At 40.0% G+C, this 72,089-nt stretch overlaps 1 protein-coding gene across 1 annotated transcript; it reads left to right on the plus strand.

The window, feature by feature from the left end:
• The first annotated feature begins 16,837 nt into the window (after window positions 1–16,837).
• On the plus strand, window positions 16,838–43,242 carry OPN5 (opsin 5). Its single transcript, XM_068559102.1, has 6 exons — window positions 16,838–16,967; window positions 20,778–20,897; window positions 24,232–24,402; window positions 27,713–28,047; window positions 39,227–39,468; window positions 43,179–43,242. Exons 1-6 carry the CDS (start codon window positions 16,838–16,840, stop codon window positions 43,240–43,242), a joined length of 1,062 nt encoding a protein of 353 aa, XP_068415203.1.
• Window positions 43,243–72,089: the final 28,847 nt, after the last annotated feature.

Consider the following 72,089-nt stretch of genomic DNA (forward strand, 5'->3'; position numbering starts at 1 on the left):
TTACAAGTCTATGAAGACTTGAAAGCAGATAAATGTAGTTCAAAAGTCATTTTAATAAAGTGGTTGCAATCAAAGAAGTTTTCTTCCTTTAGTTAGCCAGAAAATTCTTAATAATTTTGTCAAGCAGTGTGTGTTACAGGCCATATCTCATTTATTTTTCACAACAATTCTTTAACATAGGCATTATATTTGTATCTCCATTTTGCTTCTGGAAAAATGAGATTTAGAGAGTTTCAGTGTCTTAAGATGGCTTGGCCACACCTGGTGTTTGAACCCATGTGTTTGTCTGTAAGAACATTCTCTCAACTGCTATTTGGTTTCTAACCATTCAGTTTGTGAGCTTTCCCCTGTACTGTTAGACTTATTTTTAGCCTACTGACATGGGTGAGTGGATGTACATATATACTGCAGTTGTTTATTATTGCCTGACCACGTGGATCACATTGCTCATTTTGTGCACATCTTTTGGACTCATTACTCCTCATTCCTCTCCTATTTAAGTTCTGACAGCAAACCTTTCTTGCACTGTTCTCAACACTTTGCCTGTTTTCACTCATTTAATCTTTAATAACTTGCCCAAAGGCATACAGCTAGTAAGTAGTGGAGCTGGGATTTGAACCCAGGAAGTAGAACTCCAGAGGCTATGCTCATAATTACTATAGTACACTTAATTTCAATCTTAATTACCCTTCAACTTCCCACACTTGAGACAGACTGTCTCTGTCTCAGGCTGAGCTCCCAAGCTCCATATACACCTAACTTATGGCACTGGAATTTTCTACCTTTTTGTGCATGACTTCACTGCACATCTTAATTTTTCTACTCCTACCAGAAGAAAAGCCCAGAGTTACGTAAGCATCTATGACCAACATCATCATAAACCACGTCTCCTCTCCCTTCAATATTTGTCACCTGGAAAAAGCTTAATAAATATTTGTGTATTGACTAAGATCATAATTATGAATATTGACTATTCATTATTACATTGTGATAGAAAACATTGATGCCCCCCAGTGCTGTCACCATATGCAGAGCTGGTTACCTTGACCCTCTAGATTTTAATTTTTTAATGAATTCTTTATTTTCATATATATATTTATATTTACATATATATATATTTGACTTTCCCTTGCTGGCTAGTGGCCTGCAATCACCTCTTTTTTTAATTCATAAACTTTATTTTTTAGAGAAGTTTTAGGTTCACAGCAAAATTGAGCAGAAATCACTGAGTTAGTTCTTATATACCTTCTGTCCCCACATGTGCCCAACCTCCAGCACTATTCACATCCCTCACCAGAGAGGTCCATTTGTTAAAATCGATGAACCTACCTTAACACATCAGTATCAGCTAAAGCCCATAGTTTACATTAGGGTTCACTCTTGCTGTTGTACATTCTATGGGTTTTGACAAATGTATAATGACACCTATCCACCATTTTAGTATTGTACAGAATAGTTTTAATCCTCTGTGTTCTGCCTACTCACCCCTCCTTCCACTCTAGCCCCTGACCACCGCTAATCTTTTTCCTGTCTCCATAGCTTTGCCTTTTTCAGAATGCCCTATAGATGGAATCATTCAGTATGTATTTTTCTTTAAGAAGGGCTTATTTCACTCTGTAATATGCATTTAAATGTCCTCCATGTCTTTTCATGGCTCGATAGCTCATTTCTTTTTAGCGCTGAGTAATATTCCATTATCTGGATTTATCCATTCACCTACTGAGGAATATCTTGGCTGCTTCTAAGTTTCAGCATTTGTGAATAAAGCTGCTATAAACATCCGTGTGCAGGCTTTTGTGTGGACATAAGTTTTAACTCATTTGGGTAAATACCAAAAAGCGTGAATGTTGGATCATATGGTAAGACTATCTTTAGTTTTGTAAGAAACTGCCAAGCTGTCTTCCCAAGTGGCTCTTGCAATCACTTCTTGCTTTTATCCCTGGCATCTCTAGTTTTCCTCCGTACTTTTTTTATTGTGGTAAAAAACACATAACATGAGATTACCCTCTTAATAATATTTTAAGTGTACAGCGCAGTATTGTTAACTATGTGCATTGTTGTACAGAAAATCTCTAGAGCTTTTCACCGCGCATGATTGACAGTCTATATCCATTGAACAGCACTCACTTTCCCCTCCTCCAGCCCCTGGCAACCACCATTGTACTTTCTGCTTTTTTGAGTTTGACTACTTTAGATCCTCATATGAGTGATCATGCCGTATTTGTTCTTAAAACTATATTATCCAGCAATCCCACTTTTGAGTATTTATCCAAAAGAGTTTACAGTAGGATCTCAAAGAGGTATTTGCACTCCCATGTTTATTGCAGCATTATTCACAACAAGCAAGAGGTGGAAACAACCTAAATGCCCATTAGTGGATGAATGAATAAAGAGAATGTGGTATATACCTACAGGGGGATATTATTCAACCTTAAAAAAGAAGGAAATTCTGTCTTACGTTACAACATGGATGAACTTTGAGGAAATTATGCTACCTCTGTATTTTTTTTTTTTTTAACTATGTACACAGGAAACCTGCTGTGGTTGATATCTGTTTTGGGGTTTTTTTGGGGGTTTTTTTGGCCACGCCATGTGGCTTGCAGAGATCTTAGTTCCCCAACCTGGGCCACGGCAGTGAAAGTGCCAAGTCCTAACCACTGGACTGCCAGGAAACTCCCACTACCTCTGTACTTTTAATCTCTTCTTTTCAACACCCTGTAGTCAGGGAAGCCAAGTCACTAGGCTTGTTAGAATTGTGTCTAAAGTAAGAGTAAATAGATATGTGAATCTGATCAAATAAATTCTGTGATGTACACACCCACATCTATATGTATGTGCTTAGAGACTTTTCTTGATTATTCCTGTTTTCTATTTTTATTATTCATGATATACATTATTACATGATTGCAGTCAATATAAAGGATATAACTAGGAAACAGGAATAAGCAAAAAATGTTTGCATAAACTGCATGGGATTGAAAATGTGTAATGAACAGCAATAACAGTTTATATAAAATTTGTAAATGAAATCTATTGTTCAGATATCATTATGTAGAGGTTCTTGACACCCACCGCTACTAGCTGACAAGCTGTCCTATTTATGCCTCTGATTGACATGAGAGAGATTGGGAGAATTTTGTTTGCTGTTAAAATAAACTTTGAGGGTTAATAAATTTTAAAAATTCTATCATAGTATTTTTTCATTGCATGAAAGTGTCACCTGAGGGGTTCTTAAATTATGTCTACATGGAAATTTCAGTTGGTGCTAAAATAACTATGTCTTAAAAGATCATTTCCTCTGTCTCTTATACTTTTTTTCTTCTTTGAAACTCTGTGAAGGAAATAAAGTATTTGTCCACTTTGCTCCCTGTAAATCTTCAGAGAGCCAATTTGATGAGAACTTTTATAAATTCCCTTCCAAACATATGCCCACACAGCTCCTTTTCAACATGCCTCATGCTTCATTTAATCACAACATTCAGCATTTACTCACTTACCAGGGACTTGCATTAGCACTTAGGAGTGTGCCCAGGAAAACGTCAGCTGGTTTGGCTCTCTGTCTTCCTCACTGCCTCATCTGGGCAAGAAGATTTGCAGAATGAAGACCGGCAGCTTACTTATGTGCCAGCAACTTTAACGTCACTTTCTTTGAGTGCTTTTGGAAGCTCCTCTTTGGGATTGCTGGACAGAAGATGTAAACACCACTCCCCACATTTGGGTCTTCAACTGACAAGCCAGGATAGTTCACGAAATTTTAAGGGGTTCAAACAGGGGATAATAACTTTTAATAACCTAAAATATTGTTGTGATTGGCATGATTGATTTGTTGGTCTAGGATCAAAAATTCTTGTAAACTTAGCTTTTGGGACTGTTTACTTACACAGACTTACAAGGTAATCACCACTGTTAGGCAAATTCAGTCTTTCCCTCCTTCTACACACACACACATACACACACACTCACACACACAAATAAGTATAGGTTGGCATATAGAAGCCACTCAATAAATGGTAGGAATTATTATTATTACCGTCATCACCATTATTTTTTAACTATCATCTTAGTCATCAGGTGAACAAAATTTCCTTTAGGTAGAAATAAATTTCCCCATGGAGTACTGTTTAATCTTTCTCTTGATGATAATCTTTCTCTTGATGACAAATTTGTCCTTTTCTCATTATTTTAGAACCTATAGACCCTTGCTGATGTTTTATAATGCAGGTAGCTGCTTTCATGTTTAGTTGTGTTTTATATTCGATCTTGTTTGGAGCAATTACCTGGAGGACATCAGGCTGCCATGTTGAGCTGTCATGGATGGCATCTTGCACTATGGTTGGGGGTATGTTGTGATGTGGAAGGGAATGATCTAGGGCTTTTCCCATTTCCCATTCTCCTGACGTTTTGTCACCACACACACACATTCACTTCTGAGGAATGCTTTACTTTAGGAGAACTCTGTGTCATCACCTCTTCATATCAATATGAAAATAAATCAAGGACAAACAGAGTCTCATATCATATGTCATAAGTCAAGAGCTCTTAAGCGTGGAGGTGTGTCCAGCAGAGTCACCAGCGGGGTTTTAAATATGCATAACAAGACCTGAACCAGAATCTCCAGTGAGACCCAGACACGTGCATTTTAACAAGCTCGATAAGTAATCCTAATGTCCAGTTAAAATTTCAAATCATTGATCTAAACCCACAGAATTATAAATATACTCCCATTGCTCAATCATTCACTGAGGCAAAAACATGGACTGTTCTTTCAGGAAATATTTTAATGGCCATCAACTGTTCTATTAAGTCATTCTCTATTGTTTTTCTGTTTTCGATTTCATTGGTTCTCATTTTTATCTTTATTATTTCCTTTCTTCTGTTTACATTTGCTCTCTTTTCATTCTTGGTTTTTAAGATGGAATCTTAGGTCATTGATTTGAGACTGGCCTTCTCCTGCCTTTGGGCTTGGACTGGAACTTACATCAATAGAGTTCCCAGCTCTTAGGCATTCAGACTCACACTGGAACTATACCATCTAATCCTCTGGGTTTCTAGCTTGTCTACTGCGGATCTTAGAACTTCTTTTCTTCTTCCAGTTTTATTGAGTTATAATTGGCATACATCACTGTATAAGTGTAAGGTGTACAGCGTAATGATCTGACTTACATACATCATGAAATTATGACCACACTAAGTTTAGTGAACATCCATCATCATATAGATACAAAATAAAAGGAAAAAAATTTTTTTCTTTGTGATGAGAACTCTTAGGATTTACTTTCTTAACAACTTTTATGTTTAACATACAGCAGTATTAATTATATTAATCATGTTGTATGTTGCATCCCTAGTTCTTATTTACCTTATAACTGGATGTTTGTACCTGTTAACTACCTTCATCCAATTCCCTCTTCCCCTACCCCCTGCCTCTGGTAACTTCAAATCTGATCTCTTTTTCTATAAGTTTGTTTGTTTGCTTGTTTTTGAAGTGTAATTGACCTACAATGTGAATTCCTGTTACACACATAGTGATTTGATATTTCTATATATTGATATTTCTAGCATAGTGATTTGATATTTCTATATATTTCATAGTGATTGGATATTTCTATATATTTCTATATATTTATCACCATAAGTCTGGCTGTCATCTATCACCATACTAAGATGTTACATAGTTATTGACTATGTTCCCCACACTGTACCTTTCATCCCATGACTCATTTATTTTGTAACTGGAAGTTTGTACCTCTTATTCTCCTTCATCTGTTTCATTCATCTCCCACTCCCTCCCCTCTGACAACTACCCGTTTGTTCTCCGTATCTGTGACTCTGGTTACATTTTGTTAGTTTGTTGCATTTTTAGATTCCACATATAAGTGAAATCATACAGTATTTGTCTTTCTCTGTCTGACTTATTTCACTTAGCATAATATCCTCTAGGTTCATCCACATTGTTTCAAGTGGCAAGATTTCATTCTTTTTTTATGGCTGAATAACATTTTATAACTATCTATCTATCTATCTATCTATATCACATCTTCTTGACCCATTCATCTATCGATGGACACTGAGGTTACTTCCATATCTTGCCTATTGTAAATAATGCTGCAATGAACATAGGGGTGCATATATCTTTTCAAATTAGTGTTTTTGTTTTCTTTGGAAAAATACCCAGAAGTGAAATTGCTGGACTTATTAACCTCCATAGTCATATGAGTCAGTTTCTTCTAATAAATCTCTCTCTCTCTCCACACACACACACACACACACACACACACCCTATTGGTTCTGTTTCTCTGGAGAACTCTGACGAAGACACCATCTAGTCTTTGCTCCTCCTTCCCATTTTACTATTATGATACCATCTTATTTCCTTTGTTGGCTTATTAGCTACAACTCTTTGTTTTGTTATTTTAGTGGTTGCCTTAGGAATTATTATACACATCTTTAACTGATCACAATCTACCTTCAAGTGATAGATATGCTGCATATAGCATAAGAACCACATAATATTATACTTTTTTTGTTCACTCATGATCTTTGTGATGTTTTCATTTGCTTTACTTTTGCATATACTATACATCCCATACTACATTTAAATAATAAGATTTAAATAATAAGAAAAAACTTATATCTATAAAATTCTGTTTTTTTCTGTATGTTTCATTTTTGAGTTTCTATTGCTTTTTCTTCAAATTCACCAGTCTTTTCTGATCTAATACTACCATCCAGAGTATTTTTTTTTTATCTCAGACGTTGTAGTTTTCATCTTTAGGGACATTTTTATATTTTATATTTTCCATTTCTCTAGTTAACTTTTGAACATACATATAGAAGACAATTAAAATAATAACTGTTTTCATGTCCTAGTTTGTTAATTCTAACATCTGTGTCAGGTCTGGGTCAGTTTCAACTGGTTGATTTATCGCTTCATTAGAGATGATATTTTCCTTCTTTTTTTCCTCCCCATTCCATCTCTTTAACTCAGAGAGTCTGGATTCTTCCTCCCTGAGTTACAGCTTGCAACTCTCTCAAGGCAGAAAGCTGGACAATTTTATATTGGGTGGCTAGGGAAGGACACACTGTAAAGATGTCATTGGGGTAGTGTATGAAGGAAGTGAGAGGGAAATCCTTGAAGATACGCATAATATGAACCTTCTAGCCAAAGAAAGGAGAAAGTCCCTGAGGAGGGAATAAGAAAAAAAAAAAAAAAAAGTAGTTAACTGTAATAGAGCTTAAATGTTACACTAGTTGATTTGTTATGGGGCAGGGATATTCAAATAATAATTGTACCTCCCTTAAGATGACTTAAATTAGAGTTTGTTCTCAGCTAAGATGGAAGCAGTTCTTCAAAAGCATGGACCCAGGGAGCTGGATAGAGGCTAATACTCTGGGGAAAAGGCTGCTAGATACATTATTCATTATAGCTCAACTGACAAGTTGGATTATTTCAGTTAAGTTGATGCATAGGTTTTTTGCTTCCTGTGTGGAAAAAACATTCACTGAGATGAGTTTTTACAGTGCTTGCTTGCTTCCCTTATATAAAATGAGGAATAAGCCTGCATCTTTCCTAATGCCCAAGTTTATATGTTAAATCCTAGGGAAGCAGCATTAACTTATAACCATCTGCTTGAGTATTATTGGTGTTAAGTCAAAATGACAAACAAAGAAGATTAAGGACAAATAAATGGATGAGAAAATCTTCCTTTGTCAAAATGTGGAGCCCAAGAGCTTTTAACTAAAAAGTTGTATTGAAGAATCAGAAAAATAGCACCATGATTAATAATCAGAAGAATTTAGAAGGAAGAAAGAAGGGACAAAATTCAAATTCCTACTCTCTTTTTTTCACAAGGAAACAGTCAACACCATCCAAGCTTGCTGTGTAGGACCTCCGCTGTGTCATCCCAACTCCTTGCCTCTTGGCTTCAGTTCTAACACGGAACACCCCCCTCTTCACTGATTGATTCATTCAACAAATATTTACTGAGTGCCTACTGAGTGAGCTTCTGATGCTGTGCTTGGCCCTGGGGACACCGTTGGTGACCAAGAGACGTAGTTCCTGTTGTCATGAATTTTTCTGTCAGGCAGAAGATACACACGTTAGAAAAGGAGCTTTATGAAGGAGAAGTTCAAGATTATTTGGGAATATGTAACAGGGAACACAGTTCAGTGGACCAGATTCTGGGAACTACTATTTTCCTGGTGGTGGTATTGAGATCCTTTTTGCTGAGACCCTGAGATGTGCGTGATGTACACTTCACAGGTTCTTGTCATGGGTTGGATACCAGGGGCCTCAGCAGAGGTTAGGTCCTGGATCTGATAAAAGACAGCTTGCCTTGGGTTTGATGCTTTTACCTTCCCTTGGCCCACCTCTAAAACAGGGATTTCCCACTGCACAAGTTTGAAGACATATGTAATTCCTATTCATGCTTATTGGTTAAGCACTTATCTCAATAGTAACCAAATAAATTTTGTGTCGTGACCTTGCACCTCCATTAAAATGGAAACTCTATGAAGGAAGGAACAAACTTTGTCGTTTTACTGTTATTCCCAGAACCCAGTAGATTTGCTGGCTCATGGTGGAAAAACTGATATTCTTTATTTTAAGAAATAAATAATATTACCCATATAGTCCTATGGACACTATTATATTGCATAGATGATGTTGTCCTCTTCCAAACCATTGGTCTTCCTTCTTGGAATTCCAGCATTTGAGCCTCTCTTTGGACACTTAACTCTGAATTTCTGTGGCCATTAGTTATCTTTTCGTATCCTGGAACTTGGGTCTATGAATCTGCACTCAGAGATTTCATTTTGTGGCAAGCATGAATCTGTGCGCAAGGCATGGTCTGGCATTAGTAGAGAATCCACATGCAAATTTAAAAAGTCAATGTTCTTTGTACTCTTTCTCCCCTCCCTCCATTTAAGCATCTTTTCATTACTTTTCTCATTTCAACATCTTTCTTTGGAAAGACATAATGATTTTTAAGTTTTAAAAAATAAATCACACACCTCCAGGAAAGACAAATTTGTGCTCCAAATCCAGGCTTTGAAAAACAAGGTATCTGATCTCCAGAGGGAGGGTAAGTGGGTGATGGGAGAGGAATTGGGGCATGATTTATGGTGAGAAGATTTTCAAAAATGAGATCATATCAGTAGCCAAGAGACGGAAACAACCTAAGTATCCATCAAAAGATGAATGGATATAAAAGATGTGTATATGTGTACAATAAACTGTTATTTAGCCATGAGAAAGAAGGAGGTCCTTTTGTGACAACATGGATGGACCTTGAGGGCATTCTGCTAAGTGAAATAAGCCAGACAAAGACAAATACTGCATGGTATCACTTATATGTGGACTATTAAAGAAAAAAAAAAGTCAAACTCATAGAAGCAGAGAGTAGAGAACAGTTTGCCAGGGCTGGAAGTTGGGGGAAATAGGGAGAGGTTGGTAAAAGGGTACAAACTTTCAGCTATAAGATGAATAAGGTCTGAGGATCTAATTTATAACATGGTGACTGTAATTGAAACTTAACACTGTATTGTATAATTGAAATTTGCTAAGAGAGTAGAACTTAAATGTTCTCACCAAAAAAAAAAAAAAAAATGATAACTATGGGAGGTGATGAATGAGTTAATTAACTCAGTGGAGGGGAATACTTTAACAATGTATATGTTTATCAAATAACCATGATGTACACTTTAAATATCTTAAAATTTTGTACATCAATTATACCTCAATAAATCTGAAATTTACAAAATGGGATTATTTGATTGGAAAAGCACAGTTACAGTGTTGATAGGATAGAATATTTAAAATCGAGATTATATTGGAAAATCTGGGAATATTTCTTTTTGGGGCTGATCTGAAATAATCTTATCTTTTAGGAGGCTTGTCTGAAATGACCGTGTTTATTGACACATACCTTTTTTTCTTCTCTAAAATAAATGCAATTTCCCCCTTTTGTCCATGAAAACACATTTGAAATAGTGTTATGTGTGGGTTAAGGGCTTGTTCATTGATTTAGTCCACAAGCTTTTAATGACATTCTACTAGGAGCTAAGTAGTGTAACATCATGTGAGCTGCTGAATTTCTCTAAATCTCAGTATTCTTATTGACAAAATGGTGATAATAACAACAACCTATTTTGTAGCATTATTGTCATGGGGTTTTAATGTGAAATGTTAAACATAGTGCCAGTTATGGGAAGAGTATCTGACCAATGCTAGATGTTAGATCCTGTGGATGCTTAATGCCAAAGAGCAAGAAGCTCACTTTCAATTCTGATAAATCTTTAGAGCTGTAAACCAGGTCAGGACAAAATGTTAACGTTTATGCTTTAAAAATTACGTGTGAGCTTCTCTTTTTCTATTTTTGTGCTCTTTCTCAGGCAGTTATGTTAGGTAACTGAAGAGAGTATATTTCGATTTTAAAAAAAGCCTAAGAAGACAAACAATTAATAAAAAGCTTTAGGATTTAATTCTCGATCATAAAAAGTAATCTGAGACGTAAAAATCTGGGAAAAAAAAAAACCAAGCATATGGTATCTTAAAGTACCGTATTCTAGTTTCTGATCAATATCAGGGCCCAGTAGGTGCTGCTGGGTTTTTAATCAGCAATAAGTTAAGCTTCCAAAAATTGCATCTCTTCTCAATAATTCAATAGGATGAGGTTATTTTTTCCAAGGATATGATTGGTCCTTTCAGCAGAGGGGTGGAGAGAGCAGGAAAGTCTAGAAAAGGAACACCTTTCACTTGGTACTGTTTAAAATCAGCTGAAGTACAGAGTAACTAGTGTTGCTTTGGGAAGAGCCAATAAGAAGGCATCGAAAGATCTGAGCAAACCCAGCCTGCGAAGCCCAGGGAAAGACATTTCTTTCTGGCAGGTCTTTAAATTGGTGAGTTTTAATAAGGGGACGAAATAACAAAGAAACAACAAATTCTAAGATGATTGTCGGGAAAATAGAACTTTGAGTTGAATGGTCACTTAAAGGGTATGACGACGATTGCCAAGGCATGATTCATGGGGCACAGAGACAGCAGTTCTTAATTCACGTTTAGAGGATTTCTCCCTCTCCTGTGTGATTGTAAGAACTAGGACCAAGTTAGAGCTGAATTTTTCTGAAGATTCTGTCTGAATCTTTATTCTGAATACCACTGTGTAATTGATGAAGCAAATTGGATTTTTTTCCTCCTGTTGAGTTTAGGGTGAAATCTATCAACTAATGCTTATCAACTTATGCTTAAAAGGCATGGCAGAAACAGAATTTCAGATCAGGAATAAAACAAGAAGGCACCCAGCAGTAGAACAATGAGAGACTGTAAAATTGCAGTTTCGGATCTGTCTGAAGTACTCTGAGTTTCCTGCCAAAGTAACTGTGTGTCTAGCCGGTTTGTTCCTCCCAGTTTTTTTTAAAACCTCATGTGGTATGGTTTATTCCTTCTCAAAGGAATGAATAGACTCAGTTGTTGAAGATTCTGCACGTGCTTCATGTTGGCCATTATTATTACTGAGGGCGACCTCATAACTAGGAATCACAGCTAACACGATCTGATCTGAAGAGATGCAGGAGCTCAGACCCCGCAGGAAGTGAATTGGGGAAGGAAGTAGGGCATTTCGTACCCTTTTTTCAAAGTTATTTTATTTTGCCCAAGTTTCTTTTTACACTAGAATTTGAGGGCAGGGGGAGACAATGAAATATCGACCGTGAGGTTGCAGACAAAAATATTTCCAACTTGAGTATTGGACACCAACGGGGGAAAACCGCGGTGGGGTGGGGATGGTGGTGTGCTGAATTGGGCGATTGGGATTGACATGTATACACTGATGTGTATAAAATTGATGACTAATAAGAACCTGCAGTATAAAAAAACAAACAAACAAACAAACAAAACAACTAATACTAAACTTTCTTTGGGTTATTTGTATGGAAATATGTTAATATAAATGTTTCAGACTTTCTGTTTGAATAAAAAAATATATATAGTTCCAACTTGAGAAGGGTTTGCAGGTCTGGTGTTCTGTCATGATGCTGGTAGGGATCCTGAGGTTCCAGCATCATCTCTGGGGTTTGCATTTTCCCATATGTTCTTGAGGCAATCTCTAGGCTAGGTGCTACCTTGATGATCTGCAGAGGTTTGGGCTATTTGATCGCTTCCTTAGGAAAGGATCCTAAGCTATATGGTACAGGAAGACCCCCGGGAGAGAAAGAGGAAAAGGTGCCCCATGCCAGAGGTGGGCAGTATTGTCTGGTAGGTGAATTGGGGTGGGTGCTCGGGCCCTTGTTCTAGGAGTGAAAAGTACTGAGGGCTGGGAATTAAAATAGTAATTATTATATGAAATTTGTACCGCATCTTTTTTGCCTAGGAAAAGTGGTTTGGAGAGAATGTGGGGAAAATTAATTTGAAACTCATTACTCAGAAGTTCAGAAAAGGAGAGCTGGTTGAAATAGGAGTTACGTGACAGTTGACACTTAAAAAAATTATCATGAACGATTTAAGACAACATTAAAGCAGACCTCTCTTGCTTACAATCCTCCCAACGCCTTAGACTTGTCAATTTGCTTCAAGCAGAATTGCTTAGGAATAAATTGACTCGAAGGTTATTATTCTCAACAGACAGTTCAGCCCCTTTTTACATGGCTTAGAAGCTACTGAGTTGAATTGATTGCTCTCTTGCTGGCTTGGTTCTGCAGCAGAAAATATTCTTTCCTTCCTTTTTCCCTCCTTCACTTCCTCTCTCTTTTCTTCCAGCCCTCTCTTCCTCCCCATGTTTCCTGTCTTGTTAAGTGGGTAAAAAAAAAATGACTTTTATTTTCTTCTCTAGCATCATATTGAACCACAGCGGAAAAACCTGAAGGGTGTTAATGCGCATTTCTGTTTGACAGCCAACCTCAGCTGAGCACTGGTTTTCTTTGTGGCTGTGAACATTTCCCCTGTAGAGAAGGCAAGGATCTCATTAGCACTAACTAACAGATAAAGGTTACCTCTCTGGAGACCTGGATTGCGGGTATTTGGGCTCCCAAATTATTTTTTTTTCTTGATTGCCACTTTGTTGAAAGTCTTGCAGGTTCCATTTTTATGTATAAAAGAAAAATACTCTATCCTTATATATGCCAAAATCATCCAAATCGCTTCACTAGGATACAGATCTCTTTTACAACATATTAGTATGAGTATGATTACTGCTTGATGCACGTTAAGCCCCGGCAGCTGCTGACACAGTAAAACACTGTCATGAAGAGCACGGTTTATGCTTATTGAATTTACACAACACTCAGTGAGCAAGAAGAGACTCAGGAATGGGGGAGAAAATTCCCAAGGTGTCACCTGGGTCCCCGACCTGTGTCTGACACACATCCAAGGCAGTGCTTGGTGCACGATCTGGGGCACAGGTGTGACCTGCTCCATGTGTGGTGAGATTTCAGGGCCATGAGGAGAGTCTTTTGCAGAAAAATCTCCTAACTCAGCTCCTGTGAGGCACCCCATTAGTGGCAAAGCCCCAAGGGAAGGAACTCAGGAACTCAGCAGAGGTCTGCCACATAACTTGTAGTCTGTAAATACTTATACGAATGAATGAATGGATGGGTGTAAAATTTTCACGAATGTTATGAATAATCGGTAACAACTCCTTTATTAAAATACAGATGATAAATATTATAAAAGTAATATACCCTTGCTACATAATTAGAAAATGGATATATCACCAAGTGCCCCCAAATAAAAAGTAAAGAAAAAAATAACTCTTAACATCACTATACATAATAACTAGACGATCACGATTTATAATGAAAAATTTTAACCCCTTGACATAAATCTTTCTATATATTTCTCTACAATTTTTTTTTCTCTTAAAAAATGTTTCCTAACTCTTTGATAGTTTTTTTCCCACCAAATATATTGTAAGCATCCTCCTATGTCAACAAAATGTATCAAGTCCATTTTTTAGAGAAGAATTTAACAGGAAAGGATGGGGTGGGGGTGATGGCGTGAGGCACCATGGTTCTCCAATGGGAAAGGCAGACTCTGAGGTTGAAGAGGACAGGAGAGAGACTAGAGCAAAGAAGACAAAGAAAACTCCACCCCCTGGGTCTTTAGTAATGGTCTTCCTGCTCACGATCATGGGCCCCAGCTGGCTGGTCTTCGGAGTTGAGGTGCAAGGAAGTTTGGTCCTGAGTTGTTGGCCTCTCCCCATAAAACTCCAGCTTAGCGAGGGGCACAAATTTATGGAGTTGACATCAAAGTGAATCTAACCACAGACCTTTTCTCTTCTAGGCTTATTGTGGGTAACCTTGAAGACAGTAGTAAAAATGGGCCAACTTGACAAAGTTGTCAACCCACGTGACAAAGACCTAGATAAGACATGCATCAGACTTGTGAAATTTTAAAAATTTCCTTGCTTACCTTGTATCAGGCTTATTGCTGAGAAATTTTACTTCTAGAGGTTGAATGTTTTCAATTCTTGCTGTTCTCCTTTCTTTTGACCACCTTTCCCTAGCTCTTGGGTGCTTCTTTGTTAACTTTCTGGATATTTCATGGCCTTCCAGTTTCTTTCAAGGATCCCCATGGGTTACAATGTTTCCACCCTCCTCCTCTGTGTCCTAATTGATGTTACTTGTATCCCATTATTTTCAGCTCCACTGGCTGCTGCAGAGTACCAAGTAATTCATTTCATAAACTCCTCAATGCTAAAGTTTTCATGGGTGCTGACAGATTCACATCTTATGTTCTCAGATAATATATACCTAGAAATAAATTTGGGGGCGATAAAGCCTTCAGCCAAAAAATGGTACAAGTTTCAGAGGCCAGAGAAGCCCAGTGGGGAAGCTCATTTTGGGCAGAACACTTTCAGACCCTTTGTATAAGAAATTATCTATTTACAATGCCCATGCTTTTTGCTAACTCCTGCCCTAAACCAGTGACAATTTAGCAGGTCAGAGGGAAAATTTGTTGCCTACCATTTTTTGAAGATACTTCTGAGACTGGATAAAGTTGAACAGAATTAGACTGTCATCCTTGATACTAACTGACGGTGTTTATTTCATCTTAGGAGGTGATGCTTTACCATTCTCTTTGCCATATCTGCTAAATAGCCATTTGAAAGTCCATTCAATTTAGACAGGAGGCCTTGGGTCTGGCTATACCTCAAGTTACCTCTTAATTTTTATGGTGAAATCATAGAAAAATTTTTTTCGGGTGAATCCTCGTAACTCAAAACATACTTAAAACTTTTATGGGTGATGAGGAGTGGGGATGTTTGTATATTTTTCTATGATAAGCTGTTACGAGAACAGTTTTAAGAAGCATTATTCATGGTCAAAAAGATCATTAACTAGCAAATGTGAGGGCACTAGAGTACATTTTATTGCTTGAGGGATTATGCTAACATGAATAACGTGACTAATCACATATAATTTCCTCCAAAAGGTTTATTCTATATGTTTGTGTAGAATCATAGATGCAGGGGGGATCTGGAGCAGTCATTTATTTTATGCTCCACTTTTAGATGGGATGCTTCTCTTGCAACCCTCTGGCACCTTCCCTGAAATATTAGACTCTTCAAAGAAGCATTTGTACTGTTACGCAGTATTTCTACAGCAAACAATAGATTTAGAGAATGGATTTGAAGGGGGGTGGTGGGAAATAATGGAGTTGCTTTCTGCTTTAAGAAACTTGAAACCCAAATCGGCCCGTGGATGAGCCTTGTGAGTTACATCCAAGATGGAGCTCATTTCTTTTTTGTTTGTTTGTTTTTAAATTTATTTATTTATTTATTTTTGGCTGTGTTGGGTCTTCGTTTCTGTGCGAGGGCGTTCTCTAGTTGCGGCGAGCTGGGGGCCACTCTTCATCGCGGTGCGCGGGCCTCTCACTATCGCGGCCTCTCTTGTTGCGGGGCACAGGCTCCAGACGGGCAGGCTCAGTAGTTGTGGCTCACGGGCCCAGCTGCTCCGCGGCATGTGGGATCTTCCCGGACCGGGGCACGAAACCGTGTCCCCTGCATTCGCAGGCGGATTCGTAACCACTGCGCCACCAGGGAAGCCCGGAGCTCATTTCCAAATGGCCCAACATTTCAAGATATTCTTAACAATCTCCTAGTTCTTAACTTCATTTAGTGAAGATTATATGTTCCTTTGTACTCAATGCTCTAATAACTAATGACTATTTTTTCTTTTAGAAAAACTCTGACGCTCACTGGACATATAGCTGACAGAGATGCTCTTCTGGGCAATTTGGATAATTGAAAAAAACACCATATTCTGGCAAATTAAAAATATTTTATACATTTGTAATATTTTAAAATATTGATGAAATCTCTCATCAATGTATTTATCTCCATACATCTTCTCTTAGCTCAGACCTTTACAAAAATTGCGAGGAGCAGGAAAATGGGTGGGGTTTGGCTTTCAACTTGTTATTCACCCAAGGGAGGTGTGAGGTGGCACGAAGGGGGTGCCATGATAAAAAAAAATGAGATAAAGGACATCCTTGACTGTCCAGTGGTTAAGACTAGATGCTTCCGCTGCAGGGGGCACAGGTTCGATCGGTCGGGGAGCTAAGATCCAGCGTGGCCAAAAAAAAAAAAAAAGAAAAAGAAATGAGATATCATAGGCTTGGCTAATCTACACACTGAAGAATTGAATATTGACATATTTGGATCATGGAAGAAAAACGTTCAAGTGTTCACCAGTTATTAATTAGAGACTCAAGCATGACTCCGGGAACGTGCTTTTCATTTTAAAGCAGGGGGCGTGGTTATGAGATGGGTCAGGCTGGCTTCTTCAGTTCTGCTGTGACCTCCACGTATCTGCCTTTCAGACCCTGGCGCTGGAGGAGGGCATGGCTTTGAACCACACGGCTCCGGCCCTGGATGAGCGCCTGCCGTACTACCTTCGGGAGGGGGATCCCTTTGCTTCCAAACTTTCCTGGGAAGCGGATTTAGTGGCTGGCTTTTACTTAACAATCATTGGTAAGTTTCCTTGCCTTTTCAGTGCAAAGGCTGCATCTAGAAAATTCATGGGCTGCTACGTTAATTTTGCACAAAGATTCCAACACTTAAGTGGATGTTTTGAGACGGAGAGCGGGAGGAAGCAGGAAGAAGGGGTGGCATCACAGAGTTCATACATGTTTCATAGAAACGACTCTATTATCTTTATTGTTAGGGATAAATATTCCCTCGATAATCCAAAGAAGTTTTACAGCAAAATAATTTATCTTGAGACTATATTTCATTTTGGTTGCTTTGATAGTAGGCTTGTCTACCGAATGACAAAATTAATGATAATGAGCTCTTATTTAAATAGAATGCTTTTACTTTTTGAAACATACTTTTGATATAAGGATAAGAGTATAGTCTCAGAATGGACCTTAGAACTCATCTAGTTTAGCCTCTGCTTTTCACAATGGAGAGAACTCTGTCCCAATGCTGTAGTCAGGATGGATACACTGTGTTTACTTCACCTAAAGTCAAGTCCCACTGTGATAGCATCACTAAGTGATTTTGATGAGAGTTGGAAAAAATGTATGAATAATAAATGGAAGTCAGTTCAGGGTCAAAAGTTTTCACAACATGGTACATCTGCTTCCAGACTCTGGTATCCAATGTGGTGGCCACGTGTGGCTCCTGAGTCCTTGAACTGTGACTTTTCCAAATTGAGATGTGCTGTAGTATAAATAGACACCAGATACTGAAAACATAGGACCAGAAAAAATAATGTAAAATAGCTCATTAATAATTTTAAACTATCAACTGCATGTCTAACCTATAACATTTTGGGCCTATTAGGTTAAATAAATATATTCTCAAAATTAACTTAGTAATATTTTTACTTTGTTTAATATGACGACCAGAAAAAATTTAAATACATATGTGGCTCACATTTCTGGTTTCCATTACATTTCTATTGGACAGCACTACTCTAGGTAATTGGATTCAACCACAATACTTTTCTTACATTTAAAATCGTTGTTTTAAATTTGGGTAACCAGTGTGCAGGTGGGTTATGTCTTTAGGTGTGTCTGCCTTTAATCTTTTCAGTTGTTGGGTCAAGCTTTCTCTCTCTCCTTCTCTCTTTCTCTCCCCCTCCTTCTCTCTCTCTCTTTCTCATTTACTTATTACTGGCTAAGACTTTCATTTAACCTCCTGAAATTAGCCAAACTCATTAGAAAAGTCTGGAGACCCCTCTATGGTCAGTGCTTGAGGCAAAAGGAATTGATGAAATTGAATCAGAAATTCCACTGCAAAGGGATTCCCTGGGTCCTTGGCTTTGTTATTAGTTATTATGGTACTGATTTAAATTCTGTTTCTTATCAATGGGCCACCCTGTCCTTTCAAACACAAATATATATTGAGTGCCTATTTGCCACTGTTTAAGTTGCTGGGAATACAGAAGTGAACAAAACGGGCAAACTACTCTCTCCCCGCACAGGGACTACCTGGTAGTAAAATCCACATTGCATTTTTATTAAACATAAGTACTTTCAATGATCAGAAAAGACAGAAAAATAGACATCTTATAAATTGAATTTGTCACAATCAATTGCAAGGAATGAATTACAAAGTAGCATCTGTAACCTGACAGATTTCTCCAGATGACACAAAATAGGGAGGACGATTAAGGGGTGGAAGGAAAATCTACAATCATATTCAAATGGGAGTGCTGAAGAGGCACCAGATAAAGGGGTCCGAAAAGAGTCCCGGAACAAAGGGAGCCTCAGATCACTCAGGGAGTCGGGGGTGGAGCCAAACGTATGTTCCAGAGCAGTCGTTCGTTCAGGAGGAGGCCAGGGTCAGCTGGTGGGGGCTGGACTCATCCTCGACCCAGTCTTGGGCTTGGTGCTGTGTCTGGTTCCCTCCCTCCTGGGGATGTGCCCAGATTCCTTTTAAGGAACCAGAGTGGAATGACATTCTTGGTGAGCTTTGTTAAATACTAGAAGTCTTAGGGAAAACTGGAAGATGAAAAGATAATGTGAGTTTGAAATAGAGGAGAAATAAACTAGAGACCCATTTCCATCCTCTACTCTTTTACTAGAAATACGTAGTCCATTAACGGTCTATATACGAGATTTAAATTTTTTGTATTCATAGAAACAGTCAGGATTTTGGTCATCAAAAAATGTCCCCCTCACTTTAGGTTTTACCTTCTTAATCTTCTTTTCCTTTAACTCTCATTAAAAATAAGTTTGCATTCTCCTGATACTCCCCTACGGGAGATTGCCTGTGGGAATAATCAACATGCAGCTCACAGAGAGTTGACTATTTTTTGATAAGCTTTGGGCACTGGGTGAAGCCTTATGAATCATTAGTAAAGATAATTTGAGAAAGGAAAAATAAGAAAATCAATATTCTCAAAAGAGAAGTAAAAAGACAAAGGATGTTTAAATGAGATTTGTGTATCAAATGCATATGCATAATTACTGTTTTTTTCATCTTTTTGGATACAAAGTAGAAGGCATGTGTTTATAATTTTTCTAGCCATGTTTTCACATTTTAGTTTCCCAGTGTGCCTTGTTAGCTGGTTTCCTTTAATGCGACATGGGTTTCATTTTAGTTGCTTTAGAATCTCCACCACCTCTTCTATTTTTTTCCTCCTCTGTCTTAAGAAAGCTAAAGCGGTTTTAATAGACCACGAGGCAGCACTGACTCCTGGGATTCAGAATTTCCTAAGAGCACAATGCAGTTAGTGCCTGGTGGTTTCATACCATCAGCTGAAACACACATTTTTTCCCCCTTGCCCCCCCAAATGAATTGTGGTGGAGAAGTAGAAGTTAAGATAGAAAAATCTGGGTTTCTCCTGTTAATACTCTCCTTATTCCTTACTACTAAAGGCAGCTGTACCAGATTCTCATTTATACACAGCTACACTATGAAGCAAGAATTCCTGAAGAAATCTACTCTACATGTTAAGCTATGGAAGTAGGTGTATTCTTTTCTTAACTAAAGTCAGTAGGGATTGGGTCTTTTTGGATTTAAACTGGGTTTGTAAGAACTTTTGAACAGTATCATTGTAATGGCAAAGCCAGTCATTAATAAAAGGATATAAAAAAGTGGGAACACATTTATATCATTGTTGGTAGGTTGGTGGGTTGACGGCCACTTTCTCTCCCTTTGGTGGGAGTGGGAGAGTCCATGTTATCAATTGTCACCCACTTCCCCTTCATACCGAGTCCAGTAGCAGTGGCAGATATCCAGCGTCCATGTCCTCAGGATGCAAAAAAGTCCTGGATGTGTCTCCAGGAGATGACCTTGTCCTTGCAGGGGGTCACGCCAGCCTAATCTGGCCTCTGCTTCTCCTGAATGCTGGTCCCCCCTCAGGAGTCCACAAGAAGAGTGAAAGCGCCTCATTTGGTTTGGGTCACTTCGTCTTCAGAATTTAGCGATAGCCAAGGGGTTAACCCTTATCATCAGAGGGGAGGAGTTCTATAAAGCCAATACTCTAAAAATGGCTGAGGAGATGCTCTATCCTGGGGATTAGTCCAAGAACTGACCATGGGGATTCCCACACCCTACTGAGCTTCACTGGGAAATTAGTGGTTCTTTATCTGGGTAAGTGCCGTTTGACAATCCCTGACTCCTATCCCTTTGGAGGTAAACCATCCCTCGCCTGTCACTCACAACTCATGCTTTTTATTTCATCTTCTTAACTTAGATTTTTATTTAGAATCCTGTCGCTACCCTCTAAATCTATGGTGTCCATTTTTTGAAATTGAGAAGTGTTTCATATCTGAGTGAACTCTAAATCCTAGTTTTAACGATGGAAATTTATATTTTTCCTTGTAGGGATTCTGTCCACATTTGGAAATGGGTATGTCCTTTATATGTCTTCTAGACGAAAAAAGAAGCTGAAACCTGCGGAAATAATGACTATCAATTTAGCAATCTGTGATCTGGGGATTTCAGGTAACGCAGCCATGCCATTTCTTCTTTGGGCGTTTGAATGCCCCGTTACAAAGTCCTCACTGGCTCACAGATCACCCTACCCCCAGCTTCTTTTGCTCCTCCTTTCACAAATCATCTTTACAGTGTTTTGTGGTAAGTCAGCAGAGTGTTGTTTGGCTAAAGAGATCATCCATTTAACATAGATGGAGTCCATTCCACGTGCCGGGCATGTTAGATGCTGAGGATACAATTTGAAATGATACATGAGACTTTGGATACCTCACAGTATAGTGGGCTAAATGATTCAGAAAACAGAAACTTACAGACAGGATTTAGATCACTGTTTTGAGCTCTGTTAAATCCCTCACTCCCTTAGGGAAATCTGTTAAACATCAAGGGGGTAAGGTCTTAAGGGTAAATGATGGGTCAGAAAGGTGAGCCAAGGAAGGGGGAAGGGTTGCCCTTGTAATGACATATTTAAGTGTGGCTTAGGGACTGACTGCAAGTATAGGAAGCTTCTAGTTCAGTGGTTCTTGACCTTGGCTGCACAAAAAAGTCACTTGGGGAACTTAAAAACAAAAACAAAACAAAAACAAAAACAACTCAAGGCTGGGTTTCATAGCCAGAAATTTTGCTTTTAATTAGTTGAGAATGTTACCTGGGCATCAGGTTATTTACAATTAGAATTTCCAGGTAAATTTATTGTGCAGCCAAAATTTTGAACCACTGGTTTATTTCTTGCTTCTTTGGCCCCTCTGGTAACCCAGCAAGGAGGAATTGGAATAAAATTTCTCTTTAACTGTAATTCATTTTTACAAATATGAACAATTTTGGGTCAGTCACTTCCCTTTACATTCATCTATAAAATTCCAGGGTTGCCTAGATACACTCAAATATGCCTCTGGATCCCCACTTTCTGCTACATAGCGTATGATTTTAAGTTACTAGAATTAGGGAAATTGAGTTTGAATAGCACACATCAACTCGTCTTTCCACTGGAAATCTTTTAGCAGGGTCTCATCCAAAGCATCCCTTCTAAAATGTTTCCCGGTATTTGTTTCTCTCTTCATAAGTGGATTTTTCTGCCACTGCCAATCTCTAAAAACAAGGCTTGGTGATGTGTCTACTTACTGAGTCACTGTTTATTACACAGCAATGGATGTGCTGCCCTCTCACTGAGTTTGGATGATCTTGGTTATTTGGGAAGACTTTACTCAGTATGGACAGACTGAAATATCATGACCTCTTTTGGGAACTACACATGCACATTAAGAGGAAAGTGACATATCCGGCCCCTTTCTGTGAAAATAGTCGAGATACGCCTCAGAGAATTTGCGAGGCTGCAAAGTGACTGCCATTTTCGTTTTGGCCACGCGATGGCGGTGTCGCAACATGAATGATGGCTCTCCGGTCAGCTCACCATGCTGCCCCCTAGTGGTTCTCTCACTGGTACTGAACGTAAAATGCTTGAATGAAACCTGCCATTTCAGTCACATCCTTCGCTTATAGCCGACTGATGCTTAAGGCTGAATTAGACTAGGCTTGAATAAAAATGTCCATAATTGGTCAGATACATTGAAAATGCTTTCAACCAAGCAAGTCTGCTGTAGAATTGCATAAACCACCTCATTACTCTGTATATATCTTTAGAGTAATTCACCAGAAAGCATTTTCTGCCATGGGTTAGTTTTCTCTGATCAACTCAGATCATTTTTTGCAACCTCTGGTTATCTCTTAAATACATTTTTTCCTTCCAGTAAACCTTAAAAATTTTTATGTCTTTTTAATTTTTTTCTTGCTTCACTATATTCCATTATAAGCACCTTGAAGAAACACATCCTAGAGACCAGATGTATTTCATCTATACAACTAATATTTATTGTATAAATATCAATGGCTCTCAATCATGTATATGTATTAGAATCACCTAGGGAGCTAAAAACAATGTATTGTAATGGCCCAGCCAGATAAATGAAGTCAGATAAATTAAATCCAGATAAATTAAATCAGATTATCTGGGGGTTGGAGCTCTGGACACTGGTATTTAAAATTAAGCAAAGCAAAGCAAAACAAAACAAAACTCCTCCAGTGATTTTAATGTGCAGCTGGGTTTAGAACCATTCTACCTAGTGGAGGAGGGAGAGACCTTTCCAAGAGGTTCTCAAAACCCTTTGGCATCCCGAAGGTTCTAGATGACATCCCATAGGTTCATCAAAAGCTCCACTCCAGAAAGAAGCCTAAAATACCTTTTGCTGATGGATCCCAGGCACAACAGACACAAATTTCGCTCCATCGGAGTCACATTCAATTGTCTTTTTTGCTGTCCTTAGCACCCACCCAGCAGACACTCAATTCAGGCTCTGAGTTTGCTGTCTCCCCTGCCTAGAATATTTTCCCTCTAGATGTTTGCTCGAGTTCTCAACCACTGATTTAGCATCTACCTAAACATCACGTGCGCAGAGAGGTCTTCCCTGATCTCCTGACATAAAGCAACCATTTCTGTCTATTTCCTTCCTCTGCTTCATTTTTCTTCCCAGAACTCATCATGACCCATCATTCCATCATATTGTATCTTATATTACAAATTATTTGTTTCTTTTGCCCCCTCTATCTATTAAAATTGAATCTGTTAATCTTAATCTCCACTTTGTCCTCTGGCACCTTGTTGCATAATGGGCACTGAATAGTTCATTTGTTAAACAAAAAAGTAATTCTTTTACACTGGGTTTCCTCACTGACAGTGGGGTGTAGACCCAATAGGACTGGGAAGTTCTGATATGAGGGTGCCCAGTCTAGCCAGGTGGAGTATGAGACCAGCTGTGTGGACCACTAGAGGCGATGTGTGTCTAACTTAGAAAAGCACCCAATAAATATGTGTTAATTGACTGAACTAACAGTGTACCAGGTACGGGGCACACCTGGGAGGGGTGGGGCAGGCTGGCACCTGCAGGCTGCCAATGTCAGTTACTTGGTTCTTCTAATGCATTAAGGTTGGGGAACACTCTTTTGATAGATGGATCAGATACAGATTTTGGAAAGCTTCCTCAGCCATTTCCTTCAAAGAGGGGGAAGATTGAATGCACAGCTGGATAAGGCGGGTGCAGGGCACGAATTAAAGTAGAAGATTACTTTCTGGAAAGTAAAAAACAAACAAACAAAGCAAACTGATGAAGCCTGAAGGAATAAATAGTTTAAATCCCAGAAACCTGGGTCTGGCTGTAAACAAACTGGACCTAACATTTCCGAAAATAGCTCTCTGTTGTCTGCATGGGATAAAACTCAACAGCGAGTTGAGGTAGGCGAGGTAAATTTTAACTGAAGGGAACTTCCCTTGACAAGTTGCTTGGCACTCTAGTTGTAGGCAAACCGTTCACCATCATCTCTTGCTTCTGTCACCGCTGGGTGTTTGGCTGGATTGGCTGCCGCTGGTACGGATGGGCTGGATTTTTCTTTGGCTGTGGAAGTCTTATCACTATGACTGCTGTCAGCCTGGACCGATACTTGAAAATCTGCTATTTATCGTATGGTAAGTAGGAAGGTTTCTATTCCCTGATAGTCAAATCTAGGTGGATTGTCAAAGCGGTACATGTTTTACCCAGAGGTAATAAGGATTATGAATAACCTCAGAGACCAGGAGTATTTCTACTTATAGCTTATCTTGTTCTAACCTATGTTTAAAGATTTGAACCTGTGTCAATGTAGGTTTCTTTAAATACTACTTTTATAGGAATGTCTGGTGTTTGGCTATGATGCTTTTAAAAGTATCATTTTTCTGTATAAAGTGTGTAAGCTTTTACCGTGTTATGCCATACAAGCAAAAGAATGCATTTTATACATTGAAAGGATGTTGGGTCCAAGATGTTTAGCTGGTTCCCCAAGTAGTAAATATAATTATATGGAAAGATGTTTCCGGTTCTCCTTTAGCACTCAGGATCCCTATGACTGCAGAGAAGAGGAATTCTCCTCCAGGTTAGAGAGCCGTGCCTGCAGGAAAGGACACACATACAGAAATACCGCCCAACGTTCTTTCTGTGGTCTTGGTAGGTAGAAAGATGAGTAGCTAAGAGAACTGGTCAGGGGTGAGCCAGCAATAAACAAATTTTCAGAGGCTAAAGATTTTTCTTTAATGATAGGACGATTCTACATGTGAAAAATAAACTTTTCGTACTTTGGCTTCTTGGGGCTCTGGAAATCTATTGAACCCAAAAGAGAAGGATTTGGGCCCTTTAAATTTAATACTGAGAACCAGGTGCAACCAGGGAATAATATTGGTTCCCACCGGCTACTTTGTTTGTTAATCTCAATCAGCTTGATTGTTGTGACCGTGGGGACAGACTATGGCCTGGAGCCTGAAATGGGAAGGATCAAGTTGATGTGACACTCTCAATGGGGAGGAATTTCTCTTTATATTTTAAAAGTTTACGGTACTAAATTAAAAAAAAAAAACATGCAGGGGGTCAGGGCAGGGGTAGGGTCATGGCCCAATGTCTGCACCATCCAGGCTCACCTTTAAAAAAAATTAGCATCTCTTTTTCTAAACAGCTTAAAACTTGCAATAGAAATAGCTTGAATCAAAAATTCCAATAAAATACAAAAAATACAATTATAAGTATTCTGGATGATTTCAGAGTCAATATTTTTCTATAAACTTATTTTTGGTCATATCAAAATAGATTTTAAATATAGATTTTACAGACAAAAAAGCAAAAAGTTCAATTTCCTGGGAATACTTGAGGAATACTAAACCTCGATGTCTCTGCTTTTTAAATATTCTCTTGACTTTAGGCTTTGGGTCAATTAAAGAGATGACGCTGTCCATCCCCAGAATCATTGCAGGGCCTAATTCCTATGGAAACTATGTATTTTTTCCAGCTTCTTCTAAGGTTGATTCTCGATAGTCTAGTTTCATCATTTGATTTGTCGCACAATTAAACACTCCACACAGTGTCTTGGAATGCTGGAATTAGAAGGTCGCTTGGGGACATGTAGACCTTTCTCCCATGTAATGTGATAAACTGTTTTAAGGCATCCCTGACAGACAGCCACTTGGCCTCTTCTTGAATCGTTCCAGTGACCAGTGACGGGGAGCTTACTACTGCACAAGGCAGCCCATTCTCTGATTGGTCTGCTCTCATTGTTACAATGTTATTCCTTATATTGAGACAAAACTGCCTCCCAGTAACCTCCACCCATTGGTCCTAGTTCTGACTGCTGGAGCATCACAGAACCAATCTACTAATCTACTCCCTCCTGTACTTGACAGCCTTTCACCATAACCGAATGTAAGTATAAAACACCTCACTAAGTAACCCTAACCATAAATGCTTCTACGTATGCCTATGCACATTCCTATAAATATATATAATTATTTGTGCCAGTGTTTTCTCCATTATAATGGATAACTGAGAGCTGACAGGTATTGTGGCTACGTATTTGTTACCCCTATCTGGTGGGTCCGTGAAATTTGCATTTTATGGTACCGTATATTTGAAAAAATAGAGACAAAGGAAACAATCTGTTATATTTCTTGTTAGCGCCAAATAAGACAAACACAGGAGTAAATATTTGTGTTAGTGTAGTTCTTCGTAGTTTGCAAAGGAGGCCTGGCATTGTTCATTTCACCCGTATCAAAATCTGTAAGCAGTATATCTTTGTTTTCTCCATTTTACTGATAAGAACACTGACGTCTGGAAAGGTTACATGAAGAGGGTCAAATACTAGAAATGAGAAGGATTAGGCCCTTCTGATTTCCCAGACCTCACGTGACACTAAACAGAGGCAGGCCTTGAGTCTGTGCTGAAGAAATCGTTTGGCTCTTATTAAGCATGTTTTGATAGTTCTTCTCTGCTACCAAAAAGCAAGGCAGTGAGGGGTTATATCTCTGGCCCTTTGGGTTTCAGGCAATAACCGGTATGGAGGTAATTTCCCCTGCAGGCTGAAGCCCTAGATCAGGCTGACCTGTCTTAGGTGGTTGTATTGAACTTTTGCAAATGATCACTAGCGCTTTACAGCTTTCCTTAAATGACTGCACTGTTTCTGCCTCTTGGAATTCTCTTTCGGCGAATGGAAACTAGTGCTGAAACACAGAACTCGTTTTTTTTTGTTGTTGTTTTACTGGAAATATTTTCACAGAATTTCTTTTGCAGAACATGTTATGATCTACCTAGATTCCCCACTTCTCCATCTATGGCTGTGTGAATGTGACTGTCGTATTAATAACATTGGAAGATTCAAAATCTGCTCTCACCCAGTGGGGTCACCCCATAACGTCACCCCACACAGTCATGACTGTGGCATCAACACCCACTCCACGAGTGCTTAGGTGAGAGGCACATGAGCTTTTAGGAAGAAGCGTATTTTAAAGATACAGGCAGTGTCTTATCATTTCTCCCGCAAAGGACTCTACCTTAGATAAACCCTTAACACATGCTTTTTTGGGCTCCATCTTTATATTCTACCAATTGGCCTCTTGTCCTAGATAGGATCTCAAAGGTCATTCCGGATGTTCTCCCAAGATCCTCCACTGTCTTCAGCATCCTCTCATCTTTTTTACTGCCACCTCTCCCCAGCTTTTGTCACTTCCCCCTCCCAAGGCTCCCAGATGCCTAGAGAAAACCTTCCCTGTGAAATCACTTCCAGTTTTATTCTCTTGGAAAAAGCACCCAAGCTCTGGAACTCTCTTCCCTCCACCCTACTCTCCCTCCGGCTTTGGTTACTGACCACTTCTCCCAGAATCCAATGGATTAACTCTTTGGATGTGGAATTTGACCTATCGAAGGGAGGTATCTGGGTGGAGGGTAGATTACATCCTGGTAATGCTCTTCTTCCACCTCCAGGGGTTTGGCTGAAAAGAAAGCACGCCTACATCTGCCTGGCCGTCATCTGGGCCTATGCTTCCTTCTGGACCACCATGCCCTTGGTAGGTCTGGGGGACTACGCACCTGAGCCCTTCGGAACCTCGTGCACTCTGGACTGGTGGCTGGCCCAGGCCTCAGTAGGGGGCCAGATTTTCATCCTGAACATCCTCTTCTTCTGCCTCTTGCTCCCAACGGCTGTGATCGTGTTCTCCTATGTGAAGATCATTGCTAAGGTTAAGTCCTCCTCCAAAGAAGTAGCTCATTTTGACAGTCGGATCCATAGCAGCCATGTGCTGGAAATGAAACTGACCAAGGTAACTGCAGTCATAATTTACCAACATGTTTTCTAATCAATTAAAACTTCGTAGGGCAAAGAGGATAGAGAATGTTGGAGACTGGGAGAACTTCGAATGTCCACTGTTTATGTCCTTACAATCTTTGTTATTATTTATTTAAACCTTTGTAGTATCTCTTCCCTCTGTCTCTATCTCACTCTCATTTACATACACACACACACACACACACACACACACACGTGTCTAAATATCCACCAAATGTATACAATGGATCTACTGGGGGCTTTTTCTTTCTATTGAATAGGATATTGTTGCTTCTTAAAATTATTTCACTAATAAGAATAATAACTTTTATGATTCATAGAATGGCTCACAGTATTTACTGTCCTGTATGGACTTTGATGGGCACGATTAGGGACATTCCTTATTAACAGAGTAAGAGCTTACCGTGTCTGCTTTCCTATGGGAAACCCATCTTCACACAAGAGCAATTTCTGCAGCATTGAGTTGCTTGGCAAATGCTAGTCTCAGAGTTGGCAGCTCTTCAGATATTGTGGTGTAAGGAAAAGAGCAGACAGTTCGAAAACGGATGAGGGTTTGGATTCTATCACCGACACTTGCCAGGTTTGTGACCCAGAGATAGATACTTAACTTCTTTGAATCTCTACTTCCTCACTTGTGTAACAGGAATAGTAACATCTATTTCTCTGGGGTGTGGTGGGGATTCAATGAGATAAACATGTTATCCTGTCATCGGCTGCATGGATGATGTTAAAGAAATCATAATTCCTCATGTGTCTTCTAACTTTTAGGATTTCTGGTAAGGGCTAAGGCAGTGGTCTTTACACTTCCATCACGTTTCACCCTTATATTGAGGAAATATTTTTCAGCACATACTCTCAATAGGAATGACATGTCTTACCATCAAACTGTGTTTTAAATATTAGCACACCCTAGTTTCCATCTTATATTTGAAAGAAAAAAATAAATGTAGACTGAAGTTCTAATCATTCTTCTGGTGTCCCAATCCATCATGTTGACTGATATCCACCTTCAAGTCTCCTCACAGCCTACCCTGGAGACCACTGGCCTTAGGGACCAGGAGTAACACAGTTCCCTCCAGACCACAGGCGGCTACCTACTAAGTCAGGACTTTTGTCCTAGTAATAGTTTTCTCTCCAAATTTCAGAGTTTTAGATGTTGTGCAAGGACCTCTTGGTTGCACAGTGAGAGCTAGAGGTTCTGGATGGTACCAGTTGACCTTTACTCCCTAAACTCCACATTTGAGTAGAAGAAAGTTTGAGTGAAGTTTTCATCACTCTAAATCTATACTGATCACCTAAAAATAGAGCCGTTCTACCTGGACAAATATGCAGCATCAGGAATCATGATCTACTTCTAGCTTATGATTGGCTGTTAGGTAGGAAAAATATTTCCATAAATTCAGGATCATGAATTAAGTTCTTCATTTCTAGCTCTTCCTTTAGCTCCTGTCTGTGCTGTAAAAAACAAACTAATGCCAGTAAATTAATCCAAGTTAAATGTGGATTCCATTTCATCCAAATCCTATTTGGTACCAAGTACTGTTCTAGGAACTAGGTGAATGCAACCGAGCTAAAAGTGTTTTTGTTCAGTAGTTCGTGGAAGTATGCCCAGGGAACCACATGATGTCTGTCACAAGGGTATGTGACCTCAGTTGCAGTCCTGTAGTGTGGCATGCCATGAAGCTGCCGAGATGTCATATGATGTCCTCTCCTCTTCCCATCCCCCAAGGTTACTGGCCGTGAGATGCTTGGCTGGTCTTAAGCAGTGAGTCTGGGTCCTCCTACCCATGAGGCCCTTCTCCCGTTTCTCTGAGGCAATCACTCATCATTCTCTCTCCTGTTAGTTGAATTCCTCAACTCAGCCCACTCACAGCCAGCTTTTACCAATACCCTAGCATCTGGTTCTTTGTGTATTCTTGAGGGTGGCCAGCTCGTTAGTCACAGTTTCTAAAGCTCATTATACATACATGGGGAAGCTCAGCATATACCATTTAATTTGATGTGTAGTTTTTTTGTTTGTTTTTAATTTTTATTAAAAAATTTTATTTTATATTGGGGTATAGTTGATTAACAATGTTGTGTTAGTTTCAGGTATAGAGCAAAGTGATTCAGTGATACATATAAATGTATCTATTCTTTTTCAAATTCTTTTCCCATTTAGATTATAGAGTTTTGAGCAGAGTCCCCTGTGCTATATAGTAAGTCCTTGTTGGTTGTCTGTTTTAATTATAGTGGTGTGTATACGTCAATCCCAAACTTGATGTGTTATCATTCTCCTTTCCCTGCACTGTGTAGACCAAATAGTCAGGCTTACCCAGACCAGATTAACCAAAGCGATGTTAAAGGAAAAGTGTAGGCATATATGTGTATGATTTTACTTTATATATGTCTTCTAACATGTATTCTCATTATATTATATATGATATCTATATTATATGTTACATCTTAACTTCATTTGTATATATAAAACCTATATTAAAATAACCTCAACATACAATGCTTCCAATTATTCACATTTGTGCAAAATATTTAAGTCAAAATTCAACCTACGTTGAGAAATAAACAGAACTTTCTATTGTGGCACTTTCTGTTCTAAATTTAAACTATTTTCAATTACTAGTTAATTTTGATTTTTTTTGTACTGAGTAAAAATAAGTAGAAAAACCTTCACGGGTCCTTTTCATAGTCTTAGAAGCCTTGTCCTCCATTCAACTACCTCTCAGGATTGGCACTTTGCTTGTTCATTTGATGCTTCTTATCTTCAGAATGTCCTGGTCTAAAAGCTTCTTAAAGGCTACCTCATTGGATTATGGGACCAAATAATTCATTTCTTTGTGTACTCTAATTATTTCTAGGTAGGTTATTATCTGGGCCTGCATTTTGCCAGTCTGACCTCGTCAACTTAAAAATTGATGTTCCAGCTATAAACCTTTCTCCACATTGTAATTTCCTTCTAATTAATTAAAAAATGGTTTTGCTAGACTTTTATAGCAGGCTGAAATTTCACAGACTACAGAAATTGCAGAGGTGTGCAAAAGCAAAAAAACCCTACAGAAACCAAAAAAAAAAAGGAAAGAAAAAACCCTTTCTCTTTGTATTCCTATGACTCAGTATAATCTCATTTTTATGCCGGCATTTGACCTTGTAAAACAAGCAACATTACACAATCAGGGTAAATTCAGTTGAATTGGGTTTTCCTCCTCTTCCTAGACTCTGTGTAAGTTCAGGGAGGTCTTTATAACTCCATGGGACCAGTGGGTGGGGGCATCTGGTTTGGTTGTTGTCATTTATTGACCCTGGTATTACTGAGATAGTTAAGGTTTCCTCTGGCCTCAGGCATCCATTGTCATGGGTCACTTTGCATCTTTCTTGTTTCAGCTGTAAGGCCTCTTTAGGCTCACTGGAAATTCCAGGTACTTCCCCATCCTTTTTTGGCAACCCATTGGGTGGATGTCAAGACCTTGGCTGGCACCCTGGGAAGTGAGGCACTAGCTGTCTGCTTGTGCAAATGCATTGAGAGTCTATTGCTCCCCCAACCCCTTCACTGGCCCCCTGTGCTCGGTTCAGTGGAGTATTTTCAGGACAGCTTCTCAAGGTCAGTTACCAGCTCCTCTGATGTCCTCCCTTGCCTTTGGGCTGTAGGCCTTTGACGCACTGTGGGCCCTTGTATCCACGTACATCCCTTTAACTTGTCCACACTGTACACTTAATGTCTCTAGTCTTGCACATCTCTGGCTGCAAATACTCAAAAATCATTTTTGTCACACTCAAAACCCTCTATTTCAACTATTTCCTCTCGTGTAAGTTTCGAATTTCTATTTTGAAACTCAGAAGCTGAGAAACGAATGTTTTACTTCTTCGGCATTTCTGCTTGTGAAAACCTTCATACCAATGCAGTGGACACTCTTGCTGCTGCTATGATGAGGGGGAAGGTGGAGTAACAGGAAGGAAATACCAGAAGTTTCAATTAATTTTTCCGTATATTACTATGCTGTGCATATTGGTACTTCATATTTATTCATTCAGCACACATAGCTCACCTATAATGTCCCAGGCCTATAGTTAGTATCCAGATCCTGTGGACACCTGGGTTTCTCTTAACTTCTCTTATTTCTACCAGGAAACCTTCCCAATCCCTCATGCTTTGTTGAAGTCCCTCTGCTATGGGCCACCAGAGCACTTGGCATATCCACTTTTCTGAATGACACATCTTTGTGGCTCTTTTTTGCAAGATAGTAGCTGCATGAGGGCAAGTGCTGTTTGCTCTGGCTCCCCAGGGCCCGACACCTGCTAGGTGCTTGCTTAATCAGGATTGCTGGGATGACACGTAATTGAATATACTATGTTGACCTAATCACCTTGATCAGTGTTAACTGGTCCCTTGACCCCCAGCTTGAGGGCCTCTGTCCCTTTTATACCTGCAGAGGCATTTTGTTTTGCTTTGTTCTTTCACGTTGATTGTGAAGTCTTTTTAAAACTCGTAAACGTAAACCTCTGCTTCCTTCAAAAGACTCCCCTCCAGCATTGCTCATTGAATGTTATTTATCATTGGGGGTCCAGATTCAGAGAACCCCCATGTGGCCTCTGAGGGCGGTTAGTGGGAAAGCAGAACTGTATTCCTTTTTTTTGAACCGATTTATTAATTGCTTTCCTCTGGTTCTTCTTACTTGTTCTTAGCTTCAATGTTACTTTGCAGAGAAGCATTCTCCAAATTGAATTCAAGTCCTATTAGAATGTTTCATTGCCTCTTTTACATTTGCCTTGTAGAACTTGTCACAGTTTTTAGTTAATTTACAATTACCTACTTACTTCCGTGATTATTTGTTCCATGTCTGTCTTTACCACTAGTCAATAAGGCCCACAGGGGTAACAACCATATCTTTCTGTTCACTTTGTGTCCCCAGAACCCAATACAATGCCTCAAACATATACAGATGTATTTGTTGAAGGAAAGAATTTCAAACTGGGGGTCAGTGCCAGTTTTGCCACTTGCCCACTGAGAAATCTCACAAAGCTGACATTTGTTATTTGTTTTGGCTGACAGCGGCTGAAACCCTTTCCGGGTCTGAAATTTCCATGTTGAGAAATTGTCAACATTTTGTGTCTTGCTGGGGAGCAGCAGGGGAGAAACAATGTTTCTGTGCAAAGATGGCCTCTTGATTTAAAAGATACACAAAGACAAGTTATTGATTTTCCAAGATTCCCTTGCGGCTAGAGTGCAGCTATGACCCTAGGCTCCAGCTATGGTGGCCTGTCTCAGGAACTAGTGACACCTGGTGAAGGGCAGGGAGATTGCTCCCAAGGACACAGCTACAGCAGCAGGAGTTTGTGTATCAGAACCAGTTCAGGTCATAGTTTTGGGTATCACTTCTGTCTGCTTGGCCCCAATTCTCAGTTGAGCATTCCCAATGATGCTCTGTCCTAACCATTGCATTCCTTTTCTGTCTCACTCAGCTAAAGTCCATTTCTGTTGCTTACAACTCAAAACACAGATGCATAGAGTGACATGACCTAATTTGCAGCCTCTCCTTCCAATCACAGCTTTCGCTTGTTTATGGAGTACTGGTATTTTAAGATTTGAGAAAATTGCAACTGGGAAGCGCAGAATTCTTCTCTTTCTTCCACTCCTTTTAAAAAAATTTTTTTTAATTTATTTTTTGGCTGCGTTGGGTCTTCGTTGCGGTGCACAGGCTTCTCATTGCGGTGGCTTCTCTTGTGGTGGGGCATGGGCTCTAGGCGCGTGGGCTTCAGTAGTTGTGGTGCACGGGCTTAGTTGCTCCGCGGCATGTGGGATCTTCCCCGACCAGGGCTCAAACCCGTGTCCCCTGCATTGGCAGGCAGGTTCTTAACCACTGCGCCACCAGGGAGGTCCCTACTCCTTTTTAAAAAATATATAAATTAACATTTCCTAGTCGGATCACAACCAGGGCACCAAAGCTCTCAGAAATTTTTTCATCAGTGTATGAAGGTGGGTCTGAGGCAGTTGGCCTTTGTTGTCATTCTGCTGGTAAAATAGAAGGCAGGAGGAAACTCAAACTAGACGTGTTTGGAGTTGTCGCATTACTTAATTTCTTAAAGGTGGTGTGAAAGCGAAATATCGCTACCCCTGTTTCCATATAGATGAGGAAACAGAGGGCCGAGGAAGGCAGGTCACAGTTGTCCAGCTCGCCACCTTCCTCCTTGTCATTGGTAACATCACTCAATGACAGGCTGCCCACACGTGGAGGGTCGTAGTCTTACAGTTGGCATTTATCATTGCATTGCCATCTTTTATTACCATTTTCCCCTCTAGTTGGGAACACATCCGTATACTTGCTGGCTAGAGCCAAGAGAGAAAAACCAAATCTGATCCTGCCTGTGTTCCTGCCAACTGTACGCTCTCGGTAGGCAGGCGGGACCCTCTCCTGCCCTGTCTCTCAATGCACAGATGTGGTGATCTCTCTCCTTGTGACCTTATCTCATCCCAGCCACTGAAATATCTTTGTTATCAGTAGTCCAGCTGGTTCTGGAGTGTGATTCAGCCTTGTCATTGATGGGGAATTTATTCCATCTCTTTGGCTCTGATTTTAAGCCTTCACTTCCACATCCAGTCCTCTCCTCATCTATTTAATTATCCAAGGTAGCAGGCGGCTTCAAATGTTGGCTGAAGTCTTACTTATATCTGGGCAAAGGAGCCTGGTGGAAGGAACTGAAGGGGCAGATCTTAGAGAGTCAGAGATTCTGTCTCCCTTACAGTGGTCAGTGGAACTGAACCAAGATTGGAATCCAAACCTGAATATCTCCATGTCAGACTTCCCCACTATTCCATGCTGCCTCTGCACACAGACGAGATAGGACTTCTCTTCTTGGAAAACTTCTCTGCTGTAATGGTTCAGATGTATTGGGCCCAGAGGCAGTGCCTTATAGAACTTCTTCATCCCTATTCTATTCTTGCTTTAATTGGTTAATTCACTGGAATTGATCCATTGCGGGCAGTATTGCTTACGTGATACTTGATGCCAGCTTGAACCGTGTAGCTGAAACGTACCAGTATTTCTTGGTCCTCTGCAGCAAGATATTTTAAAAATCAACAGGGTTGCAGATGTGTGATTCTTTTGTAGAAGCTAAACACGTATTCTGTGAATTTCCTCCCACAAAAACTGTCTAGTTTAAGAATTTGAAGTTTTACTCCTTTTCCAGTGAACCAAAAGGCAGTGATAAAGATGAAGCAATTAAAAAAATAAACAACTTAGAAGAAATTGATGAGTACAGGTGCCTGTATTAGGATTGGTTTAAAGATGTCTGGGAGAGAAATTTTGGAAAATAGAAACGAGGACACACTTAGAAATGTGGAAAGTGAAGGACAGAGTGATGGGAAGATTAAACGTGCTCCAACTTGAGTAGAAAGTTCTGGGAAAACTGAATGTCACGTGAAAGTTTTGCAAAGTTTTGTAGTCTCTCTTAAAAATAGCTTTAATATTTCAAAGTTTAATATTTTGTGGAGTTTATTTAACATGAGAAGCTCGTAGAAAATGACTGTGCCTCATATTAACTTTGTATTCACTTCAAAAACATAAGTAACATTATGCAGTACTTTGAGATCTAAGCTTTTATCCCTCTTTCTGCTTTAAACTTGACTTCTAGTCATTCAATTTGAAGTAATTAGCTTTATTCTAATCTCAGAAAAACCCCTCGGATTCATTTGCTATGTATTTAAAAACCTTGGTATATTTTAATTCTCTTCTGTCCTTTTAAAAAGGATAACAAAATGCAAATGTTTTAAGTCCTTACTGTTCCCCATTATACACTCCCATAAAAAGAGAAAATATGTAAAACGTAGAAAATATTATGGACTAAGTGCTAATCTATTTTTTGTCAATGACTTTGGCAGCAACAAAGAAAACAGCTTTTGAGATACTGTGAAATCATTTATGACTCACCAAAGGAGAAAGGATGGAGCTATGTTAAGTTCCCAGACATCTGCTAGAGCAAGCTTTATTTATATCGTTATTGTTTATCTGAGGATTTAGAAAAAAAAAACGACCCTCACTGTGAGCTTTGAGGCATCCACTCCATTTACAAACAAAAGTCACACAGACCAAACCAAATGCTGTTTCTCCTGGGTAAACTTTTGCAGAAAGATGGAAAGGCAAGTAAGCAGGAGAGCTGCATGTGTGCATCAGGCCTCCTCTATAACTGCTGAGCACAGGTGAGAATTTTAGCTCAGGACCCTAACTCGGGACTTCAGGACATGCAGGAGATCTGGGCTCATTCGTTTCACCTCTTTGGGATTTAGATTCTCTATTTGCAAAATGGAGCAAAATGGTTACTGTTGAGGTTTTTCTCTGCTAACGTTAATATTTAAAGATGATCCTTGAACTTTTGGGGTAGAACTTTAGAATCTGAGACTTTCAGGTAGATTTCTCATGCTTCCTTCTTGACACAGCCCACACATATGGGGTTCCCAGGGCAAGCACACCCTACTGGCAGGCTGTTCCACAGATCAAGTAGACTGAGGGGTACGGACCATTTCCTGCGTACAATAGCTCTGCTCCCACAAAAGCATATTGAAATGCACATGCACACAAATGATTTTGTTATGGGAAAAACTCTTCCAATTGAATTTCAAAAACAATAAGGTACGTGCAAATATTGTTGCTTTAACTACTATTAATAAAATATTTGGTGTCTCATTCCTCATCCTTGATCCTCCACACCAGCTTGACCTTGCTGACCTTGATGCTGGGAGCTGTTATTTTACATTTTACTTCTTAAATTAGGGGATGGGGGCTGTGAAAGGAAGTGGCTCCTGGCTTCAGATAGCTCCAGCCTCTCATCCTCCCAGGCCTTAAGTAACTCAAAGATAAAAGGAAGGCTGACTTTTCCTAAAACTGCCTGATAAAATCCCAAGGTGAGTCTGATAATGCTCGTTCTAGTCCTGTGTCCATCCCTGCTCCTAGGATTGTAGCCAGGGGCATGCAGTCCTCTGGTCAGACTTGACTCTTGTCATTCCTGAGATGCCAACTCCATAAAAGAGTATACAGGGCAGAAGGGCTGCTGGCAATGCTAAGGCAGAAGGTATACTGGGAAGAGGAAAATAAATATAAACAAACAACACCAGATCTTCATCACACAGAGGGCAAATTTGAATACAGTTTCATTATTTATCTTACTGAAAGAATAATCTAGTAGATAATGGTATTAAGGATGCTTTGAAGTTGGTTCACTCTCTCTCAACCAGGGCTTAAAATAGCTCGCGTTTAAAATAAAACCGAAAGCTTGGACTTCCTTTGCAAATCTCAGTACTCTAATTAAGACCCCTCTTGTTTCTTGTTCGGACAGTCGCCTAAACAAACCTGCTCAGAATGGAAAGTCTAGGTGTGCCGGCATTGTGTCTGCTTTGTTCATTCTCTTATCCTCAACACAAACGCGTAGGAGATGCTCAATCATGCTTGCTGGTTGAATGAATAAACAATGACTTTTCTGCCTCCGATTTTTCCCAGCTGCATTTTATTTTACAGGTTAATCTTCCTAAACGCGGCTCTCATATGTCTCCTGCTCAAAAACCTACTCGTGCTTTCAGGCATATGGAATTAAGGGCAAGCTCAGTAATATGTTATACAGAACCCTGAATACGTGGATGTTATCTTTCTTTCCAGGGTCGTCTCCCTTGGTTGCTTTCTCATACGTCAAAGTGAATTGTTTACTAGTTCCTATACAAACCTCACACGTACCTGTCTTTACCTTTGCTTGTGCTGGTCTCACTTGCCTTTGTTTCCATTTGCCAGCGTGTAGGTTATACGCCACATTCCTCATGAGACTGTTCTTACTTTGCTCCATAGCATGTAATTTTGTCTTCCTCTGAGCTGGCACTTAAACCATATTCAGCTTTGTCACGTAGTTGTTTGTGCTCTAGAGGGATACAACCCAGGCACGAAGCTGTGCGGGTGTCTCCAGAGCACTTAGTGTCTCACGCAAAGCACTTGCTAAAAAAAAGATTTGTTGAATTCAAGTGGGATAATCTATAGGGTCAGACCACATTCTTTTTTAAAAAATAAATTTATTTATTTATTTATTTTTGGCTGCGTTGGGTCTTCATTGCTGTACGCGGGCTTTCTCTAGTTGCGGCGAGCGGGGGCTACTCTTTGTTGCGGTGTGCGGGCTTCTCATTGCGGTGGCTTCTCTTGTTGCAGAGCACGGGCTCTAGGCGCACGGGCTTCAGTAGTTGTGGCACGCGGGCTTCAGTAGCTGTGGCACGCAGGCTCAGTAGTTGTGGCACACGGGCTCAGTAGTTGTGGTGCACGGGTTTAGTTGCTCCGTGGCATGTGGGATCTTCCCGGACCAGGGCTCAAACCCGTGTCCCCTGCCTTGGCAGGTGGATTCTTAACCACTGTGCCACCAGGGAAGTCCCAGACTACATTCTTAAAGAGACTGAATGGCAGATGGTGAGAAACTAGTCAGGGTGCTTTAAACCCTATCTCTAACTATTCTTTGGTCTGAAAGTTAAGAGGCTTCTAAAGGTAAATATAATTTGGTGAGAGAGAAAAGCACTTTCTGGAAAAGTCTCGTTTTATACAACTGTGTCACTTTGGTTCAAGCTCGATGACTCTCTTTTGCTTTGTAGCTAGTGAATTTCCACCATCTGAGCCTCAAACTTGAGAAAAACTTGAGCCAAAGGAAATTACATTTCACAGAAATCTCTGAAGAAGCTTCCTATTAGAATTTCAAACAAAGGCAGAGTTTCTAAGTTTCCTGAGGCAAAGGAGGGTGATTTAAAATTTCATCAAGGTGTACCTGTTCTCCATCTATTTTTTAAGTGAATGTGGGTTGAGAAGTCTGGAAATTTCAGGCTCACAGATGTCCTTTTAGCATGATTTTCCTGCTCCATGTAGGCACAATCTGACACCTTTTATAGGGTTAAACTTCAGGTCTTTGGGTACATTCAAATTCTGGAGTGGAGAATGGATAAGATGTGGTGAATGGGATAAGAATTGTTATAACTTCTTCTGGCTGAACATCTCAGAGATCCATATGAAATGATTCCTACTGGCAAGATAAATGAAAAGATGATAGACAGACTTTCTTGGGTTTAAATAGGCTGCCTGCTCCTTCCCCGACACCCATCGCTTCCACCAAGTGCCTCGATTTTGTTCTCTGTCGCTTTCCCTTACCAGGTAGCGATGTTGATTTGTGCTGGCTTCCTGATCGCCTGGATTCCTTACGCAGTGGTCTCCGTGTGGTCGGCATTTGGAAGGCCAGACTCCATCCCCATACAACTCTCCGTGGTGCCAACCCTCCTGGCAAAATCAGCAGCAGTGTACAACCCCATCATTTACCAGGTCATCGATTACAAATTTGCCTGTTGCCAAACGGGTGGTTTGAAAGCCACCAAGAAGAAATCTTTGGAAGACTTCAGGTAAGATTTCTGAAGCTGCAAATGAATGATAACCCTCTTTGTTTCAAAATCCCGTGGGGTTCAAGCCGCTGGGAATGCTGCTTTCTTAGGGTTAGAGCTCATCACTGAGGATTAGTGCTAGGAGGACTTTACGTTATGTCCACCAGGATTCCTGAAATCAAGTAATCCGATATATAGGAGTTGGACAACAGGAGTAGAGGGTGGGAAAAGTGATTCTGCTTTTTACTGTAGAGCAGCCAAGATACGGAGCCATGCCCATTTGACCATCCACCCTGTATCACTCTTCCTTATGTGGAACCAAATCCACTTCACTCCAAGAGTTACTGTGCCACATGCCATTGATCCAAAATTAAGTTTTCACAACAGAAACGATTCTCTTGTTTGGGACATTTCTACCATTAGCTAAGATATAGGATTTGGACAGGCAAAGGAAGGGGAGAAGGGGAGATGGCGTTTTTACTCGCTGCCAGTTTCTTTATTTTCACAGCAAGACCCATATTATTCCTTCTCTTTGTCAGATGAGGAAATGGAGGTTCAAGCAAGGTGAAGGTCTGTTGGGTTTCAAAACTCAAGCATGTTGACCCATAACTATATCTACTTGCTTTAAACTGATATTCATTCAAGTTCAAACACATTCTAAAAGATCTACATTTTTAATGTTAGCTCTTATTACCATTTTATGCTATGACTACTGTGTTGTTTTTAATTATCCCATTTTCTGAAAAGATCCCTGTCATAGGATAATAAAAAATTAAACAGAATAAAAAGATCTACATTTTTATACTTCCTTCCCCCACATTTTGTGATTTTGATGTCCTGTTTTACAACTTCTGCTACACAATGAACAAGTGAGTTTGGGGATCCAGCGCCATTTTTCCTAAAGACCCGAAAGGCTCAGGGTGAGTCAAGAGTGGAGGGTGATTGGTCGTGTTCTGTATCCACTCAGGGACAGTCTTAGTAGAATGTGGAACAAGCACCAAATTCCTGGTCTGAGGTGAGGGGTATTGAACGGCCCCTTAATTCTTACTCACTTGAGGTCTAGATATTTTTCAATGTTATTTTCCTTGAGTAAGTAAGGAACAGAGGAAAAGGTAGAACTAACTATGAGAAGTTGTGGGTTTTTTTTTTTTTAAGCATCTTTATTGGAGTATAATTGCTTTACAATGGTGTGTTAGTTTCTGCTTTATAAGAAAGTGAATCATCTATACATATATATATATCCCCATATCTCCTCCCTCTTGCGTCCCCCTCCCACCCTCCCTATCCCACCCCTCTAGGTGGTCACAAAGCACGGAGCTGATCTCCCTGTGCTATGTGCTGCTTCCCACTAGCTATCTATTTTACATTTGGTAGTGTATATAAGTCCATGCCACTCCAAAGTGAGAGAAGATGTGGGTTTTGACCTTGTTCTTTCACCGTGCTCAGGCAAGTGAAAATCTTTTGACCTTGAGTTTCCTCAGCATGTCGGTACAGCAGCAAAAAAAAAGATACAACAGGCACAAAACGAAAGGTAGTGCTGTCACTGTTGCTGTGGTCCAGGGGAAGAAACACACAACTTGGAGGTAGGAGACCAGAGTTTAAGGTCGATTTTGCTGTTTACAGTAGCTCTATATCTTTGGGAAAATGAACCACTCAGAGCCTAGGATTGGGATGAGCTGAGGGCAAAGCCCGTCTTCCAAGTTGTAATAATTACACAAAATGCCCAGGTGAAAAGGGCTAGGTGACAACTCTTAGTGTTCTTTTTTCTACATTGTGGGTGGTTATTACCATCTCTGTTGAATTGACTAGTTACATTCAAATGCTAAAATGCATCTATTTTGGATGTAATAACACTTTGCCCTTATCAGCTATTAATACTCTATTATGAATGCAGGTAGGGAGAACACTTGTAATGGAACAGCTGCAGGAGAAAATAGTGAGGCACTTTTTCATCTGAAGGAGATGGGAATTTGACAGGAATGACTGAAGGCAAATTTCACTCACCTCATAATTTCCCGTCAGACTGACTCTGTGTTCTGTATATTTGCTCACAACTGTGAGTAGCACATAAATATTCAACACTCCACAATAAAAAGAGAAAAAATAATTATGTGGAAGAAAATGACTTAGGGCCACAAAGCTTTGGAAAAATCAGCCAGGCAAGGGACAATTCGGTTCACCTGCTCCGATTAGCCATTTATATGAAGTAGAGCAATCGCTTTGCTGAAGGAAAGCAAGGGCTGCTTCCTTACTCCAGAGTTTCAGCTTTTGGTGGAAAAAGCAGGCGGTGGTGATGAAGCAGGGTGGAGGCCTTGGATTCTAGAGGTTGAAGCATCTTCAGGGAAGAAATGTTGAAAAGGTGTGATGAGTTGCAGATTCTAGAAGGATCTATTTTGGGGGAGAGCCAGAAGGCTGAGAAGTGGCCACCAGAGTTTTCTTTTTAGCCTTCCAAAGAAGACAGACAAACAAGAAGAACCGTGTTTATCTTTGTTGCTATCAAAAAGCTAAGAAAATAGGTAATGTGGAGGTCCATAGAGTGAGGTGTAGTCATAGGAAGCCAATCCAGAGTGGTTAATGTACTACCAGAACAATTCAATTGAATTAAACTGGAGTCATTTTATCCTTGGTCTTTCATTTTCTGAGCTCTGAAATGTATTACTCATAATGGGAGATTCTCTTGGGAAATAGTTTGAATTCAAATAAAAAAGCTAATGTGTTGAATATGAGATTGTTGAAATAAATTTTGAGCAACTGTAACGGTTCATTAAAAGTTAACTCATTTTTCCCCCCTTGAATTGAGTCCCCTGAGATTTTGGTAGGAGCTGATGAACTGAAGGAAAAAAATGTGGCCAAGAGCCCTTTTTGAAGTTTTATTATTCACTACACTATATTATCCAGAAGTAGTCTCCCATATTTGGTAAAGAGTGTTTCTGCACCCTGGCTGTGTATTAGACACACTCAGGGAAATTTGAAAAAATACCGCTCTCTGGACCCCATCTGCAGAAATTTGGATTTAATTGGTCTGGATTAGGCCTGAGCATCAGTTGTTTGGTTGGTTATCTCTCCCAGATGATTCACATACACAGCCATGGTTGAAAGCCAGTGAACCAGAGTCTCGGAAAGGAAGACATTGACATTGCAGCACGTGGAGTCATAGGCATTTTACCCCACCTACCTAGAGACCAATGAGGCCACCCATCACCAGTGACAGGTGACCCAGACTTCAGATGCAAGGCCAATCTTAGGTGGAATAGAAATGTTCAAAAGAGCTGGTGGTGCATAGTGAAGGCCTGAGGCATTCCACATTCCTAGTATTTTAGTAAAGATAAAGAACAAAGAAGAACGAAGCCCCAGACTCTGGCATTGCTTGTAATCAAGCCTCCTCTGACCACATTAGTTGGGTGAGTCACAGGGCCCAACTGAGTGGTAGGTTGGTGTGCAGAGAATTTTGTCCTAGAGGACAGGAAACTCACTAGGGCACAGGAAATGTGCTCTAAACCAGTGGCTTGTTTTTGGAAAGCTCTGACCAAGGAATTTCTTGACTTTGAATATTCTAAATTGAATTATTATTTTCCATCTCTTTCTAGTTCAAGTTTTGTGCATATAATCCTCATGGTACTCAAGTTTGACATGCTATACATATATATCTTTGTGTATGTATCTGTGTGTGTATGTACGTATATAGTGTATTATATATATATTAAATTGCATCTTTCTTCTCCTATATCCAGGCTGCACACCGTGACCACCGTCAGGAAATCTTCTGCTGTGCTGGAAATCCATCAAGAGGTATGAAGTTGGACACGGCATTACTCATGGACACAATGATTCACTTACTTGCTTCTTCACTGCTGTAAACGTTTGATTGTGACCACACTTTTATCTTGATATTATATTTTTATATTTTGTACCCTCTCCTTCTTTTTCTTTAGGCCAAGATTTGCTAGGAAATTCCAGTGGCCAAATGGAAACTAGATGATAGGTTACTACTTCAAGGAATATTACTAGAAAGAGCCTCCCTGGATTTTTTTTTTTTTAATTCTATTTTAAAACCTATTGTCATGGTACATAGTGTGAAGTCTGAGGTACTAAGGAAAATGTTTAAAAGTTTTATTTATTAGGGCATATTTAATTTCATTACATCATCCTTATTATTATTATTTTTTAAAGATTTATTGATTGATTGATTGATTGCTATGTTGGTCTTCGTTTCTGTGCTAGGGCTTTCTCTAGTTGCGGCAAGCGGGGGCCACTCTTCATCGCGGTGCGCGGGCCTCTCACTGTCGCGGCCTCTCCCGCTGCTGGGGCACAGGCTCCAGGCGCGCAGGCTCAGTAGTTGCGGCTCACGGGCCTAGTTGCTCCGCAGCACGTGGGATCCTCCCAGACCAGGGCTTGAACCTGTGTCCCCTGCATTGGCAGGCAGATTCTCAACCACTGCACCACCAGGGAAGCCCCATCCTTATTATTTCTTAATGTAGGGCCAGGGAGGCCGTTTCTGGGGCTCATTTAGGTGGGTGATCATGGGGACAGGGTGTTGGACCACAGGCTCTTTGACTGGGAGATGCTCCTGCTTCTTGCAGCCTCTCTCTTCTCATGCGGACAGAGGGTAACACTCTAATGGTAGTGATGCCACAAAGTAGTCCTCTAGGGAAATCAATTTTGCCTTAAACCCCTAAATGGAAAACTCTCTTGTATCTCAGAATTTGAGGACCAAAATAATTCCCACTGATGATAATTTTACTCATATGGATTTTTTCATTAAGTTCTACATACTACTATAGTGGATGTGACAGGGCATTACTAGCTATAATTATTTAAGAAACGAATTTAGTGAACATAGCTATGTATAAGTGCTGCTTCTTTTATTCGTTTGTTATTTGTTACCTTTGTTCTTTCTTTTGTTCCTTCTTTTTTTCCAACAAATACCTTGTGAGGTCCGCAGGTAAAGAGATGCAGATGCCTGCCCTTTAAGAGCTAGTAAAGGCAGCAGGCCTGTAAATACTAGGTCTAAATTGGCCTTCAACTCGACGTCTATCTTCTCTCCTAATTCAACATGCAAGGCCATCTCTACTACAGTTCTTTATTTAAGGCCAACCACGTGTTACCCCTGCTCCCAGCTCCCATCTACCTCCCCCTCCTGCTAGGAACATAATGCACCGATTCTGATCCTGCTTTTCTGACAACAGCTGGCGAGAGAAGTGAGGAAGGGAAGGGAGGGGCCGTTGGTACTCTCTCCACCCCTCCCCTCTCCTTTCACTCAAGGATGGATGGAGAATGGACCCTCCTCCAGGGTTCAGCCTTCAGTACAGGACACCTGCAGTTTCTTGGTCTTTCAGTTTTCTCCAGAGTTGCGGTGGGCGACCAGGAACGGGTTGGGGTGTGTCAGTGGTTTAAGAAAAATACTAAATAGATGTGTGTATAAAACACACTCTATGATGACAGCAAAAGGAGTGACAACTCTACTTGGGGCTTGGGACCGCTTGAGAAAAGAAGCAGGATTGCCCTGAAAATAGAGAGGCCAGGGACTTTTAGGCAGAAAATATAGAGGTGTGAAAAAGTGTGCTGCCACAGGTGGAGAGCGACACAGGTTCAGAGAAGAGAGTCTGTCTGTGTCTGCACCCCAGCTCTGGGCCCTTCGGAGAGCCTGTAGAATGGGGATAGTAACAGGAGTTTGCTCACAGGGTCATTGTGAGGCTTAGAAGAGAAAATAGCCATATAATTCACTTAGCACCGTGCCTGAAACAGAGGAAGCACCCTTACATGTTAGCAATTGCTCTAATTATGATTAAGGCGGGTGCTGGTTGTCAGAAGTGGGCCTGGAAGTTGTAGTCAGCAAGGCCTTTGTTGTTTATGCTGTTCTGTGAATTTTACCTGCAATGTAATGCGGAGACCTTGCAGGAATTCAGGCAGGGGAAGGAAGAAATGAAGTTTATGATTTTTATTTTTTAATATAAATTTATTTATTTATTTTTATTTTATTTTTTGCTGTGTTGGGTCTTCCTTGCTGCGCACGGGCTTTCTCTAGTTGCGGCGAGCCAGGGCTGCTCTGCGTTGCAGGCGCGGGCTTCTCATTGCAGTGGCTTCTCTTGTTGCGGAGCACGGGCTCCAGGTGCAAGGGCTTCAGTAGTTGTGGCATGCGGGCTCAGCAGTTGTGGCTCACGGGCTCTAGAGCACAGGCTCAGGAGATGTGGCACATGGGCTTAGTTGCTCTGCAGCATGTGGGATCTTCCTGGACCAGGGCTGGAACCCGTGTCCCCTGCATTGGCAGGCGGGTTCTTAACCACTGCGCCACCAGGGAAGTCCAAGCTTATGATTTTTAGGAAGACCGGCCTGATGGCCATATGGAGGGTGGATTGTTCTGGGTGGGGATGGGGTTCAAGATTAGTGATTTGGAGACAAGTTAGGCAGCTTTTATAAAGAAATTGCAACTGTTAATGGGGGCCTGGATTAAGGAATGGTAATAGAAATGAAGATGAGAATATAGGTTTAAAATCTCTTAAGAAGTAGGAGATCTTGGCAATTGATTGCCTGGAGAATGGGGGAGTCAGGATGACCCACAGGCGTCTACTTAGGAAACTGGGAGGATGATGGTTTCTACAGAAGGGAAAAATGCAGGCGGGAGTGGGATGGAGGGCAGATAATGAACTATATTTGGGATGTGTTGAACACGGGCCGAGCTATTTAAAATAGGTGGTTAAAAATAATCTACATTTCATACCAGTTGATATGGAGATTATAGAGTTTGGGAGTTCGCAGGTAGGAAAAGCATGTTAAGAAAGAAATTGTTGGTCTCAAAAGACCTGAAGAAAATGAAGTGAAGGAGTTTTCGTTTGTTTTGTTTTTGAGGGAATGATTATGGAAATAAATGATGGAGGGAATAAGTAGAAAAGAGCATTCAGATGAGTGTCGGTTTGTCTAGGAGGTAGAATTTAACACTGACGTAGGAAATCCCTGAAGGTAGACCATACCCTGTCGTTCACTAACTGGTTAACTGGAATGTGGTCTTTAACACAGCTTTGAAAAGCAGGAACAAGAAAAGATTAGTAGAGTGATGGGGGCGTGGGGTGAGGGGAGGAAGCATTTAACACTAGGAGCCTTGAGGGAAGTTCCGAAAATTCTCTTCTGCTTCCAATTTGAAAATACGATTTAAAAAGTGATCCTCCATGTTGTAGTTTTACATTTTTTTGTGTGGTACTCTGGGATCTGGGAGGCTCCAGAAATGTTCCCGGTATCGATAGGGAAGGACAGAGCTGGTCCTTGGGACAGAATGGAGGAAGAAAAGAATGATTCTTTGAGGGTGAGCTTGTATACACCAGGCTGTCGGTGGGTAATTGCCTCTCCCCCAGCATCTTCCAATGATTTGAAAAAGCCCTTTGTAGTCTCCAAACACCTCTACCAATTTGATTTAAGTTTACTTTAGCTTAAAGAAAGACATTACCTTTTGTGTGCTGATGTGGTCCTGTGTAAGACAGACTTTGAAATCTTGAGCAGGCACTATGTCTATTCTCCTCTAGGTTCTGGTGACTGGTCCAGTGCCTGATGTGGGATGGGCACTAGGAAACTGAATGGTTGAAATCAGTCATCAAAAGGGTAGCTATCAGGTTAAGATTTGGGAAAGATTTGGAAGTATGGGCTAGCGTATTAAACCAAGAATGTAAAATCCTAGATCTCTGATTTATTCTTTAAGTTCACTTATTCACTTGCTTCTATGGACTTCCATTTAAATATGACCTGTCTCATTAATGAGTGAATGAATAAATGAATTTGTGAAATGGGAATTAAGAGAAGAAATGCTCTGTTAACTTGAAAGGTTGGATTTCAAGAATCTTAGTAAATTCCAAATATATTTTGATTTTTTCCAAGTAGAGTGAGGCAACAGGAATATATTATACAGTAAAATCCTATTATTTGACTCTTAGAAATATAGTTGTCTCAAGAATCAAGCATGATGTTTATTTAGAACTGAAATGGTAACTAAAAATTTTTTCTCATTTAGTTTTCCCTTGAAAAACTCAATACCACCTCTAATGAGCTTTAGAAATATGAACCCCAAATCCACCAATGGGAATGCTTCTCCATTAAGTTAGTGCAAATGAGGGAGGAACAGGAAGAGAGGAGGAGATTGAGAGTAGGATACTGAAGGGGTCACTAATACCTGCATAACAAAATGTCTTAAAGACTTTCGAAATGTCAGCGGACATTTTATAGAGTGAAGGTATACAAGCAGACCTTGGAGATATTGTGGGCTCGGTTCCAGACCACCACAATCAATGGAATATTGCAATAAAGCAGGTCACACGCATTTTGTAATTTCCCTGTGCACATAAAAGTTATGTTTACACTATACTGTAGTCTATTTAAAGTGTGCAGTAGCATTGTGTATAATTGTATGTAGGGATCTTCCCAGTTTTATCATCTGATTATGAAATAAATTATATATATATATATATAAAAACCCTCACATGTATCACAGGCTCTAGAATAGACAGACAGACATTATATACATTACATGAAACATATTTGAGAGCAAAAGTCATTCGAACTGTATATGTGCATTATTGTTGGTTTTGTTTTAATTTGGTTTTAACATTGACCAAATCTACCTAGGCAAATACTGCATTCTCCCATTCAGCTTTGAATTCAGGAAGCTTTTATTAAAGGGCCTGTAGTCTACACTGTCCTGAATGTTTTGGGAGATGCAAAAAAGGGGAGGATGTGCTTTCAGTTCTTTAAGACTTTGGGGGTTTTGGCAAAGTCTTGACCTCTATCTACATTATAAATGGTTTTAATAGTAAAAATTTTTAGATGGGGATCTACAGACTCCAGTAGGGTTTACTTTGATGGCATACTGTGAGAACACGCAAAATGTCAAGACAGATCCTGGAAACGGATTTGCATAGGTGCTTCTGTGCCCCAGATGAGGAGAGAACTGCGGGGTTTCTGACAAGTCTTTTAGAGCTTAATTCATTCCTTGCCTGGGGCAACGATCTGCTGTAATCTCTGGATATTGGTTTGAGCAAAGGCAAAGTTCACAAATCTGTTTCTTTCCCCAGGTTACAATAAAATTGGGCCAGCTAGGCGGTTTGGGGAAATTATGCATTTGCTCCCAAACGAAGATTAGAGCATCAGAGAGACAGCATCGTTTAGAAGTACTGAGTATGGTTGCTCATTGACCCAGAGCTGATCTCATACTCAGGTTCTGTCATTTACCAGCTGCATAGGCCTGGGCAAATGACTCGATCGCTCAATGTCCTCATTTGTTCTAGCTGTGAAATAGGGACAGTCTTACCTCGTTAGGATTTGTTGTGAGTGATTTAAGTTTGTAAGGTTCTGAGGACAGTTCTGGCCACTGAAATTATACCATAAATGAAAGCTGCTATGATCAACACAGCTAGTGTTAGGAATTGCCACCTCGGGAAGATGCTTACCTATTTAAGCCACATTTGGAGGCGGCAGGTCGTGCATTAGACCAAGAGAGTAGAGGTTTGTTCCATTCCAGTGGGAGCCCTTCTGGAAGGAGAAGGGGGCAGGAGTGCCTTGTCTATCTAGTTCTAATGGAAGGATCAAGATGATCAGCCCTTCAAAAATACTTCACTGAGGTGAGAACAGTATAATTTCCCACTATGGATCTTTTTGGAAATAGAGGCAGAATCAGAAATTCTCTTTGAGGTTCAAACTAGTTATAAAAATTCTCAAATAGTCACCTGGCCCTCAGGTTATTACTAGCTGGAGAGTGTATTTAGAGCAGAGAAGATTCCATTTTGAAGGCTTATTTAGGATTTTTAACCTGTTAATGTCTATGTATGATGTGTAGAGTGTGGTCTAAATCCTTGTTGCCTACAGGTGTAGTCTTCAGAACAAGAGCTTGGGTAGTTTTTCAAAGCTGGCTAGATTCTCCTTCTCACAAAACCAGGGGAAGGGAACATGGGGCTGGTGGGTGAGTCAACACATTTCTCGCCTACAGGGATGTTTTAGTGGGGATTTACTACTCAAAGCTAACTTGTTTAGAGAGAAGGAAATTTCCCTCGATACCAAGACTTAAACTTTTGTAAGTATTTCCTTACTTACATCCACTTACACACACACCCAAGTGAACAAAATCTAATTTTGCTAGAGGAAAAGGAAAGCATCTGATCCATTTGAAAAATGAGCCAAATTCGGCAGCAGCCAACATGTGGGATTTATCCAAACTGCCCAGAATTATATCTGAAGCTACACATTTTGACATTCCATCCATGTAGGAAGCACAGCCATGGATGAGCCCAAACTGATAAAAAGTTTTAAAGCATAGGAAGTGAAGAATAATAGCATGAAAGTAGCAAGTCACTCTCAACCCTCCCGGAGAGTGGAGAAACTGACACCCTTCTCTAACTACAGGACCAGACCTGAACACAGTACAAATACCTCCAAGCTAGGGTTTTGCAGGAACTCGCTGCCATTGGGGAATTGGCAGGGCATCCATCCAAAAGATAATCTAATTCTGCAGTTGAGCTTGATTGTGGGTCAGAAACAAAGCCCTTAGCTCAGGGTGTGGATGAAACCAAGAACTCTTTAAAGATGATACTAGTCCTAAGATAGGGAAGATGCCCAAGATGAGAAAAGACCCTACCCTTTGTTGTCAAATCAAGTCCCGCTGCTTGCTGCTTACAAAATCAATACTCAGAAATGTTGATAGAAAGTAAAGGTGCCTTTAATCAGAATTCCGGCAATCTGGGGAGGTGGTGGACTCAGCGTCGCCCAAAGACTACCTCTGAAGATTCTGTTGGTCCATGAAAACTTTTAAAGGGAAACAGGAAAGTAGTCTCGGTTAATCATTGAGATGGGGGTCAAAGTCGTCGACCTGCCCTACTGTGTGCAGGCTTGTGTACAGGCTCTTCGACTCCTCGTGATCTGCCTCCAGATGTTCTCTTGTTCACACAGTTTGGTCACACAGTTTGTTCGGGAGATTACTGAAGGGGAAACTAGGGAAGAGATCTGGTCATCTGTTAATTACTTACTCACTCTTCATTTCTACTGCTTTGACCTACGGAAAGAACTGACAAGTCAGGCAAGGTATTGTGTGATTAAAAGATTTGAAAGGTGTGCTTGGGTGGGAGATGAGTAGAGCCTGGGGGTGCCTGGTGTAAAAGCTAGTTACAATGTAGCTTTGCTAAAGTGACATGTAAAGGGGCTTCCTGCTGAGGGCGGTTTCCTGCAAAGAGCTGCTTACAACACCATCTCTTTTGAGCCTTCTCCTGGTATTGTTAGCTGAGGTAGCTGGGCGGCCACCGAGGAGGAACCTGCAATAGAGGGTGTGGGCTGGGAGCAGGACAGTCCCGGAAATCAGCAGTCTGGTCAGCCTGGAGCCAGGACACCAGGCAAGCACCGCTGTGAGAAGCAGCTGGCTCAGAGGACTTCATGGTTAAGAATCAAGAGTCCCTGGACTGTAATGGGTTGAGTGGAAAAGGCAGAAATGAGAGGGGAGTGGAGGCGCATGAGACAGCGGATGAACAAGAGAATTTCCCGTCTTGTGCTGGGTTAATGCAGCTGTTGCCTGTCCTGTCCCTGCGGGTGGACACGGCGACTTGGAGGATCTCATAAACTGGGGACTCTGTGGCAGAGGAGAGCAACGACTTCTTCTACAAAAAAATATTTGCTTGCAAAAGTTGATAGAAAAAGGACTCCTTTAAATTTGTTTAAAAATTATTTATTTATATTTAGCTCCTGGAGAAAATACCAGAAGTGGTTAAATCATTGTGTGCATAATTTAGCAGCAAAACAAAAACACCCTGACTAGAATATCTAGCTGTTGCCTCACCCCTTGGTCACCCTAAATTTCCTAGGCGGTGGCACCAATGCCATGCCCTTACTGGTCATAATTAACTGAATAATTCTGAAGGTTATGTATATAGGCATTATAAGTATACCTGTGATACTGGAGGGAAGTAAGGGAGCAGTTTATTCCATATTCAGCAGTGTAGTGCCTTGGTTCGGTTTAGTGTCGTCTTGATTTAATTTAGCACAAGTATTAATTACTATAGTTTATCATTTAATATTAATTGTTTTCAAATGAACAAAATTATCCACATCAGTCAGGCTGCTGCTTTTGTTGTGTCTTTCCCATTATAGTGTCTTATGGGGTTTTTCAAATTGTTTTGTATTTTGGAATGGTAGAAATTACAGCGAGAGCTATATTATCCCAGAAAATATTCTATTGGTTTTATTTCATATATGAGAAGTGGTGGGAATGATGATCATCTGTTGTGAGTCTCCTATGGCAGCCTGTTTTGTATTGATTCCAATTAGTACAAATAGGTGAGATGTGTTCTCATTATAGTGGGAGCTACATGATTAAAGATTGTATAAAAGATCAGAACTTGAGTTATGTGCCAAAAAGTAAATTTCTCCAAGGAAAATAACAACAGCTACAATATTATTAAGTTTAACATGTGCAAGCAGTGCTCTGGTGCAGAGGTCAGCAAACTATGGCCCTTGGCCCTTCGGCCAAATTCCAGCCCACTGTTTTTGTCAATAAAGTTTTATTGGAACAACCATGCTCATTTGTTTACACATTTTCTATGGCTGCAAGAGAGACTGTCTTGCAGAGCCTAAATTAAGTACTTCCTGGTACATTACAGAAAATGTTTTCTAAAAGCTGTTGTACTGTTTTACATCTTAACAACTCTAGGGGATATACTTTGTCTCCTATGGGGAAACTGAGGCACAGAGAATTGATGCAACCTGCTCAAAATCCCACAGTCTGTCAGTGGAAGAGCTGGGATTTCCACTATCTTGCTGCCTTCAGAGCCTGTGCCTCTTACTGCTGTATTTTTTCTGGGTTTAGCTTTCCTCCTTCCCTCTTGCTTGCTTTAAAATCCCACTCTAGGTCTCATAATAATTGTACTTCCTTGTTTGATTTAGAAGTGGGGTGGAGAATTAAGAACTGTTTTCTAGTCCTTTTAATGGATTCAGGAGGTCTCAGACCAGGTGTATCAGGTCCTAACTCCATTTATATTCTACGGGAACCAGTTGTCTGGGGGTGTCTTGAGGTGATAGCAGGTGAGGATAAATTCAGGACACATTTCATGAGTGCTTCCTATATGGGAGGGTAGGCAAAAAATAATACATGTTCATTATAGGAAAAGAAGTCATGGTCTGGTGGAAAAACAGATGAGTAAATAGAGGATTTCAATTCATTGTGGGGAGTGTTAGGATAGAGGCTGCCCAGGGAGTTGCAAGAGCAGAGAAGGACTCTCCTAAACCATATTGATGTGGGAAGGGGATGGGACCCTGGGACATTCCTGGAAAAGGGAATCCCTGATAGTAGTCTGTCAGAATAAATTGCTTGGCCAGGGGGAGCAGTCTTCAAATCCAGAGAGAGCTTTGTGAGGAAGAGCACACTGTATGTCACGGTAAAGTGACATATGGAGGCTCTGAGGATTTGGGTAAAAGACCCGGAAGAGGTCATCAATTCATGAAGGTCTTTGAACATCGTGACATTGTGGCCAATAGCTTCCTTTATTTTCAGTTGACTGTGGGGAACTATGTAAGTGTTTTCAGTACATGCAGATTGTTTCCAGATTTCCATTTTGGGATCATATATTTGAGGGCAGAGTAGCCCTCATTCTTATCCAAATGTGGCACTTGGAGCTCCTCTATCAGAGTTGCCTGAGATGCTTGTTTAAAGTGGAAATCCTCAGGCCCCATTCCACACCTCCTACATCAGACTCTTTGTGGAGTGGTACCTATTTAAATCTGTGTGATGTTTAAATCTAGTGGTGTTTATTTATATCTGCATTTAAATAAACATCCCAGGTGGTTGTTACATGTTCCTCGGTTTGAGAAGGGTAGTTTTAAGAAGGAATAAGAGGGAATGCTAATCTAGGTGATATGGGTCTAAATAGGGGTACCGGGGCTTCAGAGGAAGAGATGGATGATAGATGTAGTTGGGAAATAAAAATTGGTAAGAGTTGGTGATTCATTGGCTGTGGGTAATGGGTAGTAAAGGAAAAGGAAATGCTCTTCCTGATTAACAAAACTCTGACTTAAGTTATTGAAATGAGATAGAGACTATTTTTCTCCCACCTAAAACTGTACCTCTTTCTGCCTTCTCCCCCAGGATAATTCAGATAGTTGCTCACTAATTTTGTGTTTTTTATTCTGTAAATGAACCAGAATGTCTAAAAATGACCACTCAGTTTAGTTCCCCAGAAACTCAAAACGATGTCCAGAGTGGTTGGTGGGAATGTATATTTATTCCAATGAAGGTCCCAATACATAATACAGTATATTTTTGAAATTGTCATGCCAAATGTGAGGGATGTGGAGCCTGGCAATAACAATTTAGTTAAACGAAGGAGTTTGTTCTGTGGGCAGACTGGCCATTAGGGAGCTGATGAAGACTTGTTTATGAACCAACGTTATCATCGTTTTTTTTAATTTCTGGGAGAAAATGTTATTTAGTTGATAATTTGATCATCCCACATGTCTGTTAATCAGATTCCCCAAATGAAATGCTCAAACTTCACAAATCCACAAGCTAATCTGTCATAGATAATCCAGAAGTGTCATCCGAGGTCCCTCCCGTATATTTGAAGGAAACACTTCGAGGATACCGTTGGCTTTGGCTGTTCTGAATAGCACAAGCCCCTGTGTGTTGCCAGCAAAGCCCCAAGCAACAATCTGATTGGAAAGAATATTACTAAGGGAGTTGTCAGAACTAGTTTCTGCCCCTGGTTAGTTGTATGACCTTGGTCCAACACATGACTGGATAGTGATGTTAAATCAGATATGAATGTAAACCTCAAGGAGCTTGTTTTCTAACAGGAGGGGCAGAGTCAAGGGATGGATGGATAGACAGTTTGGCTTCAAGGAGGAAGTAGTTTGAGAAGAAACTTAGTATGGGTTAGGTTTTTGGGTATGGGAGGAGGTCGGGGGACTGGCCCCTGAGGGGCATGACCAGAGGATAGAAAACAGTTTGTATTGGATGGATCAAAGACTGTGTAGGAGTAAGTTAGGCTGTACAGGTGAGTAGGGGGCAGATCCTAGAGGGTCTTACAGGTTAGTCTGAGGAGGTTGCATTTCATTCTAGGCAATGTATCTCAGGAGTAGAAGACAAGGACAGGAGTTGGGAGGCTAGGCAAGTGGAACAGAGAAGAAGGGAGTCCTGAACTAGAATAGTGACCATTAGAATGTTCAGGAAGGGAACAGGATGAGATGCATCTGGAAAGCTTGAATCTGCAGGACCACTTACATGTGGGAAAAGGAAAAAGAAATTCATGGGAGAAGCTGTCCTCAATGACAATGTCCATCCCCACCCCTGTCCTTCTGGTGTGTGCGTGTGTGCGTGTGTGTTTATGTGTGAATGTGTGGTATGATTAGGGTCTGGATTTAGTTTTAGAATCTCCCACTGACCTGGTGGTATGCTTCTCCCCGAAACTCAATTTTTCCTTCTCTACAATGGGAATAACATACTTACTGGCTCTGAAGAGTGCATCTAAATTGCTCACATGGTGTCTGGCACATACAGAGATGTTAGCTTACAAATGTTGGTTCTCTGACTCCCGCCCCCACCCTATTTACCCTATTAGGAGAAAAGTAATTTACAAGGAATATCAGAATAATGATGCACCCTAGGAACATTGAAGTCAACTAGCTGAATCGTCCCATTCTACGATAATGGCAGAGTTACCAACTACAGCATGCTGGAGACCCACACTTTCAACATCCTCCCCTGCACACCTTAATCTAGTAAATTAGGGACTGACATTCTAATGAATTGGGCTTTTGAGAGCTCATCTGGACCCAGAGCTGATTCAAGGAGGTCAGTCTGTGTTTCCTTCTGGGTCAGCTTCACTCTCCATCTGTAATTGGACTTGTTCTTTTACAGAAGAGGTGCTGGGCAGACATGAGAGTGCATTGGTGAAAATATATTTTAGAACTGACAAAGCAACGCGTAGGGGTCTTCTGCTGATGGGAAGGGTCGCCAGGTTAGGGAGGCAGGTTTGGTCCTGATGCCTTTACCGTAGTATCTGAGTACCTCCCTGGGGTTTTTTTCCAGGTCAAGTCCAGTTTCCATGAGGATAGTGTGGGCTTCCTGTGCTCAGAGGTTCCGTCATGACAGTTAATGTGGAGGTCATTGCAGATGCAGGTTGCCAGATGTGGGTCTCATGTGTGCAGGAACTGCCTAATTCTCACAATCGAATTACTTCCTCCTCTTTTTTTCTTTTCTTTTTTTCCACCTTAAGGATCTTGGGAACGTCCCCTATTAGAAGTCTTTAGCGAATAAGAAGTCAAACCAGGGCAACCTGAATCAATTTTTTTTTTTTTGAGAAGAGGAGAACAGACACCTATTATTCTTATAACTCAATAGAATTGTTTTTTAATTTATTCTTTTTTAATTTGAACTGTACAATAGGAACAAAATAAGAAGAGTCTACCTTAATTTCAAAGGTAACCCTTAGTTGAAAAAGAAAGTCACAATGCTTGACCAGAGGGAGAGTGGAGATAGGAAATTTAGAGGCTGGAAACAAACTTAAGTATCTTATAAATTTTGAGTGGATTGTAAACACATAAGAGATGAATAAGAAGGCCCTGCTTGGAGACTGAAATGGTCTAGTTGGGAAATGACTAATGCATGAACACAAATCTTGGTGACAGGTTGGTTAGCTATCTGAGAACTTTCTAAAGATTAAATGAACAATAATAGAATTCTGTTAATGCCCTAAAATGAGTTTAAATCATTAAATACATGATGCAAATATGCAAGTACCTTTAATTGGGCATAATTAAAAATAATGAGGTATGTTTAAAATAATGACATTTAGAGCAAGAGAGCAGTTAGGGAGAATTTGTCCAAAAAGCCAACAAGTGATAGTAGTGTGGTGATTTCATTGTTATCAGTAGAGAGAATTCTGTTCATATAATAAATTGGGCACTTTAGCAAGTGAAATAGATTCTAGGTCAACTGCACATCCTTTCCCTGGCAGCTGGACACCTTGGCATTCCCAAAAGACAGCTTTAGTTAAAATGAAAAATGTACACGACCCTTCAAGTCAAGCCTATTTCTTACTGCATCAGGTCAATTGAATGTTCGGCATATTCAATTCTCTGTAATCCAGCAGCTGATTCTATTTTTCCTTCTGCTAAAGTAGGGTTGGTTAATTTTGGCTGTAATAGTGTATCTTGTAGGCATATGAGAGAAAAAATTAAGCTAATTGCGTTCTCCTTGACTACTGTCTCCATGGGTGACCTCTTCAGGTTCTTTCAGGTGTGTGAAGAGTTTCATCTCCAAGTTAGTGAGAGAAGCAGATAATTTACCTTTGCACGAATGGGTCTGTGAACCTCAGAAGATTAGCCATTCCTCTTGGATTTTGGTGTGTGTGTGTGTGTGTGTGTGTGTGTGTGTGTGTGTGTGTTTGTGTGTGTGTTTCTGGTTTGCTTAATATCTTTTCAAAAAGAATTTTGGCATTTTGGAAAAAAGAAATTTTTATGGAATTTTTCAAACATATACAAAAGAGAAAGAATAGTACAATGAATTCCAATATAGCCATCATCCAGTTTCAACAATGATCAACACATAGCTTATCTTATTCCATGTTTACCCTCATCCATTACCTCCCTCTCACTCTTCCCCCATTATTTTGAAGCAAATAACATCCTGGGACTTCACCACAATTTTATGAATATCTGATTTGTGAGAACAAGATTTCCCAAACTATGATCCACGAAAGCCCTGTCCTGAAAAGCTACTGCAAAAATAAAGGGTTTTAATCTTCAAATACTCTGGGCAAATGCTAGACACCATCTCTCCTTTTTGAAGAGGTTCCCTGTACATTAACATATTAATGGTTCTGAGAAACCTGCGTGTAAGAAATTTAAACCAATATCTTCCAAACTTAATTGAGTCTAGAACTCTTTATTTCCAGCAGATCCTATTTATATCAAGTGGAAGAAATGTTAAGAGAAAATATTTACAACATTTACTAGGCACTCACTATTTGCCAAGTTTTCTATAAAACATTTTTATATGCATTGCCTTATTTAATCCTTATAATAATCCTTTGAGATGGGATTTCCAGATGAATATATTGCCCTGTTTTCAGATGAAGAAATTGAAGCTCAGAAGTATGAAATAACTTGATGAAGGTCACACAGTAGGTAAGAGACAGGGGCAGGATCTACCTCCAGAGGTGTGTGACCCCCTGGAACCTGAGCTCTCATCCACCATGCTGTACATTTGGAGAGGAGGGGTTAGCGATATCTGATGACATGAGCATCCTCTAGTGGCTTTGATATCCTCTTGTTTTCTTATAGTGGCAAGGGAAACAAAGGGACAGCAAAGCACACTTGGTCAGAGTCACTAGGCTAAGGAGTTTGTTTAATAATACTATTTTCTATTTCCATTGTGCTTTGTACTTTCTAGATTATTAGCAATGCCTTATGAAAAGGGTAGGATGAGTGTTATTCCTATTCAGCTGATAAGGCACAGCAAAGGTACGTGTCTTGACCAAGGTCAAAAGTTTGTTACAGCCCTGGAATTAGAACCGTAATATTTACGTCCATTGCATTTTCTTTTGACTGCCCCTGACTCCTGGCTTGTTCTGGTTGATGTGAACTGTGGAAGCAAAGAAAAGGGAGGTTTGTGGGGAGACTGACTTACTTCAGAATTACTTGATAGTGGAGAGTCCACAAGCGGTAATGTTCTTTTCAGAAATATTCTAGAGGCAAGCTCTGGTGCTTTCCTTAACAGCCATATCATGTTTTTCATGTTTTAGGGTAGGAAAGGATAAATCTAAAGATTTCATTGTTTTAGGACAACCTATGACTCCCATCATGTCCCTTTGCTCCTTTAGACCAGGAAAAATTCCACCAGTGCTCATCATGAAACCTGCCCACATCCAACCTCAAACTGCTGGAGAGTTGGAAGAGCAGCTCTTTGTTACCTATCTCACTTTCCTCTGTCAAGGTCAGAGTATTGTCTTCTAGAGTACACGTTTGGTAAATTCTCCCCTGAGTGTAAAATCATGCGGAACAGTTTTAGAATTATGCAACTATTTTCAAATGTATCACGGGAAGCAGAACAGTTGTATCATATCTACACAGAATTAAGCGCCAGCATTATTAGAGCTTTACTGAGGCAAACTAAAACACTTCTGATTAACTGGGCATTTATTTTGGCTGAGACACACTTGCATGGAGATAGGGAACATTCGGATGTATGCTGCTAATAATGAACATTATCACTTCGTTAAAGTAGGTCAAAGTAAGCAAGTGTGATAGGTTTTTTCCCCCACATGCTATAATTACCAAGGGCAATTCAGTAGGTTTTAGTCCTGTATATAGCTAGGCCATAATAGTATATAATAAGCAATCATTCATTGCAGGTGATTAAAATACATGTCTCCAGACAGATTAAAAGAGGAGAGATAGAGGGTAAAGCATCATGATCTCATTATGTATTATATTCTCCTCTCATAATTAAGGAAGGTATAAATTTAAAACTTATTAAAAATGTGGAGGCACCATGATATAACAAGAAGAGCATTGGTCCTTGGGTTAGACAATCAGAGTTAAGGAATCAGTTCTTATACTTTTGACAACATGGCCTTGAGAAAATCATTTAATTTCTTTGAGCCTTGGTTTGCTTATTTGGAAATGAAGATAATAATTATTTGGGGATCAAATAATATGATATAGGTATGTACAGTCCTAGAAATTTGTTATTAATAATAATAATTTTTAAATGTGAGTGATAAAGCCAGACTAGAAAGGCAGCAACAAATGACAACAGGGTCCCCTGTAAGACGTGGTGTATCTGGGCGTGCAAACCTGAAACTTATGTCTCTGAAACAGGAGTGCATAAGGCTGTCTCCAAGTTCACTGATGAGAGGAGGGTCAGCTAGCTCAAGAGCAATGAGCCAGAGAAAACCAAAAGAGCCAGTCACACACTAAGTATCAACCTTAGAAATGCAGTACATACTGATTTGGGGATCTGTGACACTAAGAAGAAAGAAAGGTGTTTTTTTTTTTTCTGGCCTGGTCACTTTGTTCCTGGTTCCTGGTTCTAAGTTTCTAAGTATGTGTAGATAAATGGTTATTGTGGTAAGAGAGTGTAAATCCTGTTTATTTTTTTGGTTGGTTTAATTAGGTTGTGATTGTCCAGAATGAAAAATGTCTATTCCATGAACCCAGGGAGCTATTGCTCATACCAAACTTTCAAATCCATGAAAGCTTTCACTTGCCCTAGGAAGTCAGGCAACTTATCCATGTTTCATTCTCGGAGGTTTTAAAACTCAGAGAGCCCCAAAGGCCCTTCCCAGAAAACACAGAAAGCTGGTGATAGAGCTAGAGAAGCCTTCATGAATCAGAACTTTTCCACCTGCCTTATCTACTGGAAGTTAGATGGGTGTTTTGTAAAGTATCCTGAGCATGGCTGTTACTCTACAAAAAGAATATCATTAAGGAAAAGAGAAACCTTAAAACATAGCTAAGGTAGGTAGAAGTGTCTGGCATATGCTGGGGGTAACTTTCAGAGGAATCTGTGGCAATCTGGTAAAAAGAAATTAGAAAGTCTGCAGTAATTACATCCTAAATAAGAAGGTGGGCTGTATAATCTCCCCAAATGAAAAAGGAAATAAATTCCAGTTATTTTTCAGACAAGCCTTGGGTAGATTACAAACAGTTTGAGTGGCAGGTTGAATTGTTGGGGGAAAATGATTTCCTCTGTAATTAAGTTTGTCTCTTATGTTATAAATGTCAAATGAGAGAAAAAATATTGAAAGATTTCAGTTCATCCTAAAGAGACTACAAAATAATACTAAGAAGAATTTTTAAAAGTTTTTTACTTGATGTTTGCAAATTTAAATAGTAATACAATCTCACTGGAACAATTGGAACAATATCACACAAAGATGTATAAAATCAAAGATGATCGATCACCTTCCCTGCGAAGTCATCTCAGTGTAAATAGTGTGATGTGTATCCTACTCACACACCTGAGAAAACATGTAAAAAGTGGCAAATTTTTAGATAAAACCAGAGAATTTCAAAGTGCTTGAGACTTTTCAGCAAGATCAGAGACAACCACAAGTACCTTCTTTGGGTTGAATCAATGTAGGAGAAGCTAGACTGAAGGCTTTGGGGCTAGAGTCAGGCAGGGGTCAAAAAAGGGAACCAAGAGAAGCAGACCCAGAATAATTTATTTCTCGAAAATTATCCCTGAACTGAGATGCTAGACAATCAAACTTCTTCCCTCAAACCTTACTCCTCGTTTCCTTAACCAAGTGTCACAGAAAGAAGTATATGGTGACATGGTAATCACATATCCTTAGAACAGGTGTTATCACCAATGTGTATTTAATATGCATCTTTGTGGGCATGGTTGTAAGGTGCAAAGGTTAGAAAATCAAGCTAGAGAAATGACCCAGACTTTCAGGGCACAGAAAGAGAAATCAAGGATCTAGAGGCAGATGAACAAGTAAATCAAGTAGCAGAATGAATCAAGGACTTAATACATTTGTGGGAGGGTGAGGGAGGAAGATCTGGAGCAGGTGCACATTTGGATAAGATGCGCTTGGAGAGGAATAGCTGCCTTCATTCCAGAGGCAGCTACCTCTGTCTAGTGAATATGATACAGGAAAGTGTTGGAATGAAAGATAATAGTGTTCTCATGCAGAGATAAAACTTTAATCTGAATCCACTGGAGCATAATCCTACTCTGCCTGGGTTATCTCTTTGGGGCTTTTGACTTGCAGTATGCTATCCAAATTGTAAGATGACAAATAGCATTATAGCTACACAATGTATCTGTGCATCCATGGGAGAATGAGGAAATAACTTTTCTTTCTTTCTTTCTTTTCTTTCTTTCTCTCTCTCTCTTTCTCTTTCTTTCTTTCTTTCTTTCTTTCTTTCTTTCTTTCTTTCTTTCTTTCTTTCTTTCTTTCTTTCTTTTTCTTCTTTCTTTCTTTCTTTCTTCTTTCTTTCTTTCTCTTTCTTTCTTCCATTCATTCATCTATTTATGTGATCATATACATGCATGTATATATGTCTTTATATAAACATAAGTATCCCTGCATACAATAGGCCAATCTCTCAATCAAAAAATTTGTAAAAAATTGTGATGAGTAATAATTGCATTATTTATGGAATTCTTTGAAATGGAAAAAATTGCATATTTCTTGCTCTTGTGGCAATTGGTTTCATTTACCGAAAGCTTAGCAGTAATTTCTTAACTTGGAAATTTTACACATTTCTTAGTGGGACACAATACAGTAGGCTGTTCTGGTTGTAAGTTCAACTGGGTTAGGGCAGTACCCTTTGGAACTTTCTCTTTCTCATTGGGTTTTCATCTTTAGGATCTATCTGAAGTTACCAAAGGCAAGCGTTAAAGTTGATGCTTTGTAAAAAAAAGTCAAACAACTCTCCATCTCCACCCCAGTGTCCATTGCTGAGACATGTGTGAATAAATAGATAAATGAGAGTCTGGGCTCAGAGAGTATGGCTCAGAGATTGTAGACTGTCCATATAGTTGTGCCTTCTGTGAATAGGTTTGAAGAGCAGTTGAATAGATGCTAAAAACAATGGATTTTCCCCTCAAAAATGTTATTGTCTATACAGAGCAGGTACAAATGTTCTAGTACTCATGAATTGGATAGAATGAGTCCTGGTAATAATGGGAATTGTGACAAGGAATATGAAGCTATCCTCTGGGGCCAAGAAACCCTTCACCTGTTCACAGAGCTTCAGAGAAAAAAATGACAGGTCCTAATACATATTTTGAAATTCTGAAAAAAATTTAGTCTGTTCTGTGTATTTGTTTTTTAAGCTTGAGAAAATAGATGACCAAGGCCAGCTGAAGTGTTATTGTTGAAGTTTAATCATCAGTATGCAACATATGTTGTTAAGTACTCACTTTGCAATCTTCACAGATGATTAAAAAACAGTGACCCAAAGATGTTTAAAAAAAAAAAAAGAAACAAATACAAACCAGTGACCCAAGATGGAAAGGGCATCCTTAGCAGTGGGAAGGCAATGAGTAGCTTAAGCTTTTTATCTATTGTGATAGCAATTGAGCTTCTTGCTAATTTATTGTTGTAAAAATGTCTTTGAAGCCACCAATTACTGCTTCCTGTAGATGGTTAGAATTTTGACTCTTATTTGGGAAACTTCTAGAAGCATAATTTGCCAAATTCACTTGTACAAAGCATTTGTAAGTACTCTCTGTGAGAATATTCAGAAGATGTTTAGTTTCCTATTTGTTTGCTCTCTCCCAGTTGTGTGTTCAACTAAAGGGCACATTTGGCTACTGCACTGGGGAAAGATGGATTAGTTCTTCTCATCTCTGTCAGTTTCTCTGTATCCGCACATTTAAAATAATTTCTCTCTCTTTTCAAGCCACAGCTGTGTTATTGAAGTGCGATTATTCAATAAAGAAAATATGCTGCACTGATGTTCTGAATTATATTGGTTTTGTTCGCATTGTTTATTTTAAATCTAAAGATTCAGTGGCACAGTGGGTAATAAATGAGAGGCTTTGACAGAACTAAGAAAAGCTTACATTAAAGGGACCAGCCAAATTGTACAATTTGGTAACTCTCTATCTGCCCGTTATGGTGATTTGTGTAGACTCTTCTAAAACTTCAAGATTTAGGTTAAAATGCTCACTGGTTAGGAATATTTCTTAACATTTGATAGTACTGGTTGTTATCCAAGCAACTCAAAATATCCCTGGGAGTTATATCACCGATTTCCTTGTCTAAACAAAAGTAAGTCCCCCAAGGTCACCCTTTAAAAAGTGGAACAACCAATAAATATTCTGTTGTGACCTTTATGCCTTCATCTTAGAAGACAGCACTGTCTAGTCAGAAAAGCTGGTTTTCCCACTGACTATAAGTAGAACAGTCATCACTTATTGCACCAGGGGCCCCAGAAATGTAGAGAGACATGCTATCCAAGAAACCCAACGCCACAGCAAACGTCTCAATCCTGTATTATGACCATTTAAGAAAGAAACAAAAACATGGGAGAGAATAGTGAAGAAAAATTTTTAAAAAGTATTAATAGATGCATGAGAGTGTGTGTGTGTGTGTGTGTACGTGTGCACATGTGTGTTTGTTAGTCCCACAAATTAAAGGGACTAACACAGACAGACATGAATCAGCTCTCATGTAGTGATAGCCACATTTTAAAACCTTTTAAAATATTGTTCCTGATATGTTTTATTAAAACAAAGGCCATGCTACTCTGTAGTAATGACACACACCACACACACCCGAAACCCCAAACAAACCAAAAAAACAAAACCCCCCTAATCTCAGTAGTTTCACACAATAAAAATGTATTGCCTGTTCTTGTTGCAATTCAATGCCATTGGGCAGATGGATTCTGCTCCATGCCGTCCTTCAGGGTCAGTGTCCTTCACAGCTGTCCTGTGACATCGCCATCTTCAACATATGGTCTCCAAGGTCACAGCGAAAGCAGAAGATGAGAGTGGATACGCTAGCGGGGAGATTTTATGGATCATGCCAGGAAGTGCAATGCGTCACTTCCCCCCCCACTTTCTATTGGTCAGAACTGAGTCATATGGTCCAACCCACCTGCAACAAGGTGTGGGAAAATGAGTCTTCCTATGTGCCCAAGAGGAAGATGAAATGGTTTTGTTGAACACATGACACAAGTGGGGGTGGTCGTTTGGTTTTATTTGTTGGCACCAGTGAAGATATCAACCCTGAATACTAGTGCAAGTCTTTTTAAGTCCTTGGTAAGAGATAGTGGGGGGATAAATAATATTATCCATGATGTCGGCCTGTAGATACATCATTCACTTGTTTCACAATGTTTCCCTTAACATCTAAATAGAAACTACAAATAACAGTGGTTCACACAAGTCAGAAGTTTATTTCTCTGGAAGGTGGTTGGGTGGTGTTACGGGATTAGTGCTTATCGGGGACTCAGGCTCCCTCTACCTTGTTGCTCTGCCAGTCTCAGTGACCCACATGGCTGTTCCAGATCCTCCCATCGCTTTCACATCCAGAGAGAAGGAAGCAGGAAAGGAGAAGGGAGCATGTCCACTCTAAGGATACAACTTGGAAGTCCTACATATCATTTTTTTCACAATTCTTTAGCCAGGACTTAGTCATATGGCAACCTCTAATTACAACAAAGATTAAGAAAAAAGTGGCCTTTATTCTGTTGGGGGGTGGGTAGGGGGTATATTCCCCCATGGCTAAAACATGCAGTCTAATCACTATGAGAGAAAAGGAGAGAATGGGGGCAAATAGCAGTCTCTGCCAAAGCTCACCTCTCTGCCACCCAAATGCCAGTTTGCACCCTTCATTTCACAGATAGAAGACACTCCACCACCTGTCCCCACCTCCACCAAGGAAGAAGACCCTGAAGTCCCACCTGGTTAATGCCTTGGAAGAGCCCAGAAGCTCTGGGTGATTGGGAATTCTTTCCACCAGGTTTGGGTGAGGCTTCTGTGGTCCAGTGACCGCCCCTCACTCCCAACCCCACACAATAGGCTATGGTGGGGGTATGAACTGAATAACCACCATAAAAGCTCTCATTTGGAAAAGCGTGGGATGGGAAATACTGCATCACAGAGCCATAGTATTTATCAAATCCAACCTGGCAGGCATTTTGAAGCTTCTCTGCCCGGCAGTGGAGTAAATTCATTGATTAGCTCCATCTAGTAGCTTCTAATTCTTCCCACTGGAAGGAGTCCCTTGTCATTTCACTTCTATGACCTCTGGCTTTGCCCAAGGGAATCCTTTTTTGCCTTTTATTGTCTATGACTCAATCTGAAGTGGGCACTGGAGAGTGTGCCCTTCCTGAAGGCTGCAGAGGGTTCTCAGCCTGCTTCCTGTTGGTGCAGGTTTGGGAGTTTGGGGTTATTTTAGGGATCAAAATCTCATTCTTTTGAAAGTGAGTCTTGCATGGGTTGTTTTGAGGTATTGGCACTTTATTCTTATGGTAATGGGGAACCGCTAAAGGCTTAGAGGGTCAGATTTCTCTTGCATAAAAGTCATTGCCTATATATCCGGAGAAAACCATAATTTGAAAGGATGCATGCACCCCGATGTTCACTGCAGCACTATTTACAATGGCCAGGACATGGAAGCAACCCAAATGTCCATCGACAGAGGAATGGATAAAGAAGATGTGGTACATATATACAATGGAATATTACTCAGCCATAAAAAGGAAAGAAATAATGCCATTTGAAGCAACATGGATGGACCTAGAGATTGTCATACAGAGTGAAGTAAGTCAGAAAGAGAAAGACAAAATCATATAATATTGTTTACATGTGGAATCTAGAAAAATGGTACAGATAAACTTATTTGCAAAGCAGAAATAGAGTCACAGATGTAGAAAGCAAACTGATGGTTACCAAGGGGGGAATGGGGGGTGGGATGAATTGAGAGACTGGGATTGACATATATACACTACTATATATAAAACAGATAACTAAGGAGAACCTACTGTATAGCCCAGGAAACTCTACTCAATGCTCTGTGGTGACTTAAATGGGAAGGGAATCTAAAAAAGAGTGGATATACGTATACGTATAACTGATTCACTTTGCTGTACAGCAAAAACTAACACAACATTGTAAAGCAACTATACTTCAATAAAAATTAATAAAAAAATAAAGTTCATTGCCTAGAGCAGTGCCAGGAGAAGGGTGGTGGTATTGGAGATGGGGGTGAAAGGGTAGGTGTGGGACATATTTAAAAAAATATGAGGGGACTAGGGGGCTGACTAGATGTGCCGAAAAAGGACAGAATAGAGTCAATGACTCTCAAACATTATCTTTGGTGACAAACTAAATAGGTGAGTTTGAAGTGGGGCTGATTGGTGTGGAGTGTGGAGGATTCAGATGATCAGAAACATTGAGCTCTCCATGCAGGGAACTTTGACAGACTTGACAAATCCTAACTGAAAATACTCGTTTTTTTTTTTTTTTTTTTTTTTTTTTTTAATTTAGAACTATCTGTGGTCAATAAAATTGCCACCTTCTTGGTTTTCTTTTAATTATTAAATGTAGGTCATATGGATTTCATATGATTTGAAGATCAAGTTGAAGGTGAAATATAACAGCAAGCTTCCTTTATAAAAAGATCTAAGCATTTTCCCTCTTTCCTCCCACATCCCATCTAAAGATTCAGTGATGGGGAAATTTCTTTATCTCACTAGGCAAAGTGACAGGGGATGTCTCATGAAAATCTATTTACAGTACTACATTTTCAGTCCCATCACCGCAAAGCAGCAGTACATGTCCTCTGGAGGATTTCACACATTAGTAATTCATTATGTCCCCAGTTCCTCTTGGTGTGAAATTCCTCTCATTAAGAAGAGATGACAGAGGCAAGAGAATGATGTAATTCTCTTCTCCTCCCCTCTAAACAAGTCATACTTAATATTTCTTCAAGGTCAAGTTAAATTGAAAATAGAATAGGGTGATAGTTCCTTAGATTTGTACTAATAACTGGGTGTTCTCAGCAGAAGCCTTTTGGCAGGAGAGCAAAGTTAACTTATCAAAATGATTAAGTAAGCAAAATTGCCTGCCAGGTAGGAGATCCAAAAGTTTCAGGGCCCGTCACAATCAGATTGCTGTTTCTTTTCCTCTAATAAGAATGAACTTGATGCTGGCATAGCAATACCTTTGAAAGTACGATCTCAGATGCAGAACAATGTTCTTCCTAGGATTTTGTTTGTAATTTTATTTTAGGTGTTACCTTCCAACTGGCTTTAGAACATGTTAGAAAAATAAGAGGCCAATGCTCTTCATCCTGGTGGCGTTTGTTTAGGTGACACCTTGCAGCATATATTTGAAAGCCCAAGTGGCTCCTCCATTAACTTTCCTCAACTAACCCTTCAATCATTCTAGTCACCTGCTGTGATCTGTTATTCAAAGCCTTGAAGGTCTGGAAAACTGATCTTGGTTGCCTGTGGATTCAAGAGTATGTACGTATATTCACTTTAAGTCATAGGTGTCAAACTGAGGCTCGTATTTTCACAACTGGTACTGACTCTCAAATAGCATAGCATGGTTAAGAGGATAGGTGTCAGCTCTGGATTCTAGCCCCAGATTCACCCCTTCCTAGTTGTGTGGTCTTGGGCAAGTTACTTAACCTCTCTGAATCTCAATTTCTTAACTAAGAAAATGGAGATAGGAGGAGTATTTACCTAATGAGATATTATTCAGCCATAAAAATAAGGAAATCCTACCATTTGTGACAACATGGATGAAACTTGAAGGTATACTAGGTGAAATAAGTCAGACAAAGAAAGACAAATACTGTATGATCTCATGTACACGAGGAATCTAAAACAACAACAACAACAAAAAGCCCTAAAACACCAAACTCATAGAAAAAGAGATCAGACTTGTGATTACCAGAGGCAGGGTATATGGGGAAGGGAGAACTGGATGAAGGTGGTCAAAAGGTATGAACTTTGAGTTATAAGAGAAATAAGTACTAGGGATATAATGCACAACATGATGACTACAGTTACCATGGCTGTATGCTATAGAGGAAAGTTGTTAAGAGAGTGGATACTAAGAGTTTCTATATGAGATGCTGGATGTTAACTGAAACTATTGTGGTAATTATTTCGTAATATATGTAAATCACACCATCATGCTGTACACCTTAAACGTATACAGTGATATAATTATTTCTCAACAAAACTGGAAAAAGAGTAGTATTTACCTCATGGCCTGTTTGTGAAGATTAAATGAGATGAGATGTTTCATCCAGTGGTTGGCACATAGTGAGCTCTAAATGGGAGGTGGTTAATTTTAATTTAATCATGAACTACAGAGAAAAGTGAAAGGAGATTCTCATGCTTTGAAAGAAATATTTGAAAACTTTCTTCTGCCTTTATAGCCCCTGATTGTTTTATAATTTGGAACCAAATATCCAAATACAGCATCAAACTCTATTAATGCATTAATAGAAAATGTATATCTAACATGCACCCCGATGTTCATAGCAGAATTATTTACAATAGCCAGGACATGGAAGCAACCTAAATGTCCATCGACAGATGAATGGATAAAGAAGATGTGGTACATATATACAGTGGAATGCTACTCAGCTGTAAAAAGAATGACATGTTGCCATTTGCAGCAACATGGATGGACTTAGAGATTATCATACTAAGTGAAGTAAGTCAGACAGAGAAAGACAAATACTATATGATATCAATTATATATGGAATATAAAAAATAATGCAAATGAATTTATTTACAAAACAGAAACAGACTCACAGACATAGAAAACACTTATGGTTACCAAAGGGGAAAAGGAGGGGAGAGATAAATTAGGAGTTTGGGATTAACAGATACACACTATTATATATAAAATAGATAAACAAGGATTTACTGTATAGCACAGGGAAGTATATTCAATATGCTGTGATAAGCTATAAGGGAAAAGAATCTGAAAAAATATAATGGAATCACTTTGCTATATACCTGAAAGTACAACAATATTGTAAATCAACTATATTTCAATAAAAAAATATACACACCAAGTGTAGCCCTTTTGGACTAGATTAATACACTTGGATCTAACTCATTCTCTTAAATATTAGCTCTATGCTCCATAGAATCATATACAATAAATATATATTCTTTTATGGTTAGAAAAAGAAAATGCCTATCTAAAGAGAAATAACTGAAAAGAGGGAATATGGATGAAAAAAATGATGTGTGAAAGGGAACTCTCCTGGTAGATGTTAGGATGTCAAAGAGTGCACAGGGATGAGCCTTTTTGGCTTTGAAGCTCTGAACAAATTTGATCTGGAAATCAGATCCAGAGAAAAGGTGAGACTGATAAAAGAGAGCATTATTGCAAGATACTGAGAGGAAATAGCCACGTGTAAGAGGGCCCCAGAGTTTAACATTCATAAGAAGTGATAACGAAGGGAAATACTTGAGATTAGTGTATCTGGAATGTTCTCTTCTCTCTCTGTACTAATTTCACCCCATTTTCCAGTGCCGGGTGAGTTTCCACATCACACACAAACCCTCACTCAGTAGATACCAAAGCTTTCCCTGCCTGCTCTTCCCCCTGAAGTTCCACAGCCCTTGGACATTTGAGATTTAACTCGACACTTTATTCTGGAGTAACATTTGTGTCAGGCTGTTTTGAACTGGGTGACGGGGGTGTCCGTATTTGATCCTCTGCCATGCCTCATGGGCTTGGGCATATAAATATTTCCCAGCACTTTCATTTAACTTTCACATCTCTCTGTGTGGAGTGGGGTGCATATATTCAACCCACTCCCCACAGAAGCCACTCAGGCTCCAGGGGATTAAGTGATCTGGGAAGGTCACACATCTATGCCTCCTTGTTATCTGTGATTGACTGAAAGCTCATCTCACACTACTCTGTACAACCCCTAAACTCACCCAGTCCCAGCTTCCTCTCTCCACTGGTCTGCGATGTGCTGAGTTGTCTTTATATTCAAATGGTTCTCTGAAACACATCCTTGCCTTTCCTTTAACCTGATTCTTCTGTGAGGATAGGGTTTCTCTCATTCCTCTCTCAAACAAGGACTCAGTCTCTCTCTCTCACATCTCGTAAACCTCAAGGCCAGAAAGTGATGCAAGTGTATCCCTGACTCTGAAACGCTGCTTCCAGGCCATTTCTCTTTTTTCCTACATCAGAACAAATAAACAAGCGAAAACAAAGAAACAAAGACCCAGCTCCTTGGAACCTCAGTGCGTTCAACTATGTTATCATCATTCTTATCCTTGCTGCTGACTACTGGCCTCCTGCTCTCTCCTTTCTTTCCCTGAAGAGAAGAAACTCCTTCTCTGGCTCTTTATCTCCCTCTCCACCTCTAGTCCTGTCATCATTTATGATAATTGTACGATCCACCTAAATGAACCAGTCCATACCTTTATCTATCAGTTCTTTAATATCTACACATTGGATAATCTTTTCCTCCTTCCCATTTCCCAATCCTTGGCATCAACACTTCTGAAATCCCCACTTTGGGCAGTGGAATAATCCCATGTTTCATAGCGGGACAAAGTTAGTTAATGGTAATCTGGCCTCGAAAGAGCTTTGTAGCTGGAGACCAAGGACTACAGTGATTTGTGTGAACTCAAGACTCAAGACCCAGTAGGAACTAAAACATCTCGGTGGATGCCAGAGAGATTTCCGTAAGTACTAAGTCACACCGCACATGTCCTGGTGCTATTTAAGCCCCAGCCCTTTCTAAGTTCCTCTCACACAGGACTCAAAACTAGTTTTAGGAATTCTAACCCCCATGCTTACTTTTAACTACAAAACTATAATAACTTTAATAGTACACATTTTGGATCAGAGACTTCTCTTTCTGATCTGCAGGGGAAGTTGTTAGTCGCTTTGGGGGACGGTGGTAGTCAAAAGAATTGGACTCAAGGTCTCTGGCTTGGTATTGTTTGCTTTTCAATCCTATTTCTTTCCTACTAATTTGCAGTGGGGTGGGCCAGTGTCTGTGTGACAGCTACAGAGTTGGGGGTTAATGGGCCGTTTCCATGTACCCAAGACAATTTATCAGTGGACCCCTGTGGAGGCTTAATAATTTATTTTAATATCTTGAAACACTACATAATCAAGAGCCTAGGGATTGTGCCTGGTATATCTAACTTACTCCTTTTTTTTCCATACAAGAGGACAGGGCTTTGTCAAGTAGGTCTTTGGAGGGTGTCCCACAGGAACCCTCCATCCTTCCCTCTTTCTGTGTTCTTCCCAGTCCTTATGGCTTCCCTACAGTGCTTTTTTTTTAATTCTTTCCCATCTGCTCCCAACTTCCTGTCTGTTCCTACACACCATGGCCTTGTTTTCCACTAGACAAAAGCCTCTCAACCCAGTCGGGGATCCTGCAAACTCAGGACTCATCTGTTTCAGCTCCAGTTGACCCCATGCTGGGAGAGGAAAGCTCTGATTCCTTGGAGAATGACCGGGTCTCGGTGAGTAATTCAACTCCTGTTTTTAGACCCACTCACAACACCAACTTTCATGTTCACTTCCCTTCAATCCTTGAACTTTTTAGAGCTCTGTGGTGAAAACTGGAGTGCGTTCTTTTTTTTTTTTTTTTAAATGTGTGTTTATTTATTTATTTATTTATCTATTTATTTATTTATGGCTGTGTTGGGTCTTCGTTTCTGTGCGAGGGCTTTCTCTAGTTGTGGCAAGCGGGGGCCACTCTTCATCGCGGTGCGCGCGCCTCTCACTATCGCGGCCTCTCTTGTTGCGGAGCACAAGCTCCAGACGCGCAGGCTCAGTAATTGTGGCTCACGGGCCCAGTTGCTCCGCGGCATGTGGGATCTTCCCAGACCAGGGCTCGAACCCGTGTTCCCTGCATTGGCAGGCAGATTCTCAACCACCGCGCCACCAGGGAAGCCCCTGGAGTGCGTTCTTATTAGTCGCCCACCTTACAGTCCTGGTTTTCCACCTCATTTGGTCTTCCAGATCAGCTATCAAATTTCCATCTGTTTTCAAGCTTCCAAAATTTTGTTGACATCTCCTATCTGCTGCTGTTTGTCTGGTCTTACTTGCCCTTATGCGTATATACCTTCTTTATTCCTTAAATGTTTTGTTTGTTTGATTTTTCGTTCCATGAGGAATAATGAATAAACCAGTAGGATAAACATG

The sequence above is a fragment of the Eschrichtius robustus genome, chromosome 12 (assembly GCF_028021215.1).
Source record: "Eschrichtius robustus isolate mEscRob2 chromosome 12, mEscRob2.pri, whole genome shotgun sequence".
Taxonomy (NCBI): domain Eukaryota; kingdom Metazoa; phylum Chordata; class Mammalia; order Artiodactyla; family Eschrichtiidae; genus Eschrichtius; species Eschrichtius robustus.

What these genes read in the sequence shown, in the direction of transcription:
- OPN5 (XM_068559102.1), top strand. Translation starts at nt 16,838, where the DNA reads ATGGCTTTGAACCACACGGCTCCGGCCCTGGATGAGCGCCTGCCGTAC. An exon ending in CTTTTACTTAACAATCATTG is followed by an intron (nt 16,968 to 20,777) that starts GTAAGTTTCCTT and finishes TTTTCCTTGTAG; the next exon opens with GGATTCTGTCCACATTTGGA. An exon ending in TGGAAATGAAACTGACCAAG is followed by an intron (nt 28,048 to 39,226) that starts GTAACTGCAGTC and finishes TTCCCTTACCAG; the next exon opens with GTAGCGATGTTGATTTGTGC.